General features: G+C 46.1%; 1 protein-coding gene across 1 annotated transcript; it reads left to right on the top strand.

The window, feature by feature from the left end:
- Window positions 1-28,892: 28,892 nt before the first annotated feature.
- LOC138527184 (carbohydrate sulfotransferase 8-like) lies at window positions 28,893-52,827 on the top strand. The gene is made up of 2 exons (XM_069638291.1): window positions 28,893-29,026; window positions 51,980-52,827. The coding sequence occupies exons 1-2, from the start codon at window positions 28,924-28,926 to the stop codon at window positions 52,825-52,827; spliced, it is 951 nt and encodes a 316-aa protein (XP_069494392.1). The 5' UTR covers window positions 28,893-28,923.
- Window positions 52,828-72,089: the final 19,262 nt, after the last annotated feature.

The raw sequence follows: 72,089 nt of genomic DNA, 5'->3' as shown, positions 1-72,089 counted from the left end.
TGCAGAGTTCGCGAAAGAGACCAGTGGGGGGACAGGAGGCATCGAGGTGGATGTTGAAGTCACCGAGAAAGAGGAGTTGGGTGGTTGAGGACAGGAGTGAGGAGGAGAGGTCAGCCCATTCAGAGAGGAAGGAGGAAATTTGACCAGGTGGTCGATAGATAGTAGCCACGGTAAGGGAATGGCTAGGAGAGAGAGAGAGTCGGCAGACAAGGCATTCAAAAGAGGAGTAGGTCTGCGTAGGAGTGACAGAGGCAGGAATCCACTCAGGGAAGATAAGGGCAACACCACCCCCTGAACGGTTAGGCCTGGGCACGGAGAGGATCTTGTAGCCGTCAGGTAGGAGTGTGTCGAAGCTGGTGGCAGAGCTGGCTGTGAACCATGTCTCAGTGAGACCGAGGACGTCGAGGTCCAGTTCCTCAAGAAGGCGACAGATATCAGAGGAGTGCTTGATGGCAGAGCGAGCATTTAGAGTGGCAATGTGGAGAAGGTTGCCACCTTTGAAATACTTCCGGGGAGGGGTACAGATCAGAGGTATGCCCTGCGGAGGTGTTAGAGAAGGAGTTGAAGAGGGAGCAAGAGAAGGGGCAGGGAGGAAGGGGTCTGTTGGAGGGGGGCCCCAGAGGTGTCCGTGCCCCAGGCCCCCAAAGTTCTTAAGATAGCCCTGCTCTTCCCGCTTCTCTCTCTGATACCCCTGGCCCCTTTGCAGCCGCCTCTCCTCCCTCTTTCTCTTCCTTTCTCCCCTGACGAGATTTCCAGAGAAGTCCAATCTATGAAAGTCTTATCAAGACAGGTTCTTCCCTGTTTGTCCAAAACCATCAAGGACCATATTGACACCCTTGCTCCTGCCCTGGCCAACTTCTGCAACCACTCTTTCGCCACTGGAGCCTTCCCCTCCCCCTGAAGCCCTCTCCTGTGCACCCTCTTCTCAAGAAACCCAGAGCCGACCCCTCCTGCCCGTTTAACTATCACCTGATCTCAATCACTCCTTTCCTGGGCAAACTCCTGGAAAAGGTGGCCATCTCCCAGAATAACCTCGACACTGATTCTGTTGGTTCTCTCCATGACCATCAGCCTGGCTTCAGAGCAGCCAGAAGCATGGGAACTGCTCTCCTGAACATCCATGAGGACCTGCTCTCCAACCTTGATTTTAATCTCCCCTCCGGCCTCATCCTACTCGTTCTCTCTTGTGACTTTTACACAGTCAACCATGCCATCCTGCTCAATCGCCTCATCAGGCCCTGTCCTGGCTGACCTATTTCCTCTCCAACCGACCCGCCCAGGTCCAACTTGGGTACTTCCTTTCCTCTATCTCATTCTCTACTTGTGGTGTTCCCCAGAGGTCTAACCTCTCTCCCTGCCTTTTCAACCAATACTTGTCACCCCTCATCCACCGCATTGCTGCTCTCTGCTCCAACTTTCAGTGCTATGCGGATGACACTTGCTCGTTTTCAGACTCCCCTCTGCCACCTCTTCTCCCTCTCTCATCTCTGACTGTTTGTCTGCAATCCAGGAGTGGTGTGCTGCCAATGACCTTTACCTTAATGCCAGTAAGACAGAGATCCTCCTCGTCAGCACGCCTGCACCTTCCTTTCCTGTCACTTTCTGGCCGGCCTCCCTTGGCCCTTTTCCTGCTCCCACCTGTGAGGCTAAGAACCTTGGGATCATCTTCGATTCCACGCTTTCCTTTTCTCCACACATCTCTGATGTCTCTAAGAAGTCAAACTACCAACTGCACCTCCTCAAAGGTATTCTTCCTTTCCTCTCCTTCCTCCAGAAGCTCACTGTCTCCAGAGGTCGGGTTCTATCTAGGCTGGACTACTGCAACAGCCTCTTTCTAAATCTGCCTGCTGCTACTCTCCGCCCTCGGCAACTCATCCAGAACAGGACTGCTAGACTTGTCCTTGGCCTCAAGCCCAGGGATTGTATCTCTCCAGCCCTGAAATCTCTCCATTGGCTCCCAGTGGCTGCAAGGATTACATTTATGACCGTTTGCATTGTCCACAAGGCTTTCTGGGGCCTCGGTCCGCAATACCTTCAACTCTCCCTTCAAAAATACCTTCCTACTTGAGCTCTTTGCTCCCCCACCTCCAACTCCCTCAGGGTCAGTCGCTTCTCCAAGCAATTAGTTGGTGGAAGCTCTCTGTCTTCGGCTGCGGCCTCCCTCTGGAACAGCCTCCTTCCTCTCTGAAACTTGAGGAGAACCATCTTCGGTTCCAGAAGCACCTCAAGAACTTCCTCTTTGCTTCTTCCTTCTCTCTTCCTCTCCACTGCTGATCTGTTTCGGCACTGGGCATCTGGTTACCCTCTAAATTCGGGCCCAGATCCCTGCCCACCCAGCTGCATACCTGCACTGCCTCCTGGCAACCCTTGCACTTGGGTCTGTATCTGCAACCATGCAGTCCCCTTACCTGCACTTATTAGACACCTGTTGTCTGTGCTTAATTCTTGAACTTGCCACCTGCTGGCCGCACTACCTGCTGTTGTTTTGTTCACATGATCAGCACTTCCCACTCCTCCCTTGCTCCTTGCACTTTTCCCCTTCCCTCTCCCCTGCACTTGCACATTCTCAATGCCACTGGGCCTAGTAAGATTGTTGTTTTGTCCTCCCTTGTACCCCTCCCTTGCCTCGACGCACCTTGAAACACTTGTGAATGGGCGCGCTATAAATAAAATATCATATCGGCTGCTTGCTGTAGATCTAGAGAAACCTAGGGCCTTATAACTACTACACCATACTCGTTTATGATTACTGCAACCTGTTTTGGTAGTATAAGCGCCAATTTATGAGTGGCATTATTGCAATGTTAGTCCCCATTTTGGAGTCCCATAGGTCTCCATTGAAGTTTAAGGGAAACGACCGCTGGCGGTAATATTTCTGTTGGGAATTCCTCCATTTAGTACTTGAGTATTTTCCTTCATATCACCTCCAACCTTGTAATATGGTGGTGTGGTAAAAATGACAGTAAGTTCATTCTCGCTACTTTTCTCCTGTACAACCAACAGCTTCTTGCTGTGCATGAAGGACCCCCTGCTGCAACTCTAATGCCGACACCATGCTGGAGCTTTGTGCCACTGCACACCTGCAGTATGCCGGCTACATGCTGGAGCTTTGTGCCACTGTGCAACGCCATAGTGCAAGTATAGTATGCCGACTCCATGCTGTAGCTTTGTGCCACAGTGCAACTATGCTACGCCGGCTCCATGCTGGGGCTTTGTGCCACTGTGCAACTCCACAGTGCATGTACGGCATGCCAGCTGCATGCACGGCATACCAGCTGCATGCTGGAGCGTTGTGCCACAGTGCAACTACGCTACGGCGGCTCCATGTTGGAGCTTTGTGCCACTGTGCAACTCTGGTACGCTGACTGCATGCTGGAGCTTTGTGCCACTGTTTGTGCCACTGTGCAACTACCCCACGCCAGCTCCATGGTGGAGCTTTGTGCCACTGTGCAACTCTGGTACGCCGGCTGCATGCTGGAGCTTTGTGTCACAGTGCAACTACGCTACGCTGGCTGCATGCTGGAGCTTTGTGCCCCTGTGCAACTATGCTATGCCGGCTCCATGGTGGAGCTTTGTGCCACTGTGCAACTATGCTATGTCGGCAGCATGCTGGAACTTTGTGCCACGGTGCAAGTACGCTATGCCGGCTGAATGCTGGAGCTTTGTGCCGCTGCGTAACTACGGTACACCGGCTGCATGCTGGAGCCTTGTGCCACTGGGCTTCAGCTCCCAGCAGACTTTTACCCTGGATCCATTCTTCATAGTAATGGGTTTCTTGCTATCTCCCAGCATGCTTCAAAGGAAATGGCAAAAAGGAGCAAATGGTAGCACTTTCCTTTATTATTAACCATATTCATTGTGGGTATTCACATATGTGCTGCATGGAGTAGGTTTGAAATACTGCATGATGAAGAGTTTGAATAGCACCTAAAAATAGGAGGTTTTCCCCCATTATTGTGCATTATTGTGACCATTAAGTGCATTTTGTCTGCACGGGACAACAATGGTGTGGCCCACTTGTGTCCCATAGTCATTTTCTTCCATCAAACAGAAAGGCAGTATTTGAGACATGCTGCATGCAGGGTTTCTGCAACTGCATGCCTGGTAAGCTTCCACCACATTTGTTGCAGGAAATTCGTAATCCTTGGGGAGTCCTCAGAATAACATGTGCGTTAAAGCTATTTACTGTACGCCATATTCCGGAGCAAAATAATGCACTTCTTATAATGGCATGCTATGCTCCAATCTTTTTTCGGCCATTTCAGGGTTTCAGTGTTGGTACCCATTTTGGAGTCCCATAGTGCTCCATTGCGGATTGGGAGGGATCACTGGCGCTAATTCCGTTGGTGGTAATGTTATTTCCATTTAGTGCTGGAGGTATTTCCGCCATTGAAAACATTTGCTACTTTACTTGATGCCCATATGTTCTTACCCCAGTTCGAAATCCATGGTAAGTCGGAAAACCTGTTTGGGGAGATTAACGCTGAGGAGCGTTATTCAGGAGGGCGCTTTCCAGCTATTTATGGAGCACTTAGCCTCTGGGTGCTCCTAAGGCCTACCGACAGGATTTACCTCAAGTAGCTGGTGATGGAGTTATGACATGTTTATAAAAAATCCTTTTTAACTGTATACCATACAATGCTAAATTACATAGGACCATAGGAGCCACTGACAACTCCAGGTGTCCATGCTATTGTATAGCACGTTGGCACCTATGCCGCTTCACCACAATGGCTCCACCATGATGAGGGGTCATCCTACTGAACCTGTAGGCACTTTAAAACGAGTTAGCACTCTATGGCCCTCTTTACAACACTGGCGGTAACCATTGGCGCTATTAGCACCATGGTTGCTGACGGTATTGTAACTAGTCCGCCAATGGTCAATAGGGAAATACCGCCCCATTTCAAGGTTGGCGGGGTGGTAATTCCCCATTTACCATTGGCCCTTCCCCATTCCCATTTTTGCCCCATAGGGCTCAATGGGACTGGAGAAGGCGGTAATTACGTTACCGTAAATTGCAGTACCGTAATTACCTCAAAAGTTCCTTTGCGGGTCCCTACTTTAACGGCTGGTCCAAACCAGCCATTAAGGTCGGGAGCCGCAAAGGGACCTCAAAATCAGGCGTTAAGGGTTTAACGGCACCGACACCTTTTACGGCGCCGTTAACCCCTTAACGTCAGGGTCCTAATGAGGGCCTATGGGTGAATGGGGATGCAGATCTTACTCTCGCTCCAATAATCAGACCGACTCAGGAAGTTGGCAAAACTGTCACTGTTTTAATAACAATTATCTAAAACAAGGAGTACAACGGGCATCAATGGATGCCACATAAGCATTCTCAATGATTTACATAAAAAAACTCTGCTTTATAGCAAGAACTCGTCATTATTGACGTCACACTACGTGGCAAAGTAAGAAAACCTATGTGAGATTGTGGTTGGTTAAGGGGAACATCTAAGTGTGCTTTCTATATAGGGATGGGTTGTGATTGGGATTGGACAGCTAAGCCCACCGCTAATGGAAGTAATCTTCTGTGTCATACTAATACACATTTCATTGGCTTTCAAGCTATAGGGCTCTTTGCTACGTGGCCCTCTACAATTGGTTGGCACGCTTGTAGCCTTCTGGAATATTCCACTCGCTAGCAGCACGCAAGCTGGTACCCTAGGTGCTGGAGGGTTGGACTTGACCATACCTCCCCACCCAATTAGCCCAACATCATAATCACTCTTACTGTCTGCCATTCAATTAGTCCTTTCAACTCAGCATTGCAAAGGATCACTGTGCCTGAGAATAAAAGGGAGTGTGAGCATGGCCTTATCTTCTGGTCTCAGTGTAGCTTGGCCAAAGTCTATTTTCATCTGACCATGTGACAGGAGACAACGTTTTGAGCTCCTTAGTTGTATTTAATACTATTAAATTAATAAAACCTGGTGCTTCTAGTGTTTTTCCATTACACCTAAACAGGAGCTCGGCTCGCTTTCTCACGTTCATTGTCTTGCCTCAAATAGATAACCAGTTTCATGGCTGCCCCAACCCTTGACACTGGGCCCGACAAGCCTTCGCCGTCAGCTGTTTTCTTCACCTTCGCCAGACTTTCAGCCCTTCTATTGATGGGGTCCAAGTTTGCTAAAAATACGTTGTGGAACATCCAGATTCTATACATACACACACACACACACACACACATATATATGTTGGTGGCACTGCCTGCAGTCTATTCACTATGTATAGCCAGCCTTATGATTACTTGATCTACTTGGTTACTGCATCTGTACAATTATAAAACAGCTTTGCATTTTCTTCAGTGCTCTTCGCACGTGCAATCTTCATTTTGCTCATGAAATGTTGCTCAATTCTTTACTTTGCAATCCGATTCTATTTGGTCTATGTACTCTCTTCATAGGCATCTCTTCTGAGTGCATCATCTGTGCTTCATGTGACGTCACTAGTCTTCTCTTTCACTCATCTTCACACTTCTTCCGGACACTCCTTCACAAGACTGTCCTTTCTTCGCGGTTACATCATACAAGGTTTTCTCATTGAAAACCTAGTTTCAAGGACTCTTTGTGGTATAGATACTATCACTGGTGTTGCACATGTTGCAATTTCCGGTTGCCAACATATCAGCAAAATGGGGGTGGGACTTCCAGTAGAGGCACTTGGCTCCTCCTCTACACTACAGAAAGGGGCCCACAGTTCTCACTAAGCATGGCAGCATGGGAAGCAATGCCCAAGCTTCTAAAAACATCAGGAATGCCCTTAAATCATGGACCAGGCATATTGAGACATATCAGTGATGCAAATGAACCCGCCTATCCCACACTCTGTGCCACAAACAGAACAAACATTTGGCAAAGACGCAGAAGGATCTCGGTATAATGGGTCCTAGTGAGAACATGTTGAGACTCAGTTTCAACCAGTATCTGGCAAACATACAAAGAATGGGGTGGGGAGAAGACTGCTGGTCTGTCTACAGAAGCCAAACACGGGCGCAGGGAACTTGCAATACCCCAAATGTCCTTCTTGCACAAAAACATGCCTGAACCCTGTATGCAAAGAAGGCAATAAAGTTTCTGTGGAAGTTGGCAAATATACAAATATCTGTTGAGTTGTGGTGAGGCCATTTCAGGAATCCATTACACAAAATCGACAATGCCCGGCAACTCCTACTGTCATCACAGCGGGGTCAGCATCAGAGACAAAAGGTGAATAATTGTGCCAGTATTTTACAGACAGACTAATTTCTTTGAAGGAGAATCAGGATTCTATGCTAGAGGAGAAAGTGAGTGAGAAGTAGATGCTCTGTTACCAGATCTGACAATGAGGAACCACACTTCATTGCTAACATCCGATCTAGTGTGGATTATATCCTACCAACTGTGGGACCCTCTATGATATCATCAGCACCTAACTACAGGAAGAATTCTGCATGCATAATCCAGATGCCAAACAAGTAGTTAAAGTACCTCAGATATGCAATAGACGTCCTAGCATTCCAAAATGGCACCCCTGGAAATGCAGTTTTAGTTGAATTACAATTACCCATAAGAATGCATCAGAAATCAGCTGATTGTGATGGATTGGGAGCGTCTGCATTATACTGGTTAACCACACTGCAATGAAGCAAAAAAAGCTTTCAAAGTGCCAAGCAGCATTGAAACAAACAAAGCTCTCAAAAGCAAAATGGTCAATTAGATATTTGCACTAGCTACTACAAAATGGCTGATATTGTAACAGATCTTTTGCCGCAATCCACCCTTTGTGTATCACGTGGCAGCTCTTAGACTTTAGGGTCCCTCTACATACTGATGAATGGGATCTGGCAGAGTACTAAAGCACTGTATAGCCAGAACTAAAAAAAGGTGTGGGGTAAAGGTCGCAGCTACCTCCATTTCTACAATATTACTGGTACACAGGATTCTAAAGGATTCAAATACCAGCCTGCTGGCATCATTCAGATGCCAATAGAAACAGATACATGAGGGGCGTGGCCAACCAGGGAAGCCATACAGATGCTTGTCCAGCAAGCTCCGTAAGCCTGAGACCCACCACAGCTTTGATTGCTACCAAATGGGTACTTATCGGGAAATTACCCCTCGTAAAGATGCCCCCTGTGGAGCCCCCTCTGACAAAAATGTATTAGCGGGATGTCCCTGATAACCGACACGAGGCTGCATGAACATCGACAAGGGGGGATTCAAAATGGCACCCGTGAGGACGGAGCACTGAGACCGCACATTTAAAGAGCGATTGTAAGCTGAAACGGCAAAGGTTGAGGATAAACAATTGCTGTGGAGAAGGTTGCATTGCTCTTTTCCCAAGTTTTCAAAGTACCCAGGAGGTGGGGCTGGTGGTGCCCAGGATGAGGGGTCCAGCATCATGAGCGAGAGGTGGGTATGACGGTGCTGCAGTATTCTGATACCAAAATAATGAAGCACCGTTGAGGATGCAGGGATAAGGGGGTCTTTTCGTTTAGGGGTCTCTGCAACTGAATGTGGTGCATGGATCAGGATCTGCGATCTGTTCAACACCCAAAGGAAGTCTAGGGAAAGTTCCTCTCAGCTAGTCCGAGTTGAAGCACCTGGAAGAGCGTGAAGTGGGAAATGGATCAGTGCAGACTGCTATTTGAACGCAATGGTAAACCCTATCACACCAATAAGGAGGAAGCGTCTACTGCATGGATCAGGGATAGGCCTATCACACCAATAAGGAGGAAGAGTGTGGCGCATGGATCAGGATCTGCGATCTGTTCGACAACCGAAGGAAGTCTAGGCAAAGGTTCTCTGAGCTAGTCGGACTTGAAGCCCTTGGAAGAGCGTGAAGTGGGAAATTGTCCTTGGAATCGGGGGACAATGCATGGAGCTTTTCTGGCAGGGAGAGGAGAGAGACTGCACTCGTTTGCCCACATTTGGTGAATTGAGGGGCATTGGACTGGTCGAACTGAAGTGCATATAATCGAAAGGGGGAAACTTACAAATAATGGCAAAAGCATCAGCAAAATTAAAAGTCTAATGCAAGTGGAGGAAAGCACTAAGAAACATCAGTAGATAGTGGCCATAGTGCATTCTTCGACTGCTCAATCGTGTATGGAGGACCCCCGCCACAAAAACAGATCTACAGCTCATGCTAACAGAGCACAAGAGGAAAATAAAGGATAGCATGACAAACTTGGCAAAATCTATAGCAGACTTCGATAAACATTTGAGGGTGGCAGAAAGCAGACTGGGGAGGTGGTGGCAAGGGTGAAGGGAGTAGACCATCAGATGGAGTTTGAAGCACGAAGATGTGGAAAATAGCATGAGACGAAACAACATCTGGATATGAGGTATCCCTAAGCAAGTTACAGATGTGGAGCTTGTGGAATATATGACCTCGTTATTTTGTTCATTTTTGGACCAGTCTGATGACCCTGAAATCGTTCTCAAACAGACACATCAGGTCTTTTCAAAGTTCAAACAAAAGAATAACCTGATCTCCAATGTCCTGATGTGGGTCTTCTTTTTTCAAGTTAAGGGGAAGATTATGGGAGAGTCCAGGACACTAAAGGTGATCCGCTTCAGAGATGCTTCTACATTGATATTTCAAGATCTGGCACAGGCAATGCTAAGAAAAAGGAAAAATTTGCATCTGGTCACGGGATGGCTGCCAGAGAAAGACATGAAATATAGATGGGCACATCCGTGCAGACTGCTATTTGAACACAAGGGTTAATCCTATCGCACCAATAAGACGGAAGAGGTGGCGGACTTGATGATCCACAACACGAGGAGTGATCATTCCCCAAATAGGGGAGGCGATGCACGACGGAAAAGAATACCTGGGAAGGAGCGTGGGATGCAAGATCCTTTGGCCCTCTGTGGTGTGGAAAGGGACGAGCAGGCCTATGATGAGTCTAAATAAGGGGTGGCATCCCCCTTGTTGGGAGAGATGTAGTGAAAGGATTTGTTGAGGTAGACATTAGACCACATCATATTTTACTCAGTGATACCAGCAAGTAATTATGTCATCATACAGCAAGGTTGTGTGAGGGTTTGACCGCATGGTTGGTCCATGAAGTATGAATATGAGAAGTTTGAGCACTGTGCAGGGGTGGGCGGGCTCGGGTGGGCCTGGGCTTTTTGTAACCACCCATAGATCTGTGGGAAGTCATGGCCCAACAAGCTTGGGACAGTTAGAACAAGTTGAAAATAAAGTTGAGTTTTGTTTTTGTTTTGTGTCGGCACAGGGGTTTGGGAAGTGGTGATGCATGAGGCATGCTGCGGTGAGTTTTGGGCGGGATGCCAGATTGACAGGCTATGCTTGGGGTCCTATGACTGAACTAGAATTTGCGAACCTGAACGTTCAGGGTCTTAACGCCCCCCTGAAAACATGATCTATACTACATAGATTAACCGATTTGGAGGTTTCTATAGCTTATTTTTCAGGAAGCACACCTTTTAGTACAAGATGAACAGAGATTAAAACGCAGAGAGGTCCCAACACAATAATTGGCTTCAAGCAAAAAAAAGAAATGGGGGTTTGCGATTTTAATTGGTAAAGGGGGGAAATGTACAAAACATTATATATACAGGGATCCTGATGGTAGATGTTTATTTATTGTTTGCGTGTTTGGCGCTTATACGGGAAGTAAATACTGTTTCAAAGTGCCCAAAAGGCAACAGGGAGGGAACAAGGGAATGTGAAAGAAATTGAACAATGAATGCAATGAAATACATAAAGAAATATTAAATACAGTGGGTGGGGGGAGGATGAACCTACTATGCCTTGTGAGTGTTGAGAAACGTGCAAGCGCAGAAGGGAGGGGGAATGGGATAGGTGCTGTGATGCTCATGGGTGAGCAGCAGGTGAAGTGCAATGTTGGGTAAGTGTGAGCTTCCATGGAGGAGTGTGAGCCGAGGCAAGTGCTGAGGATAGACCGAAGCTGAGGGGATTCAGTGTGGGAGGTCAGGGCCCCGAGGATGCACAAGGGCCCTGAGCACCAAACAAGCAACTGTGAGATTAGCAGAGGAGACTGGGGGCAAAGAGGAGGAGGTAAAGAGGTGAGGAGCTTTCAGAATTTAATAAAGTCCTGCTGAAGATGAAGAGGGAGGGGTCATTAAATCAGTACTACTCGGACAACTCTTCGTGCTGGTGGCATCATACGCCCCAAATGAACACCAGGATCAGTATCTGGCCACCATCCTGCAGAAGCTGGGAGGAATTTGCAAGGGACATGTGGTGATCAGTGGAGATTCTAACTGTGTATGGGCCCTTAGAAAGATTAAACGCCCCCCCCCCCACAGCAACGGATACGAGGAACAGAATTGCATTGGCTAGACTACTTAGAAAATTGGGATGGATCGATATTTGACACTTCTTTCACCAAGAACGTAGTGAGCACACTTATTTTTCTGTGGAACATAGGGGTTATTCAAGAATAGATATGGGGCCTCATTACGGGTCCGGCGGTAACCCTGCCGGTGCTACCAGCAGGTTTGCCACTGGACCTGTAAAAAATTACTGGTGCCTGACTTCCCAGTGCCACCGTGCTATTCCAAGTCTGGCGGCCGGGAAGTCGGGTGCCAGAAATTTTGTTACTCCACATTCCCAGAGAGTCTGATAGGACTCTATGGAATGGGGACACGAGAGCACCGGCACTGTTGCTAATGGCACCCGCCTGGCATAGTTGTAATGTGCCGGTCTGGAAACAACGGTGCCGGTAAACTTGTTCCCAGACCTGCACACTTATAATGAGGCCCATGGTCTTGATCTCCTCCACTTTAGTGCCGACGGTACTTTCCATGGACATTGGTCTTCAGTACCTTTCGGATCACACCCCAGTTCTTGTGAGAATGCTAGCATATGCTGCTCAGGGGAAGGATTGAAAAGTGTGGTGCCTAAACGACCTAATATTGTGAGATATAGTAATCAAAAAACATATAGAAGAGGAACTACAGAAATATTTTAGAGAGAACAAGGTTGAGTCATGAAATGGTGACTTATTTGGCATGCAAGTAAGGTGGTCATTGGCAGAAATTATTGGAAAAACAGCTACATTCATGAAGGCGAGAGAGGCCACATGCATCAAACTAAAAGGCGTGGTTGACTTAGCTGAGAAGGAACAAAAATGGAGGGACACTGCTATGGCAACTAGGGCACTAATGAAGGCACAAGGTCAATTAGAGGCACATGGGGCAGGCAGACCAGTCAGCCGAGCTGATTCTCCAGACTACACAATCTTACTATGTGGACGGAAATAAGGCCAATCGATTCCTTGCAGCAAAACTGCATACACAGGAACTGAGGCATTACATAGCGGAATTGAAAAATGATCGGGGTGTATTGCAACGTGAGAAGGCGGACAAATGAGCCATTATTGAATCATATCACGGGAAACTTCTGGAGCGGGAACGGTTAGAGCCAGTCAAGCAAGAGGACCTGTTGGACATGGTGAACCTACCTAGAATTACAGCAGCACAAAGAGAATTGCTCGAGGGACTCATAACGCAGAAAGAAATGGGAACGCAATAGATGCCCTGCCCCAAAACAAACCCCTAGGCCCTGATGGCTTTGGTAATGCTTATTAAAAGACGTCTAATAGATTTCTGACACAGCGGCTCATTAAGCTGTTCAATGAAGTAATGGTCTTGAGATATGGCGCAGTCGACGACAATCCTGGTGCTTAAACTGGAAAAAGAGCCAAGTGATTGCATGAGCGACCGCCCAATATCGCTCCTCAAGTGGGATGCAAAGTTATATGCCAGGGCACTAGCGGTCTTCTTGATGTCTGTCCTCCCGGGCATAATGCACCCTTGTCAAAAGGGGTTTATTTTGGATAGGTCCACCCATGATAATACAAGAAGGGCTGTTGATCTCATCGATTGGGGGTGGGGCGGCGGGTTCTGCACAGAAAATGACTGTGGTGACGCTTGATGTCCAACGGCCATTTGACAGTATGGATTGGATGTTCCTAACATATACATCAGAAGCATTCGGGTTGGGCTGCAAATTTAGGGTTATGATTTTAGCCAACTTTAAAATCCCATCATTGAGGTTAACGGTGAATGCAGAACTTGCATCTCCCGTACAAATCTCGAGAGGCACCAGGCAGGGCTCTCCTCTGTGCCCCTGATTTTTGCAATCGCTATGGAACCCCTCACTTGTCTGGTAAGACAGGGCAATGAAATAAAGGGTATAGCAATTATGGGTCAACACAAAATGGTGTTGTATGCTCAAAATGTTTTGCTATTCTTGTAAATGCCTTACCTCTGGCATTGGAGGCCCTGCACCGATTCGGAGTGCTGTCAGGCTTCACAATGAACTATACAAAATCCAAAGGCCTTAACATTAATGAGGTCCCGGAGCTGGCGAGGGGGTGGTTCAGGACATTTTCTATTGTGTGGCAGGAGGGTAGAATGGATTACTTGGGGGTCAAACTGACTGCATCTTATGAGCAGCTGTACAATGGTAGTGTCCCCGATATTTGGAAATCAGCCATTGGGGACCTGCAGAGGTGGGATCTGCAGGAACTGTCTTGGTTGGGTAGGGTAGCAGAGGTAAAAATGACACCACTACCAAGGGTACCATATGTGTTTTGGGATCTCCCAATATCAATCCCAAGACATATGGTTAAACGATTGCAGGGGGAGATATTTACATTTATATGGAACAGGAAATGACTTGTAATCGCGAAAAAGATTATGACTAGGACTGCGCTGCTGGCGTGGGATGGGAATCCTGGATATTACTGATATCTATTACCGGCGCAAATTGCCCCTATGTTGGAGTGGACACTGGAGCAGGAAATTAAGAGGTGGAAAGATTTGGAGCAAGGGGGCACATCAGTCCCACTAGATAAAATTCGCTGTCTGGAATGGGCACGCGGGGAGCTGATTACTGCCCATTACGGACTGCTCGCTGTAGCACTGGAATAGGGCTCTGAGGGTGAGAGGGATTATATCAGGATTGGGGCCCTTTTAACTACTTAGTCACAATCCTGAATTGCGCCAGGGTGATGAGTGGAGCCTAGTTAAACAGCTGGGAAAGGAATGGGATGATTCGGCTAATTGATCTTTTTGAGGAAGGAAGGCCTCTGACACTCGAGGGCCCTGCGATATAGAAACAGGAATGTTTTAGATATGTCCAGATCCGGCACTGGATCACGAATATTACAGTGGCGAATGCGGGAAACAGAGCGCCCATAGGCATGGCGATATCAGTGTAGGAATGCATAGAATGGGGGAGGATTTTAACACTAAAAACAAACCTAGGTGTGGATGCGCTCGAAGACAAACTGTCTTAAATGGAGAGGTGGGAAAGAGAATTGGGGGTGAGCATAACACGAGAGGATTGGGAGCACAACTGGGAAAGAGAGCTTAAGGAATCTAAAAGCAGTACCATAAAAAGGAGCGGCATATAAGTTATGCTATTAGTGGTATCCCACCCACAGAGACGGAATAAGATTTCTCCTTTGCTGGAGAGAACTAGGACGCTCGGGACACATTTGGTGGGCCTGCTGGAATGCAGCATCTTTTGGAAATAAATCTTGGGGCATATTAGAGAAGTAACAGGCCTACCACTGCCCGTGGATCCGTTAGTACTGGGTAATGAGGCGGATGGCTCCTATGCAATGAGGGTTACTATGGCAAAGATGATTACTCACCTGTTGAACGCAGTGAGATTAACTTTGGACCAATTCTGAAAAACAGTAGAAGGCCTGATCATCGGGAAGTGGTGGGTGAAAATATTGGGTGTCCTGGCAATGGAAATGATTATAGGCTTTGCTATGGGCATTTTCCAGCATTTGTGAATGTGTGGCTCCGTATCCCGCTGTTTTGCCAACAGGAATTCCTTCGAAGTAATTTACTCTGAAGGAATTCCGCAGAAAAAAACGAACTGAAATATATAGGGGGTGAGGATAAGGGCTTGAAAGTGGTGGAAGGGGCTTGGGGTTGGGGGACAGGGAGGGCTTGGGGGGCCCCGCCCACATTTTTTAAAACAAATTCAATGAGTTTTTTTGGGCAGAATTCCTTTGAAGTAAATTACTTCGAAAGAATTCCTGTGGAAACCGACATGAAACGGTTTGGCTCCAATTTCAGGAACACGTAAAGGAAAGGGAACTCCATTGTAACACATCTGTGTTAATGAGGAGTTTCTCGATTTAGTGATGTCCTGAATGGAGGGTGATGATGGTGGATAATGAAGAGATGTGGGGGTTTGGGCGGGTCAGTGAATCTGTACCTTCCTGTCATGTTGTATGTTGATTTTATTTGAACATTGTAGTGCACAGAACATATGCTGCAGAAATTACTGGTCTGGGCACCAGCAGAAGGAGAAATTCTAGAATATATATGTACTGCTGTAGAAAAGAAATGACCCAGGCCCCGGGCCGCATGAAATGCGGAACGATAGAGGGTCTGGGAGTTTAGGCGCGGGGTGGAGGGAAAACGGCGCGAAGCGTAGGGAGGGGCGTCCAAATGGCGCCACAAGAAACAAAGGCCCAGGAAGGGCAGGAAGCAGCACCTGGGTAGGTGCGAAATATAACAACAGGAGGTCAGGGGGTAACCCGGCCGCCCCCAGGAAGGATCAAAAGGCCGGGGGGGTATAAGTAAGCCTAGAAAGGGAGAGACGGCACAAACCAGGTAAGAGCTCACCTCTCTCGGGTAGGCTCTTGGGACCTGGAGAAAGGGAAAGGAAAAACGTTTGCTCTTGCAGGCTCACGCGCTTTCGACCCTTCTATAGACGGAGCTCTCGCGGGGGCACGCATTTTGTACAGCGTTCATCACTTGAGTCTAACGTGCAGAACCGGCAGAATTCAGACGAGAAAGATGGCGGATGGGAGAGCGAAGAGGGCCCGGGAATTCTCTGAATGGGCAAAAAAAGCGGAGAAGGAGTATGGAGCCCAATGGGTGCTGGAAGTAATGCAGAAAGAAGAAAGGGCGGCAGCATCACCTCTACTGTTCATCGAACACAGCAGCAGTGAGGGCGAAGAAGAAGTGCCACAAGGCCAGAAGAGGGGGAGAACGGAGACGGTGAGATCGGAGGAGGAGACGGAGATGATGGGCAAGAAAAAGAGAAAAGATAAAAAGAAAGGTACTGTGAATAATAATGTTGGGAATAAAATAGTAAAGATGTTAAAAAATTGCGTTACGGTTTCGGGTAAGTCGCCCAGAACCAACGACAAAAAGAGCAGACGGGGGAAGAAAAGCAGGGAAGAATGGTTGGGAAATCCGTCAGAGGAATCCAGCAGTGAGGATGAAGAAAGGGGTCATCTAAAAGCTTGGGTAAAGTGGAAAGGAGTGGTGAGCAAGGAAAAGCGGGGTGAGGTAGGGGGGGCAGGGATAGAACCCGAAGAGGCCCCGGTCCCTACCCCACAGGGGGCACCAGTTGAGCCCAAGGAAGTTCCGGTCCCGACACCGCAAGGGACACCAGTAGTCCCAGTGTCACAAGGAGCGCCGGTTGTAGCGGCGCTACAAAGCACGACGGTAGGCCCAAACATAGGGGCAGGGGCAACAACAACGGCGGTAACAGTAGAGAACGGGGCACCGCTCATGACGAAGTATGGTAGACCAACCATGGGTAAGGACGCACAGGGCAGGTCGATGAAAGCGATGGCTTGGTACATAAATGACAAAGTAAAGGAAAAAATTTGGAGAAAGGAATTGATCGATATATTTACATTATTAGATTGTCAAAAGAGGGGGATGAATGTGGCAGTCGAAGACATGAAAGAAGATGAAAAGAGTTTACTCAAAAGGGGGCCAGTAGTTAGGAACTTCGATAATTGGATGTCGGCCTTTACTATAATGTCGACAATCATATTACAGAAATTCCCGGAAGATGGGGTGGCGTTAGTTGCTTACCAACAGAGGGTGCTGAATGTCCACGCAGCGTTTGGGGGGGACGCATGGCTAGAGTACGACCATGAGTTCCGAAAGGAGATGGACTGCTTCCCGGACATGGGCTGGGACGAAGAAAATTTCAACCTTTACATCTTTAATGTGCTGAAAGAAAAATGGGATTCCAAGGAGCGGAATACAGGCAGTCAGGAGAGAAGGCAGTACTGGCAGAGCAATTAGAAGACAGATTACAGATCTAGTAACCAAAGATACGACTCCAGCTATGACAGATACAGGGGACGGAGTTTTCGGAACGGAAATTTCGGGCCACAGAGAGGAAGGCAGAGCAGCCTGCCCCCAACAACACAAGGGGGGGCAGTGGGAGCCTGGGTACGGCTCGGACAGAACCAGGGCAATGCAGGAGCTTTGAAAAAGGGGTACCATGCAGCTGGGGTTGGAAATGCAAATTCAGCCACAAATGCGAGAAATGCAGGGGAGACCACAGCAATTCCAAGTGTACGAGGGCTGCAGCCCCGAGCGGCAGAAAAGACGAGACACGGAAATAAGAACTGGAACAGGAAGGGGGCCACACCGGTAAAAATCGAGAGAATGGAAAAGTGGCTCCGAGATTACCCCGACAAGAAGCAGCAGAACAGATTAGGCGTCAGCATTTCGCCTGTTGCCAGTCAACAGCGGATGAGAAAACGACTGGGCCAAACACAGGTGATCCAGCTTCTAGGTATAGAGATCGACTCAAACAAGGGGAGGTGTCGGATCCCAGAGGACAAAGTGACGGAGCTAAGCAAAACAATACAGGAGCTATGAGGGAGAAACGAGGCAACCGCGAAGGAGTTACAAGCACGGGCGGGGAAACTGAACTTCGTAGGGAGAGGCATACCGCAGGGAAAAGTGTTCCAGTGAAGGATCGAGCTGAAGACAAGAGGTGCTACCAAAGGGCACCACAGGGTCAGGCGAGGAGGAGGAATCAAGAGAGACTTAGAAGTCTGGCTTGAAGGCTTGGTGAACTTCTAGGACTAAAATGATAGGACGCTCGCCAGTGAAGGAGGAAGGTAGAAGAGTGTTATACACTGACGCAGCCGGTGGTTTGTTGCTACTGGAGCAATACTGGGGAGAAAATGGTGTGCAGAGGAGTGACCAGAATCATGGCAGGTGGCGGAATCGACAAAGAACATGACGCTACTAGAGCTCTTCCCGATATGGGTCGCGTTATGTGCGTGGGGGAAGGAGCTAGGCAATGAGGAGTTGGCGGTATGGTCGGTCAACATGGCGTTAGGGCATGTGATAAACAAGGGAAGTGCATCATGCATGTTAGTGTTGGAATTCAGGAGGGCAATCACGTTGGAAAGCCTGATGTTAAATACATGCATAAGGGCGAGGCATATCGCAGGAGAAGAAATTATGGTGGCTGATGCAATCCCGCGTGGTCAGTGGGAGAGATTCAGAGAGCAGAGATCGGACGCCGACAAGGAAAAGACGCCCACGCCACGAAAGGCATGGGTCCCGTTGAAGGCACTAGAAAGGAAAGCAGGGTTGGCCTCAAGGTCGACTCAAAAAGTGGTGGGAAAAGAATGGGAAAAAAGAAAGGGGCAGCGACAGGCTGACCAGGAATGCCCTGACATACAAGACGGGTAAGTGGTACGCAAAGATGGTAAAAGATGTGTTGTTGGAAACAGGTGTAAAAGTGGTGGATAAAATATCAACGGAAAGATGGTAAAAGATGTGTTGTTGGAAACAGGTGTAAAAGTGGTGGATAAAATATCAACGGAAAGATGGTAAAAGATGGGTTGTTGAAAAAAGGAAAGCACGGTTGGCCTCAAGGACGACTCAAAAGTGGTGGAAAAAGAGTGGGAAAATAGAAAGGGGCAGCGACAGGCCGACCAGGAATGCCCTGACATACAAGATGGGTAAGCGGTACGCAAAGATGGTAAAAGATGGTTGTTGGAAACAGGTGTAAAAGTGGTGGATGAAATATCAACGGAAAGATGGTAAAAGATGTGTTGTTGGAAACAGGGGTAAAAGTGGCGGATAAAATATCAACGGAAAGATGGTAAAAGATGTGTTGTTGGAAACAAGGGTAAAGGTGGTGGATAAAATATCAACGGAAAGATGGTAAAAAATGTGTTGTTGGAAACAGGTGTAAAAGTGGTGGATGAAATAACAGCGGAAAGAATTGGTGAATTCCTGGAAGGGGCATTGGCCAATGGTAAAAAGAAAAACTAGGCAGCAGCGCATCTGGCGGCGGTGGCATATACCGCAAAAGTGGCGGGCATACCGGACCCGACTGACAGCGATAAGATAAAATATGCGATGAGGGGATGGGCAAAGCTAGAGGGGAAGAAGCCAGATGGCAGAAGGCCGGTCGATTTTGGGGAAATTGATAATGTTACTGAAAGTGCTAACTAATATATGCAGCAGCACATACGAAACTGCGCGGTTCAGGGCAGCATTCGCGCTGGCGTACTACGGGGCTTTCAGAATAGGGGAACTGGTGGCCAGGAATACGATAGCAGGAGATGGGCTGGCAAGGAAAGATATCAGTATGGGCGACAAGGGTATATCAATAATACTAAGGTAATCCAAGACAGACCAAACAGGGGAGGGAAATCACAATATTTTAAGAGATACACAAGGGGGGAACTGATATGACATTTATCTCCCCCGTTTCCACAGAGGTCGGACCCTTCAAATCGGCCTGGATAATAGGGCACTCTTTTGTGACCCGGTCAGGCAGGTGGCGGGAAGAGGTGAATGAAGGCTACATTTCAGGAACACAATCACGTCATGGTGGGGCCTCCCGGGGATGCACTGGGCGGACATCCACGACAGGCTATCGGACCTGATAGGTTACAGGGAACCCCCCGAGTACATGGTTATACATTTAGGGGGGAACGATCTGGCGAGCACGGACAGGGGCAAATTGCAAAGAGAGATCTGCGAGTCACTGCATAGCTTGGGTCGCAGCTGGTGGAAAAACAGATATTTTTATGTCAGAGATAATACCTAGAAGGATCTGGCATGGGGCACAAAAGAGACATGCGATCGAGACAGCGAGAAAATAGCGAAATAAATCAGTAGAGGAGTACTGCAAGAGTACAGGTCTACACTTCACAAGACATAAGTTTACACCGGAGCAACCCGGATATGTTTCACCAAGATGGAGTGCGCCCATCAAAGGTTGGGATGGGGGTTTTACCGACAACATTTTTTAGGCACTCCGAGCAAGAGGCTGTAGGCAGGGGCCTTTTGGGGGGGACCTGAGTGGGTGTAAAGGACACCCACTCAGGTGTGGCGGCATGTGCCCAGGAACGAAGGCTCAGGGATAACAAAGACTCAGAAGGAGCCTTGAGCGGCTTCGGCACTGGACACAATGTGCCCAAAAGCATATGTATATGTAATGTTTTGTTATAATGGATTTTCTATAAGAAAAATAAAATGCCTATGGCCTACAAATTTTCCATACACACAAAGTTGTCTGTAATTTATTATTAGGTAGGGATCTGGTAAGAGCAGCAAGGTGAACCCACACTACTCAGCCTATGACCCAGGCCCCGGGCCGCATGAAATGCAGAACGATAGAGGGTCTGGGAGATTAGGCGCGGGGTGGGGGGAAAACGGCGCGAAGCGTAGGGAGGGGCGTCCGAATGGCGCCACAAGAAACAAAGGCCCAGGAAGGGCAGGAAGCAGCACCTGGGTAGGCGCGAAATATAACAGGAGGTCAGGGGGTAACCCGGCCGCCCCCAGGAAGGATCAAAAGGCCGGGGGGGGTATAAGTAAGCCTGGAAAGGGAGAGACGGCACAAACCAGGTAAGAGCTCACCTCTCTCGGGTAGGCTCTTGGGACCTGGAGAAAGGGAAAGGAAAAACGTTGCCAACCAACCCACCCTGCAAATGAAACGGAAGAGGTGGGGGTGTGCTGGCAGGAGCCAGGACGACGAGTACTCCTTCGGTACATGGTACAAGATGGTGCAAAAGTGGAAAAAAGAACGCTGAGTACTCTTTCGGTACACGGTCCAAGGAAAGAAGGAATAAAACAAGAGGAAAGAACGCCGAGTACTCTTTCGGTACACAGTCCAAGAAACGTCGTAGGCAGCATGTGCCCAGGAACGAAGGCTCAGGGATAACAAAGACTCAGAAGGAGCCTTCAGCGGCTTCGGCACTGGACACAATGTGCCCAAAAGCATATGTATATGTAATGTTTTGTTATAATGGATTTTCTGTAAGAAAAATAAAATGCCTACGGCCTACAAATGTTCCATACACACAAAGTTGTCTGTAATTTATTATTAGGTAGGGATCTGGTAAGAGCAGCAAGGTGAACCCACACTACTCAGCCTATAAGGCTTGCAAAAAAAGACATACCAGTGTCAACGAATACATGAGATCAGTTCTGCCTGGGTGATGTATTCTGAAGCCTTCCAGTTTCTGACGATTCCTGAAACCGCTTTTCAGTGTCACTATGTCTGCCTGCAGCACAGCTGGGTACTTGAAAAGCAGTTTTACTCCTGCCAGTGACCTCAGAGCTCTCGCTCCCCAGCGATATGGACTCTGGCTGGTATGCAGGCACTGTCCTGCCAGGGGCTAAAGGACATGTTCCTTTCTGGTGTGGCTGGAAACATCCTCTGGCTCAGATAATCCATAGCAGTGTTGAAATGAACCGGCTGAGGTTATTTTTCAGGGGGTCCTTCCTTGTTGGCATGGGTGGGTGATGCACTTGCACTCATGGCTTTTCTATCTGAAACCTTTGTCGCCTGCATGGGTGCCAAGTCGAACATTCGCCACGACTGGCTATTTGGTGAAAAATGGAAGCCGTTTCTTGACTGAGGTTCCTGGTCACAAAGGGCCTAGCCTCCAGATGAAGCTAAGACTAAGCTTCCTTCCCCTGTATAATTGCACATCAATGTGCAAGAGGTGGTTTGGGCAAATGTCTCTGTGATGGAGCAAATGTGAATTAGCAGAGTTGTTTTGCTCATTTTAAGTTTGGGCTGTTAGGCGGCGCTCGCACACCATATAAGCCAAAACAGTTGCATTAGAGTACATGTAGGGAGAAATGGCACATGAGGAGGGACCCAAACCTTTTTGGTCTTGTTTGGTTGTTTGTCCACCCTTTCACTACCTATTGCCATGCTAAACCGTAAGGCCATTTCCACCCAGTTCCTGCACCCCCCAGCCCAGAAAACATCCCCATGGGAACTCTATCAGCTCACTTTAATCAAGCCTTGCCATCAAACGTTGCACTCATTTTTTCAAAGCGGTTTTCTGAAATGTAACGGCTTAATTGGAGGTGGAAACTCGGTACTGGTGTAATAAAAATGCTGTAACAAGGTCTACCTCCATAAGCACTATGCATGTCCTTCATTTCCTGCTAAGAACAAGCATTGGCAAAGCCAACAGTCTTGGCTTGTGTATACGTATTAGGCATTTGCCAGGCACTGCTATTAGATGTCCAGGTACTCGTACCATTTTATTTATTTATGTGTACATTTGTATAGCGCACCAAGCCCTGGGGCATCTTGGTGCTTAACTTAAGAATATGGTTACAAGTTAATTTGCTGTGGTAATGGGTTACAGTCGTACCACTGAGCTTATCCTTGAGATAGGTTACACACAGCTCATGAGGCAGGTACATTATTTACATATAAATTTACCCTAAACAGTTGCATTACTTATGTGTAGTATGGTGTGTGCCCTGGTCGGAGTGGTAACTTTATTGAGCAAGGGCAGGTTGGTGGTGCTGCGGCCGCCTTGGGCGAAGAGCCAGGTTTTAAGACCTTTGCAGAATGACCAGAACGGCACGTCTGCTCTGAGTGCTAGCGGCATGGAATTCCACTGTTTGGCCGCAATCTCTGGGAAGCTGCAGCCTCCCGCTTTTTGCCGTTTGAATCTGGGGATAGTGAGGAGATGTGAGTAGGCTGATCGGGTAGGCCTGTTAGTCTGTGCTTTGGAGATTTGGTTGGCGAGGTAGGTTGGGGCACTGCTGGACAAACATTTGTGTGTTAGTGAGAGGACTTTGAATTTAATGCGATCGCATACTGGTAGCCAGTGGAGGTTGCGCCTAGCTGAGGAGATGTGATCCTTTTTGGGGATGTTGAAGGCAGCTCGGATTGCATTATTTTGAGTTATTTGCAACTTCCTGATGTTTCACGTGTTTGAGCCTGCAAAGAATGAGTTGCAGTAGTCAATTCGCAATAAGATGAGTGCTCTGGCTACGGTGATGCAGTTGTCTGTCGATAGAAAGGGTCTGCTAGCTGTGATCAATTTGGCAGTGTAGGCTGCTGATGAAGCAATGGCATCGACTTGTCTTGTAAGGGATAATGATGAGTCTAAATAAACTCCTAATGTTTTTACCTCCTTGGCCACTGTGATGATGTTACCATCGATATTGAATGATTTGTAGGATTGCAGTAATGAGTTTAGTCTAGGGGGTTGCCGATGATGAGAAGCTCGGTTTTTTCATCGTTCAGACAAAGCTCATGTTGTGCCATCCAAGCTTGGATCGTGAGGTAGATCTTGTTCAGGAATTTGGTGTCAGTGTCGAAGTTTCCTGAGATGGGTAAAAGTATTTGGGTATCATCAGCATAGTTGCAATGTGTGACAGCCAGTTTGTCGAGGAGGTCAAAAAGAGGCTTGGTGAACACATTGTAAAGAGTGGTGGGAGACACAGGAATATTGTGGTACTCTGCATGTAACTTAGACCGGTCGAGCTGCTGCCGTGGGAGAGAATACTCTTGTGGTGTGGTCTGCCAGGAAGGATTTGACCCATTTTATAGCACTGGTTGAGAAATGGGCTGCGTGTTCCAGGTGTTGACAAAGGTTGTTGTGATTGACTAGGTTGAATGCTGCAGACAGGTCTTAGAGGAGGAGAATTGCCAGGTCACCTTTATCTTTGATTAGGTCCATTTGGATCTTGAGGTCGAAGAGGACAGTTTCTGTCCGATGGCCTGGGTGGAAGCATGATAGGCGGAGGCCTAAAGGGTTGTAGGTTTCCAGGTATTTTTGAATTTGTAGGTACGCCACTCTATCGAGAATGTTCAGGAGAAATGGCACCATAGTAATTGGTCAGTAATTAGTTGGGATGTTGGGGTCTAAGGTAGGTTTTTTTCAGTAGGGGGAGTACCCATGCTTCTTTCAAGTTTTCCGGTACATTGCTAGAGGTGGAGTTGTTGATCAGGGTTCTGATAAACGGAGCAAGTTTATCAGCGCACTCTTTGATGAGGGTTGCCGGGCAGATGTTACCTTGTCATCTAGATGTCTTTAGTCCTTTGATAATTTTTAGAGTTTTAGCGGAGGAGATCGGGTGAATTCAAATCTCGGGATAGGGTTGTTGTCACGACCCGTGACCCAGAACCCCACTGGCATGGTCACATGCCAGGTAGGGTTAGGGCTCGTGGTTCATTTGGGGCCCCAAGGGCCTTGCATTGTCACTGGAGTCTCTCCTGGAGTCAGTCCTGGCGCCTTTGGCGCCAGGCTCATATTTGGAATGGGACGTGAAGGAACTACTTTTCATATGGAGGCCTGCAGCCAACATGGAGGCACCCACACAGACTAGTCCCTAAGAACCAGACTGTGCGGTGCAGTGTTTTGGGTGTGGTAGCCCGGACTACTTTACCTGGACTACTTTACAGGGTAGGCTATCTAAACCACAACCAAGCTAAAGAACATGCTTCATGTTATTCTGCAGCCAGCAGTGTAATGCTCACCATGTTTAGAGACCAGCACCCGGCGTTCCTGGAATCGCAGACCTGCAGAGGAGAAAAAAGAACATTATTAGCACTTCCATCTTACCTGCAGTCTTCCATCCTTCGATCCCAGCTGCTCGCAGTCTTCCATCCCGTTGGCAGCATCTTCAGGGCAGCGCGCTCGCACCGGAACAAAGCACCTGGGGAGGAGAGAAAAAGGGACAACGTTAAACAGGTTACTCATGGCAAGGTCAGCAGTCACTAAAATCTCCTCACCTGGCTGGGCATATCTTGGCCGATTCCGCTCCGGAAAACACCGCACGCCCAGAAAGACCATCGTAACCTGAAAAGGAATAAAGAATACAGGTTAGCCCAAAAAGACAGCGCGCCGCACTTCGCACTGAACCTACCTACCCGCGTCCATAAACCCCGGCATGAGCCGAACCCAAGCAACGCACCCAGCAAACCTCTGCATACCTAAGGGGGAAACAATCAGGGAAAGACATCAATAGCCCGCAAGAAAGCAAAGGCCCTCAAAGACTACTATAATCGAACTTACCTCTTTAAAGACACTTGAATGGGTTGGCATCAGTGAAGTTAACTCGGTCGCTTCAACCCGCAGAAACTACGCGCCCCTGCGCAGAAAGCAGGACGGAGAGCATGCCAGACATCATAACAAGGTGAGGAGGGGGGGCCTTCAGGTAGAGTCCAAGGGGCCGGTGGAAGGAAACGAAATCTGAACCTAAGCTCAGTCCTCCTGTGTTTTCAGGCCCTCCTGCCATAGATGTCATCCTCCTGAATTGAGTGCATCTGGGGGAAATCCGGCAACCAGGGCATACAGGCGCCCCCGTGGATATCAGGTGAGCGTAACAGTTGTTGTACGAGGGATACAGGTCAGGTGGCAGGTTGATGGGGTCAAGCTTAGATGATTTGGCTTCGATTTTGTTGTGGAGTGAAGCTCCTTTGTTGGATAGGGCATTTTGGATATTAGTGCACCAGGGGAGTTCCTTGATGCAGTGGACTGGGGTAGGGGCAGGTGATTCAAGCTCCCGTAGTATGGTGAAGAGTTCTTTGGTATCTGAGTTGGCATTCTCGATTCTGTTGCTGTAAGTGTTACCCTTCGAGTAGATGGTGGCTGCCTTGTATTCAGTATCTGCAGAATTGAACAGGCATTTGTTTTCGAGGGAGGTTTTTTTTCTCCTGGTGCTCTCTGCTGTTCTTTTGGCCTATCAAAGGTCCTTTAGGCTGTCCGTAAACCAGGAGTTGGTATGGGTGATTGTCTTCTGATTTGCGAGGGCCTAGGGAGACCACTTTGTCGATGGCTTTTTGTAGGGTTTGGTTATTGAGCGTTACCAAGGAGGTAGGGTTAGAGGTAGTGTTTTCATGGGTAGTGATAGGGAGTAGTAAGGGGAGCATGTTGTCAGGGCTGATGTTCTTGTGGCTTCTTGCGTGCGCCGCTTGGGTATGTTGTGGTAGGATGTTGGGCTTAGATGGGAATCTGGTATTGAACTGAATGATGTTATACTCTGACCACGGGCATGGTGTATTGGCTAGGATGTCAGTGAGACAATTCAGGTCAGCTAACCAGTTTAGAGTACGTCCTTTGTCATATGTGCGGCTCGTGATTCTGAAGGTAAAGCCATGTGCTTCTATGGTATTGGCGATGGAGGTAGCCTGGGAGTCGGACACGTCATTTAAGCCTAGATTGAAGTCTCCCACGATGATAATTCTTTATAAAGGTTTGGTGTTGGTAGTGAGAAGGGTCGCTCTATCTTCCTCAAATGATGTCAGAGGACTGGGCTGTCTGTAGATAAGGTGGATGGTGAGGGTAGATGTGGCTGAGAGTGAGAGTTTGAATGAGATCAGTTCCCCTGATGGAAAGGTTTGGTTGGTGATTGCTCTTAGCTGGAGATTGTTTTTGGCAATGAGCGCAACTCCTCCTCCTTTGGATCCTATTATATCTTTCCTAAGGATAGTGTATCCTTCAGGGATGGCTAAAGAGAGGATGGGACCAGGAGCTGTATGAAGCCAAGTTTCTGTGATTGCCAGAAAGTCAAGGTCATTGGTGGTGATGAGGTTGGCTATGTCGAGTGTGTGTGCCAGGAGGGATCTAGCGTTGATAAGGGGGCCGTTAATGCTGGATAAGGAGGATGGTTGCCCATTGTTCAGTGGGTTCGTTGTAAGCTTTCCTGCTTTGTTCTTTTTTGCTGTGCCCTTCATAGTTTGGATGTGGCGGGAGGCTAGGTATTTATTTCTGACGTTGAGGAGGCATGGAGTTGTGTGTGCCACTCAGCTTGGAGTGGAGGGTTTTTTTTTCGGTTCTGTGGAGTCCAGAAGATTCTGTTCAATGATGGTCATAGGTCTAGTGTGCAAGTCTACAGGACAGGGAAAGGGCTGAGTCTTGGGGAGAATATGGGAGTGAGGCAGGGATGTCACGAGAATTGGGATGGACAAGTGCCATTCGCATATGGTTTGTTGGTTTGTATGTTAGGTCAGGGAGGCGATTGTGAGGTCCCGCTGAGTATGTCATGTAGTCTACGTTGGTCCATGTTAGGTGTCTTGCTGAGGATTATCTGCTAGGGGGAGGTAGTACTGGACTTGGCTTGTGGGAGTTGCTACTGAAGGAGAGTGCCTTAGTTTGCATATGGTGTGCAATAATTGGGCAGGGAGCGTGGTAAAGGTGCAACAAAATTTGAGTCACAAGCACATCTATATATGGTATGGAATAATTAGGCAGGGAGTGCGTTAGAGGCGCAACAAGATTTGGGTCACAAGCACATCTAAATATGGTATGCAATAGTTAGGCAAGGAGCACGTTAAAAGTGCAACTAAATTTGAGTCACAAGCACATCTAACTATGGTATGCAATAATTAGGGTGCTGGAAAAGATAGTACAAGCCGCTCTGCATTGTCTCTATTATGATAACTTGTAAACGCTCCGTTGCCCTGGGCATTACATTGCACGGAACACCGCTGGAGCCTCTGTATATGATTTCTGTGTCCACTGCCGGGACAAGTGTCATCCGAGGTTGCATACACATCATGACCTTGGATAAGAGGAGTATCAAGATAAGAGCCGTTTCTGAGGGGCCGAGAGCCCCCCTCTAGGCCAGTCCATTGTGCCCCAAAACATTAATATAATTTAATTTTTTTAATTATTAATTTATAATGCGCTTAATACCACAGCAAGTGGTTTCTTAGCACGGGATCGGGATTCGAACCTGGGTTGCGCCGTGTTGCATTGCTTCCAAGACAAACACGTTGCCCCTGAGACATGCAACCTCCCCTTCAGTTGCACAGGAGTGCCCCTTCCTGATTCATGTTTTCCCAAAGTGTAGTCAAAGAAGGAAGCAATACCTAATGGATGTCTTCTTGGACTTCCCAGCCCCCCCTCTGATATCAAAACTAAGTCCAGTGCAGTGGCCGCTGGTGGGTTTGTAAAGTGGAGGGATGTACGTTTTCCCTGAATGTATTCAAGCGAGCGAGCCTGAACTAATCCAATACGTTTTTGGGTGGTTCTTCGCCCTTTCAATTTATTTTTAGAAATTGGTTGGAATCATGTAATTTGCTACATCATTTTAATAAAATTGGATAGTTATCCATAGAATGTACACTTGGTTCTGAAGGGCAACACATGAAAACTCCAACAGTACACAGGAGCACTTTGCAACCTTTCCTGATGCTGGCTGACCCCCTAAGAAACACCTTGCGGTTCTGTTTCAACAATATATGCCAGCATTGCACCGCTTTCACACAGGCTCTCCACAAATCAGATAATTCGGTCTGCCACTTTTTCATGTTGGTTCCATCGATAGAATGTAATGAGGCTGATCTCAACAATACATGACAACATTCCCACTGTAAAACATTCTCATTCTGCTAGTGCGCAAGGAAAACATGAGCCTTGTCTCGACAATATATACCGGCAATACCCCGTTTTATGGTGCGATTCCCCCAAATGAGACCCAAACCACTGGTTCATGGCGTAGAGATCTGCACTGCTCTGCACATCTGAGTCAGTTTTTGGAGGAAATTAAAAATTGGGCACATGCATTTGCACTCTGTAATTAAAGAATGCTTGTAACCCACTGACACCTAGGCTTGTGACAAAGGGAGTTCTGGATAAACCAATTCTCTTCCCAACAAGATGAATTTGAATTGTAATTAATTATTTATAATGCACTTAACACTCAGAGGATTCTAAGAACATGCAACCTGTGTGCTGCTCCGCATCGTCTTGCTTCCAAGTTGAGCTTGTTTCCCCTGAGCTATCCTCCCGAGATATATTTGCTCTGAGAATGTAGTCAGAGCCAACTTCTAGAGTCTTTCCCAGTTCTTAATGTTCTTTCTGTTCTTTTCAGCGCCATTTGCAGAACATCCTGATTGCCGCTCTCATCTGCCGCGATGGAGAAGCTGACCTGGAAGATGCTGTACGTCCTCATCCCCTGCTCCACGCTCCTGGGATTTACCTCAGTGCTTCAGCTCTCGTGGTACCCGTGGAATATAAGTACGTAATTTAGAAAGTTGACTAAGGGGCAATATACTCTTTATTTGCCAATGCGATTTGCAATCTTGCACGCTTTTGGTTAAGAGGCCCATATATCTATATAATAGGCAGCCGCCCAAAGGTCTGACTTTTTTTCAAAGGTTAGCACCAAATCAAAAATACTCTTTCCAATATGTTTTCATCCAAAGTCCATGAATAAAGCTCAGTGATCTGACACTCACGTGACACATGGATCTGACTTGCAGTTTGTAAGATCGACTCATGACCATACTGACTCAGCCACTCATCCATTGGAGGTGAATAAATGTAGGAACATTACATTTTGTAATGATACAGCTGTTAGTAAAGTGATCCATAGCGGGAGGACCCGGCATGGAGACCTTTATAAAAACTTGATATTAACCATGTTTTGGGATTCTCCCTTATCCTTTCTAAATCTAAGAGGATCTATCACTCCTCGTGCTCTCGTTCGCTTACTATCTGCTCTTCCCTACCTTCTCTTTTTATCTTTCTAATTACCTTCTCTATTTTGAGATCTTCTGCTAAATAATTTTCATGGCCATCTTCCACTAAGTTTCCTCACTCAGCATTCTGTTTTGGGGCCTCTACTCTGTGCATTTCTTCTTGATCCCCTACATTTTCTTTTTGGGTTTGAGGTTTCTCTTCTTTACTGGTGAGGCCTGGATGGTGTCTTCGTCTGCAACCTTTTCTACTGATATTTCTTTTTCAACATCTGACTGTCTTTTTGACCATCTAGTCCTGGGCGCGCTTGCTTTCTGTCTGTCCTCCCTCTCCAGACTGAAATTGTCTTCTTTCTTTCCCAAGCATTCCACGGACCCTTCAAACCAGCAGACCTGTTGCTAAAAACATCCCTTCTGATTGCCCTGGAAACCCAATGTATGTTCCTTTTGAAGCCTAGGCTACATAGCGCCTCAGCACAATTATCTCTGCTACTGTGCCCCACATTACTCACTAACTCACCCGCTCTCCCACTCTCTTGGTTACCCCCTTCTAGCGCTTCCTCTCTTTAGTTTCCTGAATGTCTGTATACGCTTCCTTTTGCGTCCACATTATCTGTCTTTCACACATTGCTGTCTTTCTCCTCCCATTCTTTTATTAAAATCCAGCAACACTCCTATTTTTAATCTGCATCCTATTTGTCTTTCCTAAAGGTCCCTCAAAACCCTTTCCTCTCTACTTCAATGTCCATGCTTCCCCGCCATCACAGCTCGGATTATCCTGATCTCTATGCGGCAGGCTGCAATTTCAAAACGCCTTACTTGTCTCGCCGCTCTGGCTTTCTAGGCGATTTCCAGCATAGAGTTATTCTCCTCACATTAATTCAAAGCTTCTTTAAAGTAGTTATAAACCCCCTCGCTCCCACTCAATGGGCCTCATTATGAGTGTTGCGGTAAGGCAACAACGTCGCCGGTAGTGCTACCGGCGCCTTTGTTACCTCACTGCAACATTCCAAGTTGTGCTCGCTCTGTACGCCTGGTCAGACCAGAATGCAGAGCGGCACCCGCTAGCAGAACAGGATGCTAACAACGGCCCCGTTATTAACAGGACCTTTGTTAGCATCCTCCCCATTCCCATTGAGCCCTATGGGGGCTCAAACGGGAATGGGGACGTATTGGGTCCCGGTCCCGCCAATGGGAATTACTGGGCCCGCAAAGGTCAGAATTGCCCAGTAATTCCCATTTTTCAGGACCCGGACCCGAGTTTGGGGGTAGCCATGCTGCTAAAAACAGCATGGCTACCTCCAAACTCGTAAGGAGGCCCAATGACCCTCATTATGAGCATGCCGGTCTGGAAAAAAGTGCCGAAACAACGGCAAATAGGCCCCATAGCGGCAGAAAAATCACTGAAGCACCGGCACCATTAACAACGGTGCCGTTGCTTCAATGTCCTATAGGACTCCATGGGAATGGGAACGTACCGTTCCACAGCCACCCGTAATGGCCCGGTATTACCGGGATATCGGGTGGTGGAAACGGTAAATGGAGTTTGCCGGTAGGCCACTGGTACTACCGGCAACCTCCTAATGAGGGCCAATGTCTCTTCCTGGGTGTTTCTCAGCCCCATCCCTGAAACAGTCACTAATTTAACTGACATTTTTTGTCATTTGTGTTAGAAAAAAGACTGTTCAACTATTTTTTTTTTATAACATATTTTATTGATGGTTTTTGAACAAACATACAACACATCAACAGTTTCCCCCCCACCCTCCCTCCTTCTTTGCCGGGTCAATCGTCGGTCTGCTCATCTCTTGCCACTCTGTGCATCACTTGTCCAGTATTGTATTTTTAGCCGTGTTCCAGGTTGTGTTTGTGCGCCTCTTATTCTCCCCCCCCTTGACCAATCTCATGTGTCATATTCTGCCCATTTACCCCATATTCTTTTGGCCTTTGCCGGGCATCCCCGTGCTGTATATATTCTGAGTTCTTTCGCCACACAGATATCCATTTCGTTGGACCATTGGGCCACTGTCCGGCACTCTGGGGCTCCCCATTTCTGTGCAATGTCACGTTTTATCAGGCCCATTGCTACGGAGAGAAGAATACCCTCCCACTTGTTTAATGTGTTCTCATCTGGGGACCCCAGTAGCATTATTGCGGGTCGAAAGGCTATTGTGCGACTCAGTACTCTTGCCAGAATTTGTGAGTATTGTGTCCAGAAGGTCTTAATTTTGGGGCACTCCCAGAGGAGATGGATGAAGGTGCCCTCTTCCCCCTGCATTTCAGACAATTGGGATCCGTTGCCCTTCCCCAGCCAAATAGGGCCACTCGAGGGTAATATACCCTGTGGAGTATTTTGAGCTGTACCAGTCTTATTCTAGAGTCTATCGAGATTTCGCGTGGGTGCATGAGAACCTGGATCCAGTCCTCAGGCTCGATGTTCCCGACAGCCCGTTCCCATCTGGTTTTAAGGCCGGTCAGCTCTGGGGTGGCAAATGCATTAATAGCTTTATATAGAATGGTTGTCACCTTAGTGGGAATGTGTTGTGGCAGTAGGTTGCGTTCCAGGGGAGTGTAGTCTGGGGCGTCGGCGAGTGCTTGCCTATGACCGGTGAGTGCATGAGATAGTTGTGTGTAGTGGTAATGCTCTGCAACCGGAAAACCGTGTTCCCGTTGAAGTGTTTCAAACAAGAGAATGGAACCATCTGTTAAGATATCTCCTATCGTGGTTATCCCAGCCCTCACCCACCGGGGCCATGCGGGCAGCTTCTGCATCTCCGTTAACATGTAGTTGTTCCATAGTGGTTGTGCCGTGGTGATCTTGTTCCCCCAGCCGATATGCTGCCTCCAGACAGTCGCGGTGTGGGAGGACATCGTCTGTGCGTGGGGTCTGGATACACTCTGATACAGTGTTGCAAGTGGTGGGGTGTCCTGCCTGACGGGTGCTTCTGCTCTAATATGTGGTAAGTCACGGTCCCCATGGAGGAGGTCATTGACCACGTTGAGTTGACTGGCCCAGTAGTATGACTTGAGATGTGGGATTCCAATGCCCCCCTCCCAGATCGATCGCTGCAGCGTGGTTAGTGCTATGCGGGGTTGCCCCCCCTTCCATATCAGTTCCCTGATGAGACTATCTACCCAGACGAATTCCGAGTCTGGTATGGCCAGAGGAGCGTTCTGCAGTATGTAAAGAAAACGCGGAAGAGCCATCATCTTGAAGAGGGCCACTCTTCCCATGAGTGTAAGGGGGAGGTGCATCCAATGTCGCACGTCCCCTGCGAAGCGGTTCGTTAGTGGGTGCAGGTTGTGATGCACGTAGTCCGAGAGAACCCCGGAGACCCATATACCCAGGTAACGGAAGCCTTCTTTCTCTATTCGGTATGGGAAATCCCGAGGGATTGCCAGACCGTATCCTTTTACTGGGAAGAGAACCGATTTCCCCCAGTTTACCGTAAGGCCGCTGAAGTCCCCATAGGTCTTTAACATTTGGGTTATGATCGGGCATGCGTGGTCTGGGTTACTCAGGTATAGTAATAGGTCGTCCGCATAAAGGGAGAGCTTGTCCTCCCGTCCATTTGGCCACTGGAATCCGGAACATGTGGTGACTTGTCAGAGCCATTGTGCCAGTGGCTCAACTGCCAGGGCAAAAAGGAGAGGAGATAGAGGGCAGCCCTGTCGGGTGCCTCTGCCCAGCGAGAAGGTTCCGGAGGTCCAACCGTTCACCCTAACTGTAGCCAATGGGGTGTCATACAGTAGCTGGATCCAGCTGAGAAAGACTTCACCGATACCCATGCGTCTCATTATTGCCCAGAGGCTTGCCCACACCACTGAGTCAAACGCTTTCTCGAAGTCAATTGCGAGGAGCGCAAGTGGGGTGTTCAAGGTTGGGACTTCTTCCAGCAGCAGGTGTAATCGGCGTAAATTCATTCTGGTCGATCTTTGCGGCATGAAGCCGCATTGATCTTGATGGACCAGTGCGGATATTAACCCTTGGAGCCTGTTGGCCAAAACTTTAGCAAGGATTTTAGTTTTGCTATTAAGAAGCGATATTGGTTGGTATGACATGCACCGATCGGGGGGTTTGCCTTTTTTTGGGATGACCACTATGTTGGCTGTTCGAAGGTCTGGTGGGAGGGTGCCTTGTTCCTTAGCCGCAAGCAAGAGGTCCCAGAGGGGGCCGGCCATCTTATTACTGCCCAGTTTCTTCCAGGTCTCTACCAGGAAGCTGTTTGGGCCGGGTGTCTTCCCAGATTGTAGCTTGGCCATGGCCTCCGCTATTTCGGTTTCGTCTAATTCCCTGTCTAAGTGGGTACTTTGCGACTGACAGTTGCGGGAGCGCAATCCCTTCTAGAAGGGATGTGTCTATGGGGCCCGTGGGGGCAGCATAAAGTGTGGAGTAGAATTTGGCAAAAGCTTCCGCAATTTCTGGGTCTGTTCGGGCAGGCCTATTTTGGTCATCAGTAATCTGTCTGACGTGTCTGTGCCCCTCCTCCCGTCTTTCTAGCCATGCCAGTAGTTTGCCGGCTTTATCCCCTTGCTCGTAAATTCTGGTCTTTGATTCCCAGTGCGCCTGCCGCGCGTTATCGAGCGCCGTGTTGTGGAGGGAAGCTCTAGCCTTCAGGAGGGAGCGATGTGTTTCTGGGGTAGCATTTGAGATATTTTTGGTTTCCCATTTCTTTACATCCTCCTCCGCCTCTGTCACCTTCCTGTAATGTTCTCTCTTGTTGTTACAGATCGAGGCTGTCATTTCCCCCCTGAGCACTGTCTTGTGTGCCTCCCACAATATCACAGGGTCCTCCGCCGAGCCCATATTGATCTCAAAGAATTTGTCAGATTTTTCCGTGATGTGCTCCACGAACTCAGGGAGGCCCAAGTAGTAACTGTTTAATCGCCAGGTTTTGGGCGGTAGGGGGCGATCCGTACGGAGTGTCACCTCCAAAGGAGAGTGGTCTGATATACCCCAGGGAAGGAAATCTGCCGCTATGACCCTATATGCCTCTGGGGTCGGGAGGAAAAGGTAGTCCAATCTGGATAGGGACGCATGGACCCCCGAGTGGAAGGAGAATCCTTGGTCTGTGGGGTGGAGTTCCCTCCACACGTCACTCAGGCCAAGCGCTGAGGTGAAGGTCGCCAACCTCGTGGGTCTCTCCGGGTTCCGACTACAGATATGGGTCCAATCAAGTATGTTACACATAACATCGTTAAAGTCCCCCCCGACGATCCACACCTCTGCCTGCTGATGTGCAATCAAGGCAGTCACCTCCCTCAAGAGAGCCTCTCGCAAACCCGGTGGGGAATATATCGCTAGGATGGCCACTGATTCTCTCCCGAGAGTGCCCCAGATCATCACAAAATGGCCTGAGGGGTCCTGTATCACCGCAGATAGATCAAAAGGGAGTCGCTTATGTAAAAGGATCAGGGCGCCCCGAGATCCCATTGTGTACCCTGCGTGGTAAGCTAATTGGTAATTGGTTCTACGGAAGAATCGGCAGGTTGACCCCGCTAAATGGGTCTCGGTGAGGAGGGCTATGTCCGGCGAGCGTCTGTTAAGGAATTGCGTGACTAATCAGCATTTGATGCTTGAGCCCATGGCATTTACGTTCCAAGTAATGATCTTGAGAGATTTGTGACGTTCGTTATGTGTCATTGGGGCCGGTGCGGGTCCGTCAGTGGGGTCATCATGGCGTTGAGTGGTCATGGATATCTAAGGGTCTAAATATTGCACCTGGTGGGTACATAATGCGTATGGCCGTGGATGTATCTTGCACGTGAGAGGTGGAGACACGGGCGGCAGGTGTTGTGTATTCGGTGGCATCTCGATCAATGTGAGTGTGATATGGTTCCCAGGAAAGTAACTAACATGAAACAGTTTCCCAACCCCCTTCCCCATACTCCTCCCCAACATGAAGTATCTGTCGCCCAAACTTTACTGGCGCACAAAACTATGTCACCAGGTTAACTTTAGTGTAAACTGTAATCACCTTCCCACCAACTTACTGCTCGTATGTGGGTCTGGTGTCACGGGTCAGGGGCGTGGTGGCGGCCGATGGCTTGGTATGTTAGCGATGGTAGTGTATGAATCTCAGATCAATTATACTGGGGCGACGGAGGTCCCCCGTCGGCGCCGCACCAGGAGGAGCACTGCGTTGCAGGTGGTTACCAAGGAGAGGAATGATCGTTGTTCACTCAGATGGTGCTTTAAATTCCTACCACTGGCCAGTGTATTCTGCAGGAACCTTATCCGGCATCGCGGTCTTGGTCCGGAGCCGCTGGGATCTCCGGTATGGGTCGTTGGGTGGGTCCATCTCCCTGTGGTCGGGATCTTGGTCTACCCCTGCGGTTTTGCGCGGATTCAGTCCAGCCACCTGCGATGTGGGTCTCGGCTCATTTCCAGGCTTCATGGGATCAGTGAAGTGGAGGGTTTTGCCTTCGTGCTGAATTTTTAGCTTGGCTGGGAATAGCAACCCGTATCTAACATTCATGGAGTGGAGTTTCCTTTTAAGGTGCTCGAAGGATTGTCTGGCCTTTTGGACCTCACGAGTATAATCTGGATAGAATGCGATTCTGGCTCCATTATATGTCAGTGACCCTTTAGTTCGGGCCATTTGTAGGATAGCATCCCTGTTGCGATAATTGAGGAGCCTCGCGGGGTCGGGCGGCCTGCGGGTATGCGGTGTGCTCGTTCCACCGAGAAGAAATTTGATAGACTCTTTGGGGCATATAGATCTGCCAGCCACTCCTCCAGGAAGAGCTCCATGCTGGGTCCCTCTTCTCGTTCCGGGAGTCCCAGGATGCGGATGTTATTGCGGCGGGACCTGCCTTCTCCCTCGTCCACTCGCGCCTCCAGGGTTTTCAATCTGTTCAGTGCGTGTGCCAACTGTTGGTGTACCCCGCCAAGGTCATCCTCCACCCCAGAGATACGTTGTTCCGCTTCCCCAGTTCGGGATGACAGTTTCTGGAGGTCATGGCGAAGGAAGGAAACTTCCGTAGAGATAGCGTCCACTTTTTGCTCCACCGAGGAGCGTGAGCTGGCGATGGCAGCCATAACATCTTTAAGTGACGGGGTCTCGTCTGGCGCAGGGGGGGTACACCCTAGTCCTCAGTGCTCTGTGCAGTGGATGTGTTTGTAGCGTATTGATCCATGGTGCTTTGTGTTGAGGTCTTTTTGCTTCTCTCTTTTCCCATGGTGCTGCTTGCACTTGGCAATCCGTGCAGGTTTGGGAGAGCGCCCCTTCTCGTATTTTATCTCCTTTCTATCAGGGCTTACTGTGCCCGAGTTGTGGTATCTCTGTACCACCGGTCTGGCGGTGGGCGCTCTCTCGGAGGGCGCGGTAGGGCAATTGTTTGCGCTTTATGTTAGCGGCTAATGCAGAGTGGCATGTCAGGGCGCCACTAGCCCAGTTGTGTCTCTCACCTCCCCCTCCTGAAGCCCGGGGGGTATATTGTTCGTGCCGGAGGAGCCCCACAGGTTGTCTCGCGTTGTTTCTGTTAAGGCTGCCGGTTCGCCGGGATTGGTGTTTCTTCGTTGAGACAGGGGGTCGGAGGAGGAGGAGGTCGATGTGCAGGCCCACCAGAGGGTCACCCTCCGCTGCGGGCATCCCGCGCCTGCAATCCGTTGGTTGGCGTGGTAAGGCGAGAGCGGTGTCGCAGCGTTTGCAGGTTGGGTGCCCAGCCTTGGGTCCTGCCTGTGCAGACCTGTTCCTGCAGCAGTGTACCCAGTACAGAGAGCCTGGCCCCTTCCCCCGGGTCCCTCCACCACCGTTCACTCCAGGGGCCCCCGCGCTGCCAGTACCGGTGGTATAATGGGGTGGTCCAAAATATGATTGTTGGTGCGCGTCCCAGCCGAGATGTATCTTCTTGGGCGCCCTCCACGTGGATGCTATGCTGGCGGCTTACCGCTTTTGTTCAGGCCGGCGCCGCGGTCAGAGCAGCGTCGCTCCTTTGATCCCCGCCTCCACTGCCCGATCGCGGGTTATCTCGATCGAGAGCCCCGGCTGGGCTCTACCACAGCACGCCTCAGCCTCGCCTCCTCCCTGCTCGCGCCAGGGGTCGCCACCTCCAGATGTAGCGGTGGGCTGCTACGTCGTCACCTCGTCGGCTTCTCCGGGGGCGGGCACAGTGGGTCAGCGGTCTCACGTCCTCTGCTGTCTTCTAGCTCGTATCACGGGCGGCGGCCATCTTAATTACTGTTTGGATTTTTCTCCAAGGTTTCCAACGCCGATATCTTGCTTTGTGTTGAGCGTTTACGGTCCCCTTTGCTGCTGGACACCGCCGGGGGACTCCGACACCCGAAATTGTCTATTTTAAGCAGATCTGTTCGCCAAATCGAAGGATATTGGCAGGATGTTACGGGCGGCCACGGGAGCACCTAGGATTTACGTCTCCATTGCGAGCTCGTTGGCCACGCCCCCAGACTGTTCAACTATTGAATACACGTGTATACTCCCAATGGTGATAATCAAGTATGTAAAGACTACATGGATGTTTCTTTGTGGGCTTTTAGGACTCTAACATTTAGTTCTGCATATGTCTGGGACTGCAACTCCCATCAACCCTAGACAGCATTGTCAATGGTCAGGGTTCATGGGAGTCATAGTTCAAAACATCTGGAGAGCCACAGGTTGCAGACAGCCGGCCTAAAGCAAGAATTCGATTCAGTATACAGGGCTCAGCTGTGGTCCAAACTCAGGTCTTCCCAAGGGCAAAATCATCCAAACCCTGTAGGAGAAACAACTGGAAAAGGGGGATGCAGGGCATTAACTGACGTTTTTCCCATTGAGAGGGGCGAGGCAAGGCTGCATCCATGCGCTATTTTAGCTATGACTCTCGCAACTCTGACATGGTGCAACTTGCACCGATAGGAAACTCTTTCCCTACCAAGTATTGCAGGAATGGGTATTAGGGCCCTCCTTTTTTTATGGCACAGTAATTGTGGACCGGACGTAAATTGGCCTGATACAGAGCCTCTCGGGATTGCTTTAGAGTTAGAGATTAAATTGCCAAAAAACAAAGGTTGTAATCTCTCGAGGAGCAATATGGCGGAAACCTCTATGGCTCATAGATGTACAAGAACTGCTTAGGGTCAAGCTACACATATTTCCGTATCACTTTTTAAAAAAGTGGGTGTTGGGAACCACATGCCAAAATTATTGTTGATAGAGGAAAAAGGCAGGAGGAAGAAGCACCATGCACTTTTTTTATTTTAAATAAATGTATGACGGGAATCTCTACATAGTTCCCCAGGGAATCGTACCAAAATGTCGCCCTCACAATTAAGACGGCCAAAAATGGCTATTCGGACCCCCTACTATGGACCCCCCCCTTACACCACATATATATGGGTGGGGGTATAGAATATAATATTCATATTAATATGGGGGGGGGCTGCGGGGGTCTCCCCCGCATATATATATGATGTAAAGGGGTTTAAAAAAAATAAGTCAGCATTTTTGGCCGTCGCAATAATCACATAGATCCGTTCCCATGTGTATGTCGCATATTTACCAGCAGCTATGCTGTCTTTTGGGGTCCCCTGCCTAATTCCGAAGACCACTGGGTAGAGGGTTGAGGAGGCAAGGTGCCACCCCGAGACAGTGATTGTTGGGACCATGGCCAGTATGGGGAGGATTCCCATGGCCACCTGATCATTGCCCTGACTCTTGTCAAGGGACAGTCACATTTCCTCCAGCCCAGGCTTGCAAAAGGGTCCAATCCTAGGCCACCCCATTGAACCACCAGGGCAAGCCAGCCCTGTCTCTAATCTAGACCTCTGTTATAATCTATATGCTAGTGGAAATGCCCCCACCCTTCCCAACGGAGAGTCTAAAGATCAATTTAGCCAGACCCAAACCGAAAGTAAAGACTTCCTTCTAAAGGAGACCCTTTCCGTCTGGTACAGGAAGGCAGCGAGTGCAGTGCTGCTGTTTCTAGTTTGCCTAGCAAAGTGAAGGGACTCTCTTTGAAGGTCTGCGGAAACTGTGACAATCCCAGAGCAATTCTGCCCCCTGCGCACACCATGATAACACAGAATCAAGCAAGACTGAATGCTTTCTCAATGTGTTTTCAATCAGTAATCCACATCTTAGGAGCATTGCAACCCTCATCCCAGTGCAGGAAGACTCAGGGAAGATCAGGACAGAAAATTTAGAAATCCAAGATGGCGGCCACATATAAATTCGGACTAATTTCCTGAGCCCAAACCCCAGTGTTAGCAAATCCCAGTTTTAACTCAGTCAATGCAGTCGCAGACCCACCATGTAAGAGCACCGTGGAGTGGAGACAACAACATGTAAATACTACCAACCTCAGTGGCTGAATCTGGGTAGCTGGAGGTGGTGTTGGATGGCAGTTAAAGGAGTTTGGACAGTGTTGCAACGGCTGTGGAGGGGCAGAGGCCATTGGAGCAAAGAGGGGGAGAAGGAGCCCAGAGAAGGCAGTAAGATATTGTAGGAGGTGGCATCACGAGGAGTTGGGGAGAGATTGGAGGTGGTGGCATCACAGAGGAGTTGGGGGAGATTGGAGGAGGGGGCATCACGAAGAGTTGGGGGAGATTGGAGGAGGTGGCATCACAAGGAGTTGAGGAGGGATTGAAGGAGTCGGCGATATGAGGAGGAGGAGGGACGTGATTGGAGGAGGTGGCGACATGAGGAGGTGGTGGACGAGACTGGAAGAGGTGGCGACATGAGGAGGTGGTGGGACTGGATTGGAGGATGTGGCGATATCAGCAGGAGGTGATGAAGATCTGATCTGGTGGAGGTGGTTGTGCTAGGGGATTCTGAGAGTCTGGAGAAAGGGGTTACATTAAGAGGAGGTGGCAAAGGTTTGAAGGCATCAACATCGGGAGCTGATGATTCAGAGGAAGTGGCAATAATAGAATGAGATATGAAGAAACGTGAGAAGGTAGAGACATTATAAAGGAGTGGTAGACCCAAGCAGGGGATGTAACAACTGAATTAGGGGAAAGAAAGAGAGCAAGAACAGGAAGATTCCAGTAGGCCAGCTCCGCCCTAGGCAGGGACAGACGGTAGGATGAAGAGCAGGTTAGGCATTTATTGAGCTGAAATGGAAGGAAGCCCTGGCGTGCAAGCCAGAAACTGGAGAAGGTGCCCAGTACTGAGGTACTGGGGGCTGGTCCCTTGCACCAAAAGATCAAGGAGGAGGGGCGAGAAGCAGCCGCAGGCCTGAACTGAGAGGGAGGGTGGGAGGGAGGAAGAGAGGGAGAAAGGAAGAGAGGGAGGGACGGAGAGGGAGCGAGTGGAGTGAGAGAGACTTGGATCCGGAACCCTGGAAAGCCTGAGTTTAGCTATTCTATGAGGACTCCCCTCCACCTTTTGGAAGGGATCGCCTTGGCACCTTTTAGGGGTGAAAGACCTTTACTTCGTGGGTATGAAGATCTGTGCGTGTAAGCTATCTGCCTGATACAATTGTACAGTTCCATCTTCCAAGTCCAGTCATTTGGGCATCCGTCAAGGACTCCATAAAAGGGGGTAAAAACCTGGGGCACCCTTGATACCATTAAAGCGGGTTTCTTGCAATCAGTGACACATTCACCAGTGTCTTCTTGTCCAAGGGCCGCTGAATTATCAAGCCTTCCAATATCTGCAGTGATTCCCTCGGCTCCATGGCTATATTGTGTTAAGACATTAGCTGACCCTGAATACACCTTCCTTGGAACTGGCTCCATTTATTTGACTCTTCTGCAGTAGAGAATATAAGATGTTATAGAAGGAGGTGTGGCCTCGCTTTTAGGCGAGGCTGGAAACTGCATTATGGGTGATATGATATGATAGGTTATTTATAACACGCTTAATACCCAGAGGTTTCCAAGCAAGGACCCAGGGATCGAGCCTGTGGTGCTCCGTGTCGTCTTGCTTCCATCTATGTGAAACCTGTACTATTGTATATATACAGTGCGTGTAATGTCCTTTGTTTTATATTTAGTATCTTTTTTTGGATTTTTGTTTATGTGACAATGTATATAAATATATTATTTTTTATCACAAGAGTTTAAGTAATAAACCAGAGATCATTTTTTTAAAAAAAGGGTCTGCATGAAGCCATTTTGTTTTCGTGATTAAATAGTAAGTCTTTTGATGAAATAGCTATCGAGGACGAGTTCTGATGAATTCATATATTTTATTCATTTCATGTGATGTGTTTTTTTTCTCCCCGTTTGGTTTATATGTATGAGATGGAAGTAAGAACATGTCTTTGTGATATCCTCTGTGACACTACTATTGTAAATATACAGTGGGTGTAATGTCCTGTCTTTTATATTTAGCCTCATTGTTGTGGATATTTCTTTATGCGACAATGTGTATATATATATGTATATATATATATATGTTGAAAAAAGAGGAGAGGGGCGCACTCCAGTTCCCTGCACAGTAAACCTTCTCAGCCACAGGTGTTCTCCTCCGACCGGTTTCTGTGCCAATACACGTCATCAGGGAGGCTGTCTTAACTTGCAGCTCACAGCAAGTGCAGGTGTTAACACTTAGTGATAATTCTGCTGCAAGGACTTCTGGTAGCTGTAGTCATCAGGTTTGCAAGGAACAGACTCACACCCAATCCCATAAATGGGGAAAGGGGGGGGGAGTAGCCTACAGTGAGGCACTCCAAAGTTGGGCATATATTACCCCGGTGCAGCACCCTATAAGATTTCTGAAGATTCCACCCTTCAGAAAACTTGCAAATGTGTTGAAAAAAGAGGAGAGGGGCGCACTCCAGTTCCCTGCACAGTAAACCTTCTCAGCCACAGGTGTTCTCCTCCGACCGGTTTCTGTGCCAATACACGTCATCAGGGAGGCTGTCTTAACTTGCAGCTCACAGCAAGTGCAGGTGTTAACACTTAGTGATAATTCTGCTGCAAGGACTTCTGGTAGCTGTAGTCATCAGGTTTGCAAGGAACAGACTCACACCCAATCCCATAAATGGGGAAAGGGGGGGAGTAGCCTACAGTGAGGCACTCCAAAGTTGGGCATATATTACCCCGGTGCAGCACCCTATAAGATTTCTGAAGATTCCACCCTTCAGAAAACTTGCAAATGTGTTGAAAAAAGAGGAGAGGGGCGCACTCCAGTTCCCTGCACAGTAAACCTTCTCAGCCACAGGTGTTCTCCTCCGACCGGTTTCTGTGCCAATACACGTCATCAGGGAGGCTGTCTTAACTTGCAGCTCACAGCAAGTGCAGGTGTTAACACTTAGTGATAATTCTGCTGCAAGGACTTCTGGTAGCTGTAGTCATCAGGTTTGCAAGGAACAGACTCACACCCAATCCCATAAATGGGGAAAGGGGGGGAGTAGCCTACAGTGAGGCACTCCAAAGTTGGGCATATATTACCCCGGTGCAGCACCCTATAAGATTTCTGAAGATTCCACCCTTCAGAAAACTTGCAAATGTGTTGAAAAAAGAGGAGAGGGGCGCACTCCAGTTCCCTGCACAGTAACTCTCCTCTTTTTTCAACACATTTGCAAGTTTTCTGAAGGGTGGAATCTTCAGAAATCTTATAGGGTGCTGCACCGGGGTAATATATGCCCAACTTTGGAGTGCCTCACTGTAGGCTACTCCCCCCCTTTCCCCATTTATGGGATTGGGTGTGAGTCTGTTCCTTGCAAACCTGATGACTACAGCTACCAGAAGTCCTTGCAGCAGAATTATCACTAAGTGTTAACACCTGCACTTGCTGTGAGCTGCAAGTTAAGACAGCCTCCCTGATGACGTGTATTGGCACAGAAACCGGTCGGAGGAGAACACCTGTGGCTGAGAAGGTTTACTGTGCAGGGAACTGGAGTGCGCCCCTCTCCTCTTTTTTCAACACATTTGCAAGTTTTCTGAAGGGTGGAATCTTCAGAAATCTTATAGGGTGCTGCACCGGGGTAATATATGCCCAACTTTGGAGTGCCTCACTGTAGGCTACTCCCCCCCTTTCCCCATTTATGGGATTGGGTGTGAGTCTGTTCCTTGCAAACCTGATGACTACAGCTACCAGAAGTCCTTGCAGCAGAATTATCACTAAGTGTTAACACCTGCACTTGCTGTGAGCTGCAAGTTAAGACAGCCTCCCTGATGACGTGTATTGGCACAGAAACCGGTCGGAGGAGAACACCTGTGGCTGAGAAGGTTTACTGTGCAGGGAACTGGAGTGCGCCCCTCTCCTCTTTTTTCAACACATATATATATATATATATATATATATATATATATATATACACACACATACATCTATATATATGTATTTATTTATTTGATCACAAGAGTCTAAGTAATTGTTTCAATTTCTGTTTGTCATAGTGAAAGTGAATGCTCTCTTGTAACTGCTTTTTTCCTTAAATATGTTTGATACAGTTAATGTTACCCAGAAAGTAAGAAAAAATAATGTGCCACCTCTTACATTCATACAGCTCTATCAGTGTTTTGTTTTTTTATTTATTATTTTATAATAGAAACGGAAACATGACATAATAACAGCTTCCGGCTTCTGTGATAATAATGTCATGATCCGCCGACCCTGGAAGTTGTGGAATCAATGGAGGAAGGATTGAGCCGTATCATTACATGGCAGAAGCGGATGCAGCACTCTAGTGTTTTTACTTCCTGATTGTGACGTGTATTTATGCGCGTCGGCAGTTTTCGACAGCGAGTTGCAACCCTCATTGCTTTTGGGTTTACACGCTGTCCAAGTGCTACTCATCGTACTCTTGTGTACCTTTCCTTATTTCCCTTCTCTCCTGTTTTCTCCTGTTTCCCTGCTACCCTTTCGTTTCGCTCCTCGGAACGCCTCCTTTCCTGTTTGGTTTCACTTTGCCTCTCGGGTTTCCGATCAACTTTCCGCGCTTCTCGCGGTCATTCCTTGCAGCCGAGGCAGTCTCGTTCCGGACTCGCAGACGTGGCTGGAACTTGGCTTCCCTCTGGGATTGGTACCTACCTCCCTTTCTCCGTCCTTCCGTCGGAGCTCTCAATCCTATGTTGGATCGCCTTACTGCTCAATACCTTACCGGGACGAAGATCTCATCAGTGCATGCTGGTCCTTGCAGTTTTCCACAAATAAGACTACCACCACTTTACGACGTCATCGAATCCAGTCAATACCTCCGGACTCAGCCAACATCGTTCTACATAACAGGGTTTTTCAGCAAAGCTTTTCCCTGCTTGTGGGGTGGTCTCCCTGGAGGTCCCCACTGCCGAGCAGTTGCATCAGGCAGGGTGGCCTCCGGAAGAGCCCATCCTAAATTCCTCAATAAAAAGCCTGCTGCAGCTTGGAGAGAAAGAAGAGACATTCCCACGGACGAATCATCCGAAGACGGACATTCAGGTGAGGAGGAGGAGGAGGCGGGTGAAAGGGATATTCAAGCAGATTGTGAGAAATAAGCTCAATCATGAAATATTCAAAACATGAAAATATATTTATGACATGTTTACAATTTGAAAAAATCAGTCATGTCACATACCTGGACATATGCAATATCAAACAAAATAATTGCATAGAAAGACAAATAGGTATAAACAGTATTGTGCGTTCAGACTCAGATTGATCAACCTGTGATCTTTTGGCAAATGGTTCTCAGCTTTTCAGCTTTGTCATAATCAATACACCTCTTTTTTCACATATACATAGCTGTATAATCACTGCCAAGCACTTAATAAGGGGGTGTGGGGTGATTCTTTAACTTTCACAATAGCAAAATGTTCTTATGAGCAGGAAATACATCTTTGCCTAGTACTCTATGTCCTATCTCGCCTTTAATGCAATCCATAATTCCTTTACCAAACATGATCACCTTAGGTTGCTTATCCTCCAGGTAGCTTTTCATTTTACACAATTTGTCAATTTCAGGATTCCTGAATAGCTACCTCTGTGGACAGAACCATGACATGTGACCCAGTGACCCTAGATGACCATATGTATACCTTCTAGGTGGAGTAGAACAAGTCTGCTGTATGATTTGAAATTGAATCTCTCAATTCATTGAACTATAGTAGACAAAAGGGATTGCTTCAAAATAAGAATAAACATTCTGCACTTCGATTGACACTTCCAACGCTTCAGCCCACAGTTTGGCTAATGCAGCAACCCACAACGCTTTCATATCATACCAAGGGCATGTACGTCGTTATGCAAATGCCCAAGGTAACCAGTAATTTTACCCCAAAAATTTAGAGTGGTTTTACTGAAGTAAAAAATACCGAAAAAATACCAACATTTTTAGATTAATATATAAATGATAGTGGGGTAAGGAGTTAAAATGGGTGGGGATGGAGTTTAAATGGTAGGAAAACAGAGAGCTTCGGGGGGGCGGAGGGCCCAAATTAAAAAAATAATCGGTTTTCTTACAGTATTTTTTACCTCAGTAAGACGTACCATTCTGAATTTTACTTCGGTAAAATCACATATAACCAACATAACATACTTTTTAACAGGTAACATTGATGCCACTCAGTCAGTTAGCTAGGGCAGGCTAATGGATATATGCACCTGGATCCTTTTCAGCAGCGATTGAACATTTTTTAAGGTATTACCAACAATTAATATATTTAGGCTGTTTTTGGGGGGGAATAGCCAGTATTTGTTGTGTTGTAAAAGGGAGTAGGATGACATTTTGATTGCTTTCGACCTTCAGTAGGTTACATCAGATAACCATCCTAGCTATGCGGATAAAATATAATCCAGCCACACAAGACCTCCACCTGATTTAGTAGCTTATGCAATTCTGGATATCTCCAATTTCAACCTGTATCTCCACAACGAGAGGCTTGTGAGAGCACCTTTGGCTCTGGAGGTCCTCGCAGCTTCCCACGCTCTGGTGAATACTTTGTTCAACTTGGGGTTTTCGATCAGCTTCGACAAGTCTTTGCTTAGCCCTACTGAGAGACTGACGTTTCAGGGGTTTGTATGAGCAGGTTGAGCAGGTTGAGCAGGATTATCCCTTCATCACATCTCGGACATGCACCTGACAGTGACACTCTTTCGAACAAGAAAGCTGCTGACATCTTGGTGGTACCATAGGCTTATGGGCCTCACGGGGGCATGCGTTCTATGCATTCCTCATGCCAGACCGTGCTGCATTTGAGCAGCACATGCAATCAAGCCAGTGACACGCAATCGCAGAGCATTCCATTGGCAGCATCTTTGGACCAAGATCTTCTTTGGTGGTATGATCAGTAGAATCGTTCTCAAGGGTCCCCTTCAAAGAACCTTTCACCAAAGGCTGCATTCCCACCGACTCCTCCCGGAGCATCTGGGGGGCAATGCGGAGGGGCCTGAAGGCCCACAGCCTGTGGTTCGGCCAGGAGAAAACACAGCATATAAATGTCCTGGAGCTATAGGCTATCTTCAGTGCCCTTTGAGTATTCCTAACAAACATCTGCGGGAAGGCTGGTCTAATCCAGATGGACAGCTTGAGCGCAATGTTTTTATATAAGCTGGGATGCACCAGATCACCACCCTTATGTCAGCTGGCGATCTCTACATGGGCACTGCCCCAGAATATGCACTCAGGGCAGTCCACCTTTCAGGAGTGCTGAACACAGAAGCAGATCTCCTAAGCAGATAAAAACATTATAGCCACGAATGGGAGATCAATCAGCGATGCAACCCATCTTTTGGGCTTGGGCACTCCCCACAATAGACCTTTTAGTGACACATTCCACAAAAAGTGTCCTATTTATGCTGCTGATAGGAGCGGAGTCATTGGGAGACGCTCTGACCATTCCTTGGGATGCGGCGTTCCTCTACGCGTTTCCACATGCTCCTCTGATTCACGGGATCCTAGCCAAGTTAAAGACATCAGTGAGCACCAAACTCATTGCGACACAGTGGCCAGCCTGTTTCTGGTACTCGGAGCTGGTGTTCTCCTACAGGCTGGGTCCTGTTCTCCTCCAGCATTGGCAAGACCGATTCCACCAACGGCAGGGCAAGGTTCTGCATCCGTGCCCTCAATGGATCTACTTGCAGCCTGGTGCCTGAAGACCTGACCTTGGGTCACTTAGGCCTAGGAGAACATGACAATCATCCAGGCTGCTAGGATGCAATCAACCCGATCTCAGTACAAAAGGTAAGTAGGGCAGATATTGCCACTGGACCCTGGGTAACAACATCAAATCTCTGGTGAGTATGTCGGACGATGTGCTATCATTTATATCACACCTCGCATCTTCAGGAGACTTGGTAAACTTGTTGCCTACTAGAACATAGAGGATTCATCTTTCTCCGCACAAATCCTGTCATGCGTAGACTTCTGGAAGGCTGCCTACAATTACATCCGCCTGTTAAAAGGCCACACCTAGTTTGGCACTTGAATGTCATCTTATCTGTCCTGGCCCGAAAACCATTCGAGCCCATGGCATCCTCGGATCTTAAATTCCTATCCTGGAAGTTTGCTCTGCTGGTAGCCCTCACTTCGGCTACAAGGGTGATCGAGATAACAGGCTTTTTCAGCATCATAGGCTTACACCTTCAAGAACAAAGTTGTCCTTTGAACACATCTGGCCATTTTGCCCAAGGTAGTGTCCTCCTTTCATATTAATGAAGAGGTGGTACTTCCAACCTTTTTTCTGGACCCTCAATCCTCAGCAGACTCTGTTCAGCACTGACTGGATATCCGCAGGGCTCTCACATTTTATTTACTCAGAACAAAACAGTTCAGGAAATCTGACACCCTCTTTGTAACCTTGGGGGGTCAAAATCATCTGTGGCTATTATTGGCAGGTGCCTTGTATCTGCTATTAATCATTGCTATGCTTGAGTAGGACCACCTCAGGTTCTGGAAGCAACTCAAGACCTTCCTTTTCGCTTCTGCTTCTCTCTCTCTCTCTCTCTCTCTCTCTCTCTCTCTCTCTCTCTCTCTCTCTCTCTCTCTCTCTCATTCTCTCTCTCTCTCTCTCTCTCTCCCCTGCTGATGTTCTTGTTCGCTGCACTAACTGGTTACTTGGCCTCCCTCTAAACCTTATGGGGACCAGGCTCCTTCATGGCCAGTAGCCCAATGCACTGCCTCCGGGACTACCACGCACTAGGGACTGTATCTGCAACCCTACAGTCCCCTAACTCTTTGCACTTACATAGAACCGGCCACCCTGGCGGCACTTACTTGAGTTTTGCTTATTGCACTCTCCCTTTCCCTCCCCCTGGCACTTCTCCTCTCCCTTCCCCCTGCACTTGCACAATCTGAATGACATAAGGCCTAGTAAGATCGTTTATTTTGTCCTCCCTCTGTCTCCCCTTCCTTGTCTTGTCACGCCTAGACACACATGTGTACAGGCGCTTTATAAATGACTTATCATATATCAAATTCATTACAAAAAATGACACTCCCATATGGGTATCCACGCTCATGGAGTAAGGGCTAAGGCTACTGCGGTCGCCTTCCAGTGACATGTACCATGGGACGTCATCAGCACAGCTGCGATGCGGGGCACAGCGCCAGTCTTCTGCAAGCATTGCTGTCTTCATACCAACTCTAGGGCTGATGCCAGGTTCGGTGAGGCAGCCTTGCAAAATGTATTTGCTGCTAGTTGGGCAGCCTCCACCCGTGAGTTTCTCATGCTACAAAATCTCCCATCAGTATCGAGGAAAGGGGACGGGACGTAGGAATAAGAAACAGGTACTCATCTTAGTGAGCACTGTACTCCTAGTCCATAGTCCCCTTTCCTCCATGTGTCTCTCCTTCCATCGCCCATAAAATTGATTAACTTAGCAATTAGTAGCTAAAAGGACTCGCAGGCGAGGAAAGTGGGTGGAGTAGGCATGAGCGGGCATGCCCGGCACAACCTTGCATGCTCTAAAGTAAAGGGAAAGTTGTTCTTTTGTTGTGCAATATAAGCTCCGGTCCCGTCCCCATGGGACGGACTCCCATCAGTATGGAGGAAAGGTCTATGGACTACGAGTACAGTAGTCACTACAGTGAGTAGCTGTTTCTTTTTTCTGTAAATCCTTCCCTCAACTACCTGAAAAATCAATGTGTTGCCGCCCGCTTTTGAAGTTTTCCATACGTTGTAATTCTTAAGTAACGCTGCCGTCCCACTCTGGCCGTTACCAAGCCTCTGTGTCAATCGTGCTGTTAGCCATCTGCCCTGAGCCAGCCGTGCAGGGGTTCCTGAATGCATTAGGCTAGGGCTGCTGTTGCATGGTTGCCTTGATCAGAGTGCATGCTGCCGCCGCGACCGTGAACAGTGCGGCGTGCACTATGTCTCCAGTTGGCACCCAGTGTTTCCCTGGATCCATCATCCACCGTTTCTGTCGCAGCTCATTTGGCAGGAGCAAAGGATCATTAATCTGGGTACATATACGGAGACCTGTTATGGAGCATCCCATATGCCTGGTCTTTGACGTGCCTAGAGACCTCAGTAAGGGGCTGGAGGGCTATTGCCCTGGGTGTTTTGGTTGTAGCCCCGGGTAGAAGCTCAGGGGATACAACCAAAAGGCTAGCTAGCCCCAAGACCCGACATTAGCGTACCCCCGGATCTTTTCCAGACCTAGTAACACCCATAGAAACGTCCTCCAAGGTATTGCGTTTTATAATCTGCTTGGAGATATGGGCGATAAGTGTCAGACATGCAGAGTTTGGACCTTAAGAACCAGTTAATAAAAAGCGGGCTAAATCAGAACAGGCGATGGATGTTCCAAACGGAAAGGCAAGCATGTTTAGGACGAGCGTGCAACTCTCGACTTCACTGACAGGACAATTTGGTTCTTGAACTGGTGTGCAAACATGACAGGAGTCAAGGTGAACTCTAGCTGAACCCACTCTTAAGATCAAGATAAGGTTTCCATCATAGATAGTGCTTTAGCTGCTCCAGAGGGAAGCTCAACCCAGTAAACATCACTTGTGTATTCTATCAAGTCAATTACTCCTGTTGATCTGGAAAGCATCTGGAGCAATTAGTGTTATCAGTGATAAGCAGGGCACTGTTATTTTTCTATGTGTAATTTTTGGGATAGCATTGTTTTAAAAGTGTTTTATAAGAAATGTCTATTTCGTCAGTGTAAAGCGAGGGAGAAATCCTGAAAAAAGCTTGCTTTAAAGGAAAGATAATTTGATTTAATGATACCGTTTGTACGATTTATTTTTTTCTTCCTTGCTTTTTATGGGAGAATTTCCCCATTCCCCACTGCTTTCCGCACTGCCCCACTCCCCTGCTTTCATTTTTCTAATTTAATTTTAACCCTATTGCCTGTCCACTTGGTACAATGTTTTTTAGATTCTCCCTATTATCAAAGACATTGGGCCTCATTACGAGTCCGGCGGTAGCCGTGCCAGAAAAACCGGCTGGCTGCCGCTGGATTCGTGGGGATTTACCGGATCCGGACTTGCCGAAATTGCCAGGGAATTACAGGAGTTTTACAGTACGGTAATTCCAGAGCCAGCATTCTGTAAATCCCCATTCCTGTGGAGTCCCATAGGACTCCATGGGATTGAGGAAGTGGAAACACCGGCACCATGTGGTTTATGGTGCCGGTGTTTCCGCGTCCGGCTGCGGCCGGTGGCGTTACACCCACTAGGTCAGACCTGGCAGGTGTAACACTACATGGCCACAGAACTTGTAGTTAGCCGGTCCAGAAAAAGGAGCAAGTACGGTTTTACCGGCACCTTTAAATCCGAACCGGTTAATTTGTAAGGAGACCCATTAAAAAACCTTTTGACATGTAACTTTCCTCTTTTGAAGTTCTACAGAACAATGCGTCGGCTGGGAATGTAATTAAGCGCACAATTAATGTCTATGGTACTGGCGCATTGTATTCCAATCGTTACTCATTGTTCTTTGTTAATAGGTTGTTACTGGAAATATACACTCCATTAAATCACACCGGGCAAAGCCACCCAGATTATATTCATAATAAAAACGAAGTTTTGCAACCGACATAAAGAAGAAAATAATCTGACAAACGATGTTGCATTCGTTTTTTTCTCTCTGTCCTACTTTCCGAGTCTCTTTGAGATCTTATCTTCGCTTTACAGGTTAAGAAGGTCAATGTAAATACAGATCTCCGCTGTGTTTTCTATTTTATCTTCATTTAAATGCACCATTCTGTTCTTGTGTAGAGCGCTTTAGTGAAAAGGTTTAAATGCAAATTAAATAAATACAAATATGTGGACAACTATACACGGATGCTAACATGTAGGGTTTTAATTACATATTAGGAGCTTTTTCCAGAATTGGCCAAAGCAGAGAGGCTGGATTGTCATTAACCCGATGGGCTTCAAAGTCAGTTGTGATAGATTACCATGGTACATTGATTAAAGGATGCTGTCATTAGGAAACACATGTAAACGTGTTATAGAAATGTTACCATGGAACTTCCAATAAAGTGTGTTCTTAATACATAGTGGTCAGCAGAAAGGACTCTGAAGTCAATGTTTAGCTGTTAAAGTGTATTAGGAATCTCACATCACATTCTTAATTGACTTTGAGTTATATGCTACAAATCCTGTCTAAAAGCAGATTTCCTAAACCTAACTCATCAAATGTACTCTTTTTTTCGAACATCTTCTCTTCCAGGGCCAACACAGAACTGGCAGTTGGTTCAACTCCATCGCAAGCACATGTTAAATTCCATGTGCATGAAATATAACCTGACAAATTCAACCCTTGGTCTGAGTCAGAAGACTGCCAGGCAGATATTTGTGGAGGAAACCCACAAGGTACTCTACTGCGAGGTGCCCAAGACGGGCTGTTCCAATTGGAAGAGGATCCTTCTTCTCCTCCGTTCGAATGAGCGCATAGATCCCAGTGAAATCAGCCATGCCTTTGTTCACAATACAAGCTTGCTTAGGAGGCTTACAAGCTATCCCCACGCCACGCAGACGGAAATGCTAAGAAACTACACAAAGGTGATGTTCACCCGAGACCCTTTCCAGAGGCTGATTTCAGCTTACAAAAATAAGTTCCTCCACTCGGAGGGCAGTGGATACTATAGCAAAGTCATTGCACGAAAAATTAAGAAGCTCTTCGGTAGTTCTAGCAGCCTCAATGACTCTGTGACCTTCGAGGAATTTGTACGCTATGTCTTGCATGAAAACCCCAAGTATGCCGACACCCACTGGGATCTGTCTACAAACCTGTGCAGTCCCTGTTACATTCAATACAGCATTCTTGGGAAGTTTGAGACTCTGAACGAAGACTCTGCCCAGGTTTTGAAGCGCATCGGCGCTCCCTCGTATTTGCATTTCCCCAACATCAGGCAGCACGCCGATGAAGTTCAAACAAGCATGGACATGACCAAACGCTATTTCAGAAACCTAAGCAGTGATCAACGGGAGTCTTTCATGGACAAATTCAATCTGGATTTTACCTTGTTCAATTATCCCATTTATATCACAAATGAAACATTTCAGAATATTTCATAGGGAATGTGGGATCTCAAATCTCCATCCTTATTGTGATGGACTAGACGCTGATTTTATTTTTACAGTATTGTGGTAATCTGTGTATGTTATGTTTATGGGCATGATAAAACAAAACATGAGGTCTTGCCACTCAAATATTATTCACACATGGGTTCAGTGGGAATCACAACTATAAACCAACAAGGGGAACCCATGTACCACTAAAATGGCGAGGACATTTGGAGAAAAAAACAATAAGAGAAAAAAATAAAGAGGGTAAAGATATCAATGAAAAATGTATTAAACATATACAATGTAATCACAAACAAAAGCAAACTAAAACAAGAGTTTATCAAGCAATCATTACACAATTCTGGGGTAAACACTTCCATCCACATTCTTACTACAATCACACAACAAACACTAAAGGTATCTCAGACATAATGTTCACATGTTCAGTTCTGTTAGAAAACACAAGTAATACATACCAATCGGTGCCATCCTAACACATACTGTGTGCCGCTGCTATAACTCTTGTGGCAGCGCAAATATTTCAAGTTTACATACACGATACACGCTAGTATATGAAAAAACGTATTTGTTTCCAATTATCACTGGCACATAGCGCAGTTATTAGTGCCAACTCGAGTTTCGATGTAGGGCAAGATTCATTTTAAAAAAGCCCGGCCTTCTTCAGGGCAAAGAAAATTGTTCGGTGAAGTGGACAAGAATCATTGTCATGATCACGCTCTTTAAAATAGAAACAAACAACGAATCTTACAACAGGAAAACCAAAGTGATATTCAGAGTTCAACAAAACTTTCAATGTTTTCATTGGGGTCCTAGCCCAATCCTACAACTTATTTAGCAGACCGTCAATGGAGCAGGGGCAGTGCCCACCCGATACCACTTCCACTACCAACCTACTGGCAAGCGAAGGTCAACTAACTCACCAGACACAATCCATAAAGGCAACAAGATAATCATCCTATGTATTTTCCATTCAACCAATAAACAGAAAAAAAACAGTGGTGCCAACAGGGGGGTCCCATAAAGTATGGATGCACCACCACCCATAGTGTGTCATTATGAAAAAAGCCCCTGCATACGTGAGTCCTTCATCATGTACTGGACTGTGTACACTTTTTACCTCACAGTCCAATACGTGCCAATATTGGCATGCATCTCGCATTCACTCTGAAGCTTCATAGAGATATCATTACTTCTTCCAATGTTCTGTAAAACCTACATGAAAAAAAGCATAAAAGACGCAATGGAAACAAAACAATGCTTATCAAGACTACTCTCCAATCGTCAAGCAACACACCCCTACACTCACCTCGTTATTGAAGAGGAAAAGGAAAACCACCCGCCGGTTTACAGGGGATTAGGTTCTCAGACAGTTTTGTACAACAATTGCTGTTTTGAACAGATCCATGGAAGCACCAAGCAGGAAATTATATTGTGACTCCATGGGTACCAGTTTATAGCCTGTGCCCACATGCCGCATTTTATACAGTGCGCCGCATACGCTCACCCTCTCCAGGCTGCATCATTGTTATTAACAACTACAACCCGCGCTGTAAACGTGCACAAAAGGAGGGAATAGACAACACACCATGATTCACATGCCTAGTCCCAAAAGTGTGGTGGCCATTTTTAAATCATTGTGTGAAACTCAAATAGTGTGGCCATCTTGGCTTAGTCACTGCCCCTGAGATGCTGTATGTAAAGAAAAAATAGAATCATCTGGCTAAGTGAAACAAACTGTGTCTCAAAGTCAATTTAATCGTAGGCAATCTTATTACCATTTGAGTGATACCGTAAGAATCTCACAGATCCAGTCTCAAAGCCATGATTGTCATTTTTGGTTTCATGAATAGACATTAAATGAGGGGTGGCCATTGTACCTTAGTCTGAATGAAGTGGGCCTCCAGAGAGGTGGCCATCTTGGCCTACTCACAACTACTGGGCCGAGCCACCCTGGACAGTGTGAAGTAACAAAGCCTTCGACCTGGGCCTTCGTAAAAGGCCTAGGTAACTGACGAATGCTGCCATTTTGAGAAGACCAGTATTAAACAAGAACAGAATTCCATGAACAGTGAAATTTGAGCACAACACCAAAACCTCATAATTACCTTCACAACAGGACAATTTAATATGCGTACTATGTCAGTGTCATGATATAAGGACATACGAACTTATGTTTGCACTGAATGTGTCAGAATTCACATGTTTTTTTATATGTAATAAAATCACACTTACAAACTATTATTAGTCTCCAAACCATTTGGGACATGGAGATCATTTTCTATGGCTGGTCTTTCCTTGTCAAAAATGTACCAAATGATTCCTATGAAAACATGTGTTGCCTTTAGAGTGCTCACTTTTTTATATTTCAGAGATTTGAATTGCTTTCAAATTTCTATTTAGTGCAGAACATGCAAAGCAGTTGATCTGAATGCGCCGCGCTTCCTTGCTAGCTACTCTACATGAAATTCCACAAAATCACAACATGCTAAGTTTATTTTTCTTCAGAATAGGCCGTTGATGAGCTTGAATTATAAAAACACAGGCAATTTTCATTCCGTTCATAAATCTAATTTTCCTTTTCTGACCCCTCCTTGTCGCTCCCGAATCTGCCAGAGACAGTCAAGCAAATCACCCCAGTATATTGGATGGACGTGAGCAAATCATCCCAGTATATTGGATGGACCTGAGCAAATCACACCAGTATATTGGATGGACGTGAGCAAATCACCCCAGTATATTGGATGGACGTGGCAACTTTCTATTCTGCTTTGGGTTATCAATTTATAACCAACATTACAGTAAATTGTTTGAAAACATGTATGTTTTTAACTTAGTAAGGTTTGCTTGCATATAAATGACTTGTGTCTAATATGTACACCTAGTGGTAGCCAGGGCTTCATAGGGTTATCTAGTACACTCTCACGCTGGTTCTGTTTGCCAGGTTTTCCTCCCTCTGCCTCTCTCGATCTCTCACATGGTCTCTGCCTCCCTCCATCGGTGAGAGGGACATTGTAAGGTACATATTTGTGAAAGCCACAAAAGTGATAAAGACACATGGGGATGGACATTGTCAAGCTGACAGAGCTCCATTTTGGCTTTGTGTGGTCTCCTTGCTTTGATAACGAAAACATTGGGAGAGTTGTGGCTTCAGGACAAGAAACCTTAACTTACAAAGACCACTCTACGAACTTGCCTGTCTAATTGATGTTGAATAATGTCATTTTGTGAAATTTTTAAGTTTGAAAAAAGGAAATTATATTTTGTAATCTTGTTGGAGAATGTTTTGTTTTCTTGTGTAAATTCGTTTGATTCTTTTATTTTTTTTGTATAGTAGTGAAAGGTTTATACAGTGATGTCCGAACCAAAACACTAATAAACACATTTTTTTAAAAAAAGCCACAAGCAGTTGCTCACAGCCGATTAACCAGCGCAAAAAAGAGATGTCTCAAAGCGGTGCGGGAGAGGTGCGTTTTTTATAATTAGCACCCGGTGGATGGTGGGGGATGGTGTCCTCACAGCTGATGAGGAGGTTCAGAACAGGGGCTTTACCACATGGTAAAACCCAGAGACCGCCATCTCTCCCCACCAGGACCAAGGTAAGTGCATATCTGTATCCCCTTACCCCCACCACCCATCCCCTTTTCCCTATATTTAACCCTGCCCCACTTATCTGGTGCTCCCTTGTACCTCGCTGGCGCCGGTAACATTGGTGTTCCCGGCACATCTCCAATGCACTAATGGCCACCATGGACAGGGATAAGGGACTACAAGTGGAAGTGCAGGAAATAGATGCTACAAACAAGGCCGGTAGTGGGTTAGCAATGGAGTGAAGAATGTTTTGCGATGTATCTTTATGAAGTAACAGTTAAGCACCCATGCAGTATGTTATGCTATGTTACAATGCTTTGACTGTTACTATGAGGCCATGGAACGCTCATTTGCTTTATGCCACAGTAAAGCCATCTCACAGGACTGAGGAGCAGGAAGGGATTCGTTCAGGTTACAGGCCAACACCGTGAACACCAGTGTGCCCATAGATAGGCACTGTGGGAACCCTTAGCCAGTCAGTCAGCAAGCCAAAGTGGAGCGAATGGCTTTGAAGCATAAGTGAATGTGCTCCAGAACGTACTCTCGGGCAAGAGTGGTCTGGGCAGCTTGTACACCTTAGAACCCTTTTCATAACAACATGCAGAAAACCCTTATTTGAACTAATTGAAAAACGAACAATGTTTTTTATGTTTTCCCCCTTTATGTTGCAAATGTTTTATACTGAGCCTAATCACCACTGCAATATTCTCACAGAGTATCCGTATAAATTATCGAAAAATAAAAAATAAATGGAAGAAAATGCCAAATAGGGCATTTAAAAAAAAACAAATGCCAAATATGTCGACTAAGGAGAGCTATGTTGCGTGGGTTTCCCCCGCCCTCCTTGATCGACATTCCAGGACTTCATAAAAAGGAAAGCGGGGGGGCAAGCAAAGATAAATAGAAAAGAAAAAAAAGGAAAGGACCCTGCAACGCCGGTTCCCTTCCATGTGTGTGAAGGGAGCCGGCGTCGCAGAGGGATTGCGGAGGCACACTTCTCTGTGTGCCGCCATAAGGTAAGTAAGGGGGTGGGGGGAGCGGGTGGTACGAAATGTCTGTGGAAGACAAAACTGAGTTAGTTTTGAAAAAAAAACATTTTTTTTTCTCCTGTGGTCATTTCGGATTCAAACAAATGGTAAAACAACACACATCACCCAGGCATGACCTTTTCAGCAAAATGTTTCAGCACATGAGCACTGTCTTTCGCTCAGCAGAGGCAGGGTTTTAAACTGTTAAGCCTCCCACAATGCCAGGGTTTCATTGTCAGCCTTGAAAGCATGCCCAAGAAAACAGCAGAGCAAAGCCCTTCTACTTATTCTCCTCGGCCCAAAAAAGCCACAAACAGCCAAGCCCTATAGCCAGGAAAGTGGAAGGAACTATGGGCACTTCTCTTTTAAATTAGGGGGTGTTTGAGCCATGCCTTCTTTGGGAGCAAAGCCCTGGATCATACTTCCTTGTAGCTGTTGAGACTTGCTATAACCTATGGGGATGTTATAGTGATGTGTGAAGAAGCAGGACCCCTCTTAGGCAGGGCTCTCCTGGGAGTTAATCTCCATAATATGCCTTGTTTATTCTTCTTGACAAGGTCTGCAGTTACCTTGTCCCAGTAATAGAGGGCAGCACCAACATTGTAAAATGTCTCTTTCGAAAAATGTACATGGTTAATGTCTAATGCAGTCATAATCAGAACTTAACCATTGGATACACACATTATACAATCCTAGTAGAATCATATACATTATATTCTGACAGAATGTTATCATTCCCAGATGGACAGTCTAGTGCATACCTTTTGCACTCTTTCGAAATACCTATTTAAGAAAAATGGGAACAGAGCAAATAGTACCCCAGATGGTTCCTGGCTGATAAGCATGAAAGCCAAAAGAATTTTGGGAATATAAGAATCACCACAGATCTGTATATTTGACATTTGTCTGTGATAAAGGGCTGTCTGCTCGAGTCACAAAGTACATAAACCATATTGGGCTTCATGTTCATGTAATCATCAAAATACTGTACTTTGTATTTGAAAGTCATAAAAGGATATAATTAAAACATAATTGCCGTAAAATACAATTAACAGCAATCATTTTGAATGCATAGGATTAAAATGCAAACCATATCTAGATTCCGTTTACACACCAAGGAACAGCAATGCGAAAATTCTCTGATCCTTATAAAAAATGATTAACTAAAGAGGGCAACATATCCTTAGCAAATTAACTATTAAAAGAAACCATTCAATTTTTTAAAATAATAAACTACGTGCCCTGTAAATTCCCAATTAATATTTGATGACCCAACGCAATGTAAAGTTATATTCACAAGAAATCCTTCTAGTAAATTCTCTATGTAAGAAAAAAACATTAAAGGGCCCAAGAGGCCAATTTAGAATCCCGACAATGAGAAGGTGAATGCCATCATACAATGTAAAAAGCCAGCATGTTTCAAAATCAGAACAATAGTCCGGTGGCGAGTGTCTCTGTACAATGGACTCAACAAAAGAATGTGACCTAGATTCCGACCCATTTAAACAATGGGGCCACTGTCATCAATTTGAATCTGGCTGGCTCCCGGAGTCACTCTGACCCAGAGAAGCCACATATAATCTTAGGGATATTAACCCCCAACTCGAACCTATCAGAGAGTTGGAGGATATTTTGGGAGGCACAGGATATTGAAGGGATATCTGCCCTTGGTAGCGAATAAACCCAAGACGGTGCACAGGCTAGGTTCTATGTTCATTTATCAGCCTTTTTTTGGTCAGTACTTTTTGCTGACAATTTTGTGCAGAAAAAAATCTCTGAATTGTTTTTTTTTTCATAGGGGGTTCCACCAAACCCCCCTTCCCTATTATTTATTTCTTATACACCACCCCACCCTAGAAGTTATATGTCTTCACCGACTGCATATTTTCAAAGATTTTTTTTGGGAGAATGTTTTCGGCAAGAAGTGCTGTGAAAGAAAAAGGGCGGTGAACGTCGTACCATAGTCAAGCAATTGACAAAACTCACACCCTATTTAATTTACGATTGAGATCCTGCAATGGCCGCTTCCCTAGCGTTCAGCCAGCCCACTACACATACCCAGGGATAAAAGGCTGTTGACTCCTAGATTACATTGTGATAATGACCAAGGATTGGATTAGGGTAGATATATTCGAAGTATTGAATTCTCATGTCAGTGATCATCAAACGTTATCTATTAACCTCAACTCTGCAATGAATTGCCATCTAAATGTAGATAACACATCAAGAGCTGAGGCTAGAACGATTTCACTATAAAGTCATTAGACGGCCAAAAATCGTGGAGCAAGAAACGAAGCCATGAATCTACGACTCCATTCTGAGTAATTTACAGGCGATCTGTAGCAACGATGCTGCAAATGATTATATTATTAGGGAAATTGAAGAGCTCACTGATAATCTCCTTCCACATTTTACCTGTGAAGCCCGTAAAGTTAAAAGAAATAACATTAAATAGGGTTAAGTGGTATGATGAGGACTTCCGGGCCGCCAAGAGGCAGTTACTGGCTTGCCTTAAAACTGACTTCGTAGTGGATAAGGTACAACTTAGTAAGTGTAGATTCGATTATAAAAAGTTGGTCTTAGACAAGAAGAATGTTTTTGTTGGGACGTTGCGGTACCTTCTGATGCAGGCATTTCATAATGGTGACGCTACAGATTTTTGGGAATCTCGGCGGTGGAAGCAAATGGGGATGGGATGCTTTACTGGTATATCACCGCAGACGCCTGGCGGAAGCATTTTTCGGGTTTATGCATTGGCTCTATAATGCATGTAAATACTGCCCTTGCAGAGGCAAATATCACGTCAGATGAATCTTCAAAGGAGGGTGGTCTCCACTTGACCAGAGCAGGAAGTGTGTAAAACTCTGTGTGCTCAGTAGAGTGGTAAAGCACCAGGATTGATGGAATTCCCGTCGACTTTTATAAAGAGGAATTGTGGGGGTGGGCCCCGTTTTTATTGAAATTATTTAACGTTACAATCTGTACCTCCCTCTTGGCAATCTGCTTTGATTGTCCCTATATAGTAGAAAGGGGGTAGGGATTTTTCTGGGGAATTACAGACCCGTTTCGCTTCTAGACAGCGTTGGTAAAATATTTGCTAAAACAGTTCTGGTTCACTTACGAGCCTGGGTGAACGAAAATAATATTATTAGCGACCTCCAGACAGGCTTTCAAAAGAATAAAAGTACAATAGCTCAAAGCTTCCGATTGCTCATGTTGATTCAACAGTACACAGTTTTGAAAGGAATTAAATTATATGAAGTTTTTGCAGACCTCAAGACTGCATTCAGTCGGGTGTCTCTGGAAGTTTTATGGCAAGTCCTAAAGAAAAGAAAAGCACCCTGCCATTTAATTTCTGTAATTCTGGCACTGTATAGCAATAATGCAGCAGTGGTGAGCTATGGCCTGGCTGGGGAAGTCACTGAAGTCTTTGGAGTACTGAAGGGTGTGAGGCAAGGTTGTCACCTTGCGTCATTGTTGTTCTGCATTTATATGGAAGAGGTTACTGTGCCTCTGATACAGGAGTCTTTGGATTGTCCTAGAACAGGTGCCGAGATGATGCAGTGTTGCTAGCCACTACCCCTTGTGGCCTGAAATCAAACCTGGGTATTTTTGTAAGAAAATTTGAAGAGTTTAATCTTAGATTAAATATTGAGAAAACAAAGGTTTTGGTTTTCAGGACGAGGAATATTAGGCATCATAAGCTTGTTATTAGCACAAAGGGGGAAAGACTGGAACAGGTCCGATCTTTGACTATCTTGGAATTAGATTCCATGAGAACGGACTTTGGACTGCCCACTTAGATAAGGCCTGTAAAACTCGGGGAAAATACGCAGATGTACATAGGATTTTCCATGTTAGACACGGTAGGGGGGCAATTGCCCCAGCCCTAGAACTGTACGTTAACAAGCTTTCCCCACAAGCCTCGACGGTGCACAACTGTGGGGCAATGTGAATCCGAAAACGTTGGATGGAATAGAACATAAACAATTGAAGAAACTCCTCCAGATACCGTCAGGCTTCCCGAATATACTGCTGCATCTGGAGATGGGTGTGTACCCGATTGGCGATCAGGTTGCTTTAAACCCTGTACTCTATTGGTTAAGGCTATGGAGTACTGAAGGACTTGATAAATATTGGGATGCTATGAATAATGTGTTGGTTTTAGAAGGGGTTAAGAGTGTCCCTTGGCACTCTATTGTTAGGGGTGATAAATGTAGGCTAAAGTAAAAAGCAACTATCCTAACCAGGACTAGATTAGTGGAAGCAGTAAGTATGTTAAAATTGGGCCCAAATTACTTAGCATGCAAGTTAGAATTTGGTCAAGAAGACTTTCTGGACTATTTTGAGTCCATGGTGTGTGCATGCCTCATTTGTCAGCTTTAGGATGGGGAAACTAAGGGGGTAATTCATGGATTATTTGCACCGAAAAAACGGGATTGTGCGCCATTCTGCCCGCCACTCCCCATTTGTTAAACAGGGATATGCGGGCAGAATGGCACACAAATCCCATTTTTTTCGGCACAAATAATCCATGAATTACCCCCTAAATCTGCAGCTTTCACTACAACCTGGAAATGTGGAGGGGATGGTCTCTGCTATGGTCTCTGCTATGCAAATTGGGATAGGAAACTATTGTGTATTTTTTATTTTTGTGTGATCCATTGAAATTTGTGGGAGTACGGCTACTAAAATCATTATTACAAAGTGAGGGCGAACACACAGTTACGGATCCCTTACAATTCTGCAAAGTACCATTAGCTCTGTTTCTGTGACAAGTATTGCATGTTACGTTCTCGGGGCATTGCTACGCAGACAGAAGCTCTGCCCAGACATCAGATTTTGATATAGTTATTTCAAGATTGGAAATAAACTTCTTTTGCTGATTCTGGGGCTGCGAGGTTACTCTCCCTATTTTAAGATACTTTGTATTTTTTATGCTTTAAATCAATTTTTAAAGTGTATATCATTATGTTTGAAATGAACTGCTGAACAAAGTGGAAATTACATGATCAGGTTTTGTATATATGGTAATATATATCTATTTGAATAATCAATGCCCTCTTTAGAATTGCACTTTATGTAATTGTACTTTAATTCTGTGTCTACAAGTCAAATCAATTGGTATTATATGCATTTTAAATTCTCTTGTTATGCTTTTATTCAATTGTTAAAGTAATGTGTCTATTATGAATCTGTACGCTTTCATCGCATTGTGCCGAAAATAAAGTTATTTTGACGATGAATCTTTAGACCACATATAATTAATCTTTTATAGCATGCTTAATAGTGGAGACCAGTCTCTAAGCGCGTGACTGGGACCTGAAGTGATCTGTGCTGTTTTGTTTCCAAGACAAACAAGCTGCCCTGAGCTATCCTCCTGGGAATAGTAACTTTTTCATTGCTAAATAATCTAATCTTTACCTAGTTCATGAAATCCAAACCTTGAAACAATTGGGAGTTTTGTAAAAAAGGGTGCATATAATAGTTCATAGAAATGTCAGCTTAGAAGTTATTTTAAGATATATTAAACTATCATATATATTCTATCTATATATATAAAGCAGAACATCTGTTCGTTTGGTGGAACTGTTTGTAATTGTATAAGAAACAATCTGCTCCAAATCTTGAATAGTTACTTGTTAAAACCCTATGGACATTACTGGCTACTTTGACATGTGGACACCCACCCCTTTCCTCAGATTTCAGCCCCTTCACACATGAGATGGTTGCCTCAAATTGTCAAAACATCAATGTGGTCGAAGAAGAACTGGACTGAGCTAATTATAAGTGTCTTGATGCAAGGAACAACAACTGAAGGAAAACCACATTTCTAGGCCCTATGTCACACCATGTCTGGACGATTTGCACCACAACGCACTGCACCACACCAAAGTGAAGCGACAGGTGGGGTGAGTGCAAAGAAGGTCATACTATGCTGCAGCATGCCAACTCTTGCCTCCCGCCACGTCTGCTGCGGGGTATGTATGGCATTCAAACACTCCCATTCTCAGTGCACTTTACTCCTTGAGTGCAAAGCACATCAAGCAATAAGTGACTCGGAAAATCAACCTATAGGATCACTGATTTTAAACAACTGATAAGCGTTATCATGTCTGTCTGCAGAACCCGTGCAGAGTACGGGTACTTTTTGCTAGTCTGTCTATGTGTTGACGTGAAAAAGCAAACATTTCATTAAAGATGTAGACAATGTTTTGTTCATATAGTGGGAATCAGGCACGCTATCCATTGGCATTATCATTTCTAAGTTAGTAGGTGAGTGTTTATACCGCAATATTGCTTTCCTATTACGGTGCTGCTGAATATCTTTTAATATCGGAATGCTAAGGTTCACCTTTGGTTTCTCAGTGGTTTTAAAAAAAAAGAGATCAGCAGAACCTTTTTAGAAATGTTGCGGGCACTATAATGACTAGAATGCCATTAGGGATACCGGGAATTAAATTGATCGCCCTCAATTCTGTCCTACTAAGTGAATCAAACACAGTGCTCCGGTCCATAAAATCTGCAAACACTCAGTTTATCTTTATAAAAATTGATTCTTCCATAAGACCAAGATTAGGACCATGAACTGTATTTAATCCTCCCAGAAATACATATTGCACCAGCGCTATATGATACACCTTTCAATTTTCTTAAGGATAATATTTTCACAAATCTTACCTCAATCAAAAAGAGCGATGGGTTATTCTGATTAATAATTGCATTAAAAGAAATCCTGAAATGAGTGGTCCGATTTGTACATTACATTTAAAAATGTCAGCAGGCACAGTCTCAAACCAGAGTTTTATTTTTCATAGGAATCATTGAACAATAAACTTCCTGTAAAGTTATCATAGGATGAGCACGATAAGCACCTGTTGATTCCAATAGTGGTGGAATAGAGGGAGATGAAACCTACAAATCGACAGATTTTGTATTGTATAATGTGAAAAAATGTCTTATTGAGTTCTCCTCTGGAATGTTTGTTTCCACCACATTTTCTGAAATTTGATTTGTCCTATGCATTTATTGTAAGAACTTTATTAATATTCGCTATTAAGCCTTTAGATTATTTGTTACTTCTTGCATCAGTAATGGATATCTATTTTAAGAGCATCCAGGAGACAGATCTTTGGAATTTTGCAGTCCATGTTAAACCAAAGTCTACTCTGCGATTTAGTAGGAATAAAATGTATAGGTTTTTTGGAAGCTAGTATTTTCTATTCCCTCTAATAGCTCTTAGAAAGCTCAAAGACTCTCCAAATTATCATCCTGGTTTCTATTGGTGTAATATCATCCAAAGATGTTATGGATCAATATGTTCTCATTAGCAATTGCCCATCTCAAAGAACAGTGATTCTGCAGGTGATAACTTTGGTACTTTCTTATATATATATATATATAATGCAAATATTCAGGACTAAAGACAAGGCAGAGTGATCACTATCAACCCTGGTTATAATCTCAAAAGACTTCATTAAAGACCAGTGCACTATAGACACAAAAGGGTTGTTTGTCAGAAACATCTGATTTAACAGAAAGTGATGACACCAAGGGAATTTATTTCATTTCTTGAATCAATCATTTCCGGTAATGAAATGGCCAAAAATGTATCTTCCTCGTCATCAAAGATATCTTCTGGTATATTTTGGCCTATCTGAATTAAATTCCCCAGTCAGAATCGCTAGCAATAGTTTCTCTAACCAACACGTCAAGTTATCCAATAATAAGGAAATACAACAGGAAGATTGGTATTGTTAGGCAGGCTATAACAATTTAGCAACAGGACTGGAGAGTGGTGCAATCTTGAGAAATCTTAGAGCTGAAAAAAATAAAGTGTGTGAATAATATTCTAAAGTCCAAGAAAAGTCATTTATCAGAAAGACGTTCATGTCCTCAGAATTACAGCAGTGGCCATTTCTGGATGCAATAAGAATTGTGTTTTATGCATCAGTATGTGGTGATTCCAGTTTTGAAGTTTCCTGAAGGTATATAAAAGAGAGATAAACATAAAGTATCTAAAAATGTAAGGGTATCAGAGTTTCTAAATGTATTACCTATACAGTAGTATTTCTAGAAATGCATGGTATGTTTTCCCCTGAGAGCATCTTTTTTACACTCAACCACAGTAAAAGAGGATAAGCGGAGTAATTAGCCACAGTAGGTGTGTCCTTATGGGTAGACCTAGACATAGGAGACAGAGGCCAATCCACTTCTTGTAGAGATCTCAAGGGAGTAAACAGTTTTGAAGTGGAATTTGATCACAAGTAATATGGGTTCGGCAAATTTAGAGAAGTCCTACAATCTTGAGACCTGAGATCTTAATCTTATAATGGTAAAAAAAAAAGCAAAGTAATGGCAGCAATCTTTCGGTTAAATTGATCACAACTAGCTAAACTCCATTTAATAAATAATCCCTCGCTCTATGCAAGCAGAGAGTGACAATGATACAATCACGAGTAATGTTCTTTTATGTAGGCCCTACCCTGTTAATTCTTCGAGCCATTATAAAATCTTGTGTATTTATAGGTGTGTCAATTAAATTAGTACTACATCATTGTGAAACCTTGTTTATTAGTGCAACATTGTTTTCATAATGATATTGGGCTCAATGGGGAACAAGAGGTAGGACTACTGCAAAGGGAATCGCACCGAGGGGATGGTATACATCTATCAAACGCATTTTCTGTCTTTATTTTAACTGAACTGGTACCAGAATTTATTTCTACTTTATAAGCCTTTTCGGTTAAGTCCTTGGCACCAATGTGATAGTTTTGCTTTTGTCAGTAGTATTAGGAGGTACTTGTAATGATACATGACCCTGAGAGCCCACAAGGCCCTTGCTACTATTAGCCTTACATTGCAAGTAGTCTTTCTGAAAGTTCTTAAGGCTATGAGACACATAATCTGATAGACCTTTCCCTATTACGACAACCCTCCTCAAACTTATCAATCTTTTCTCCATTCATTTTAGCGTTCCTGTGGCAGACATTAGCATCAAGCCCATCAGATCTAATGCCTAAGAAATGACTTTGATTTCTTTAAAAAATAAATAAAAGGCCCATCCTTCCCTATACTATTATCCATAGCCCAATGCCATCCCCAACCCTTCTAACCCCTTCCCCTCTATATATTTCTATTAGATTTTTGGACATCATTTTTTCATTAAAAATGACCTCGAAAAAACACCTGCCGATGAAAGAACACAAAACGGGACTGCTGGGTAGATTGGTTATTACATATGGGGATATCAGGTTTGGTTTCATCAAAGCCAGGTTTTGGCCTTCCCTTTGCAGGGAGAAGCTTAGTACTATTTGTACAGGAGGAGTTCTTGGCAATTGTCCTATCACAGCTTTCAGTTTTTTTTTCTCCCGCATCAGGTATCTCAATAAAAGTGGCTATTATATCTATTACTTTCCCATTCCCCCCCTCCCCAGTTTCTTCAATCCAACTCTTCACACACTCCTCTTCAGTTCCACTTTTCTTCAATTTATTCCAACAACCATTCCTTTTTGACAAGAATTGAGGATCTTTTAAGGGCAGTTATAGCGATCAAGTTAGATGAGGTTGGGTTTGAAGAAATGCATAAATCACACCAGTCGGAGCACTCTCAAGTCCCTTTGCTACTTGAAGTTCCACAATATCAGTCAATTGTTGGGACGCATTTTAGAAGTAGACACTGGCAACAAAGACGCTGTTATCCCATTCTTTCCGATGTCTGGTTGCTGTTATTCGTGCCTTGATCTTTCTGACAACATTTTCCAAGAATAGTTCTTAATTGATGAGGGCTTCTTATTCATTAGCCACCCTTCCAGCTGGAGAGTTCTTTGCTTCATGGCTAATATTGCACTGAACCATTGGATGTTTTACAGAGAACACCTGATTGCCTTAGGGGGCTTAAATAGTCTGACTGACCCTCCCTGTGGCAAAACACAGGTCAACATCTTTACTACACAGCTTCATTTATGTGCAGACTTAATAGGTATCTTAAGCAGAAAGATTAAGAGATGTGCTATGAATAGACCAAGCACTAATCAATGCCTCAGAACTATAATATATAGGAGAAGTGTAGAGGAGGTCCCAAATAAAGCCTGCACTCCATTTTGAAGTACCAGGAGCGTTCACACCGAGATATGTGACGTACGATGAGCAAATAAACCAGCAGAGAGCCGCATTAGGGCTCTGCCCAGTGCCTATCAGAAGAACAATACTTATTGAAGTACCAATAACCAGACAACCATGGACAATAAGGTATCCATTGAGACAACCCTGTCAGCAAATGACACGAAATGAAGATTTTTTTAAACACTGTCCAAGAGGAAACTCAACAGGCCTTAATTGAAGACGAATGGTGATGTCACGAGGGCCCAGACAGACTCACAGATGAAAGAAACGACAACCAAAGGATGACACACAGAGACGAAATTCCATGAATAAGGATATTGTGAACTTAGAAGGAGAGACAATGTTGAAATACAAAGAAACTTAAAGCAGGATGAAGATATTCAACCAGCTAACGCCTGTACATATGCTTGTAACCGCAATAAGCTAAGAAAACAGTGCAGCTTGCTATGGTTAGTAGACGAATTGAGCGGCAAGCGCCACATATATATATATATATACACATATATATATATATATATATATATATATATATATATATATATATACCTACCTCAACGAAGCACACTGTAGAAGTGCGAGTCCACTTTACACAAAAAGCAGAATTGATTCAGGTTACTAGGGGTCAAACAGGACAGGATTCGTATTCCAGCTAAAACGAGAAAAGACGGCTGAATCGAAACTCAGCAAGAGCAACCCGTGCCTGGGAAATAAAGGTCATACGAAGAGTGGGAGGCGAACAGTGGCTTCGTGGAATCGAAATTTAAGACCAGAACAGCCTGCCTCAGGAAGGCTGGGATAATGAGGCCCAGGCAGGTGCCAAGCCGAACAAGAATTAAATGCACAAATAGAAGGAAAACTAAGCAGATTCACGGTGTGCTAGCACATGACCAGCTGAGCGAGAAAAGACACCTACGCCCTACGCCTGGCTGTCTCCCAAACAGAAGATACCATAACTTTTTCTGACAAGAACCTACAGTTTCGAGGCCAACCACAGCCAGCTAATTGACACATAGCCACTAAAGTACTGATTGATGGAAGGGAGGCCGGGTGAATCTTGGGGCATCCTGCACCTGGTTGACCATTCTGCGTGCTGATAATTAAAGTGGAGATTTATACATGGGGTTAAAGCCAACCCAATCACAATGGACCAAATAATCTAGGGTCCTATAGATAGTAGATCCAATGGGACATCGTACTTTTAGTGACGTCCACCATAGTCATTTTCGAAGGAAGGGCTTAGACGGCCACCTGATAATGTTTATCCAATCCTCACACTCCGTTACCATATACAGATATAGCACCTATATTTAAGTTACCTTTTCCAACCAATAGAATTGCATGATAACATTTGAGTGTTACACGTCAATGATGACAAAATGTGGGTATAACTGTTACTGTTTGCATGAAGTTGTTGGGAGTTGAAGCGAGACAGGCTATCGCATCACTGTCAATTTCCATGGTTCCCTGTTTTTTGTACTTGTCATTAAACGGACTCCCCTTTGCCAAACCATTGAGTTGTCCTTATTGATGGTGTTGGAGTAATATACCTGCACCCCCATCCACCTCGCAGGTGCAGCTATCTCGTCTTAAAGTACTACAGAGCAGGCTCTGACTCTATGGGCCAGTCAGGGGTCTCTCTAGTACAGCAGCATCCTAGTTCTTTTCGAAAGCCGAGTACTTGTGGTCGCTTCTAGGCTTTTAGATCAGTGAAGTTATGTTGCTCTTTGTTCTCTCAGCTCTAGAGTGCAGAAATGTTGCCAGATAATTTGAGCCTCGCCCAATCGTCCAACACATAAAGCAAGAGCCACATTTAAATTGTAAGTTTAGGTAATCACTCCAGGCAACCAGGGCCGCGAATACAAATGATCTATGTCACTAAAAATCAACAAGGAAAACCAATCTACACGCCATAAGAATAAGGGATAAGAAAATACAAAATGAGGTCTCGTCCAAGTGAGGGGAGTCAGGGCACTCAGGAGTTCTGGAATTTCAGAGCATAAATCTATTGACCGGTAGTCCAAGAGAGCCCTTGGCTCACTTTCTCGTTGCCCATTAACCAGTGGTCACGTCCTAAAAAAAAGGTGGAGGGACTAATTAACATAACAATTGAATGTGATGTCACCAGAAATTAGCATATCAAGGTGCCCACTGAAAAACGTGGGGGGACTCCTGAAAAAATGTTCCCTCGACTTGAGCCCTGCAATTAACCTGCCTACTGCATGGAGCTGGCATGCTAATGAGCACACATATGTGCTGCAAGATTCTAACAGGTAGTCTTGGCATCAATATGCTTGCTGCCGAGACTGCCTGTTAACTTGCCCACTTTGCCAAGCCGCTGAATGTTCCCAAGAATGTGCCTGTTCGGCAGCCCGCTTCGAAGAGCCGGCTTGTTAACGAGTACATGTCAGAACACTGTTGTAATATTCTTCCTCCTTTTTAACTGTTTGGCTGCCTGTTCCCAAAACTGCCTGTCTACCTGCCGGCTTTGCAGAGTTGATATATTTATGAACACACATCCGGAGGCTGCTGCAAGAACAGAAGTGGCAGACCTCGGTTTCATCCACTCACAAACTGGCCTGTTGCCGGCTCAAGAGGCAATACCGTTCCTCTATCCGCTCCAAGAAGAGGGCTCACATTCAAGCCCGCATCTCTGGAGCCACTAACCAACATGGCAGAATTGTTCAAAATCTGCAAGGAACTGGCCAATCTATCTGCAGTCTCTACCTCCCCTCTTCCTTCCCAGGCCCTCTGCTTCGGCACTGACCACCCATTTCTCAACTAAAACTCAGGTCATCCTGACCTCACTCTCCTCCACCCCCACCTCTCTTCCTCTCCCTGCTCTCTTGCCTCCCTCTGCTTCTCTTACCCCCCCCACTCTCTCCTCCTTCTCACCTATCACACCTGATGAGGTATCTAGAGTAGTCCGCTCTATGTAGGTCTCACCCAAACAGGTGTGTCCCTGTTCTTCCAGAACTGTTAAGGACAACATCTTCTTCAATCCGGCTCTAGCTGACGTTTGCTACCACTCCTTAGCCTCTGGCTCTTTTCCTCTTTCCCTAAAGCATTCCCTTGTACATCCCCTCCTTAAAAAGCCCTCTGCTGACCCTTCGTGTCCAGCCAACTATCGCCTCACCTCCTGGAGATGTTGGTCTTCCCCCAACTGACCCACTATACTGAACTTGTTGGTTGCCTAATGACCATCAATCTGGATTTTGAGCATCCAGAGGCAAGGAAACTTCGCTCATGAACACCCTTGAAGAACTGCTTTCAAATCTTGACTCCAGCTCTCCTGCTGTTCTCATTCTCCCTGATCTCTCTTCTGCCTTTGACACAGTCAACCACTCCAAACTGATAAAACAACTCCAAGATACCCTCTGTATCTCAGACCGGGCACTGGATTGCCTGACCTCCTTCCTGATCAACTGTCCTTCCCAGGTGCACCTGGGCCTTTTTTTCCCTCCTCCACCACTCTCTACATGTGGTGTCCCCCAGGGCTCTATCCTCTCGATGTACCTTTTCAACACCTACCTTGCCCCTCTCTCTTTCTTGATCTCCACCTTCTATCCTCACTTCCAGTGTTACATGGTTGACACACAACTATTCTTCAAGCTCCCCTCTATATCTACCTCTTCCCCCTCCATTATCCCTGACTGCCTGTCTGCTATCCAGTTCTTGTGTGCTTCCAATGATCTCTGTCTTAATGCCAAGAATTCTGAGATTCTTCTTATCGGGAAACCTGTTCCCCATTTCCCCCCGGAAATGGGAGCCCTCAATGGGCCCTCTTCCTTTTTCTTCTGAGGCCAAAAACCTCAGGGTCAGCTTCGACTCATCTCTCTCCTTTATTCCCCACATCTTGGACCTTGCCAAGAAGACCTTAACTTCCCGTCCTCAGAGGCATTCTCCCTTTCCTCACCTTCTCCTAGAAGCTCAATGTATTTAGAGCTCTGGTCCTCTCCAGTCTAGACTACTGCAACAGACTCTTCCTTGACCTGCCTCTTTCCTCCCTCCTCCCCCTTCAACTGATCCAGAATAGGGATGCAAGATTTTTCCTTGGCCTCAAGCCCAGGGACCACATCTCTCCAGCCCTAAAAACTCTCCACTGGCTCCCAGTGGTTGCAAGGATCAAATTCAAGGGTCCCTGTGTCATCCACAAGGTTTTCCGGGGCCTGCGACCATGCTACCTTCAACTCTCTCTCGCTAAATATTCTCCTTCCAGAACCCTTCGCTCTGCCAGCTCCAACTCTCTGCTGATCAAATGTTTCTCCAAACAGAGAGCTGGGGGCAGATCTCTCTCCTCGGCTGGTGCCTCTCTCTGGAATAGCCTCCATCCTTCTCTCTGCTTGGAACCAAAACCCCTCAAGTTCTGGAAACATCTAAAGACCTTACTTTTCACTACCTCCTTCCCTCTCTCCCTTCCTTGCTAACTGCCCTCTGCCGCTGAGAACGGCGGCCTGGTCCCTCATGAGTCCAACTGGTTCCAGGCCCTTGCCCAGTCGCCACCAGCACCGC

Source organism: Ambystoma mexicanum, chromosome 14 (assembly GCF_040938575.1).
Source record: "Ambystoma mexicanum isolate Mex_15411 chromosome 14, UKY_AmexF1_1, whole genome shotgun sequence".
NCBI classification, from domain to species: Eukaryota; Metazoa; Chordata; class Amphibia; order Caudata; family Ambystomatidae; genus Ambystoma; species Ambystoma mexicanum.
Note: the sequence above shows the minus strand (reverse complement) of the source record. Positions and strands in the feature narration are given on the sequence as shown.

Bases quoted from the DNA above. Each gene is read 5' to 3' on its own strand.
- LOC138527184 (XM_069638291.1), top strand. From the start codon at position 28,924: ATGGAGAAGCTGACCTGGAAGATGCTGTACGTCCTCATCCCCTGCTCC. The intron at 29,027-51,979 runs GTACGTAATTTA...CTTCTCTTCCAG, and splicing joins GTGGTACCCGTGGAATATAA to GGCCAACACAGAACTGGCAG.